Below are 70256 nucleotides of genomic sequence, written 5' to 3'. Positions count from 1 at the left end.
TCCACCATCACCGGCCTCCTCCATCATCCCTGCTCCCTCTTCAAAGAGGAAGTGGCATCCACGCCGCGACGCTCCTCACCACAGCCGCTTTCCGGGACTTCTGAACAACCGGCTGTGGTGAGTAACACAGGTATTTTCTAGTCACCTACTAAAAAATTGACTGGTTGCTCTGGGACAGTGTATTGTGTGGGGAGCAACGAAGCCCGTTTTTCTTGTGCTTCTTCTGAGCCAAGGATTATTACCATGGGCACTGTCCATTTCGAGGACTTGCATATTAATCCTGTGAATAAGTAGATTTCCCCCTCTGTTTCTCTAGTCAGCCCTGAGTCTGTCAACTCAGTGACTGCTCATTCCGAGGAAATCTGCTCCGAATTAATGGATTTTAAGAAGTGTTCCCTCCGGAAGATTTAAAGACTGTTTCTCCTGAGAGCTCAACTGAGCTGCCATGTTTCTGTTCCACCAAAGGTTTTCGCACCATCTGGTTCAGTTTCTGTTCCCGCTGGGGGCTCAGGAGAGCCACTCCAGCCATCCACGGCTTCCACGCCACCCTCTGTTTCTGCTGGGGGCTCTGAGGAGTCTATCTGGAGAGTTCGTCCAGTTGTCCATGGCTTCCATGCTGCTCTGCCTGTTCTCGCTGGTGGCTCAGGAGAGTCCATCTAGCTGCCAGCACAACTGTCTGCGGCTGTCACGCCGTCACCTGTGCCTCCACCACGCATGGCGTCCATGCCACTGCCTACTCAACTGCTAGCTCAACCACCAGCTCAACCATCCACAGCTGCCACCAGCTGAACCACTTGCAACCGCCATGCTGCCATCTAGTCCAGATCCGTATCCGCCAGAGGTTAGTGCGCTGTCTGGTCCTGCCTCGCCTGGTCCTGCTACGTCTGATCCTGCCTCGTCCTGCCTGCCATGTGAATGGCCATCATTGAACAGAGAGGGTGATTGATGACACCACCTACTAAGCAGTTTTGAGATGCCTTGCTTCAGGTGACCTCAGTGGGTCATATGATATATCACAGTGTCTTCACCCTAAATGTTTTTTCACAGCTTGGCTCATGTGATGAGGCACATGATCAATAGTGGGCCAATGACCACTAGGATTCAAACACCTGGGATTCTCCACCTCTTAGTTTTTAGAACTGAAGAAGACTCCTGAATGAAGCATCTTCAAAACACTGCTGAGCTTCAAAAGAACTCCAGTTGCTTTCTTTTTCAGTATCCTTTGTTAGAAGAAGTTGAGTCGAAATACTTCCACTGCAGAAGTTAAGGAAATGTGTGTATTTTAATATTTGTATATTTTTATTTATATTTTATAAAAAAAATAAAAACCATACACTGTTAAAACTGCCAATGTTCATGTTTATTTTCATTAAAAATGAGTAGATTACTGCATCTCTTCACTTTTTGTCTTCCTTATATCACATGTCCTTAAAAGATAGCAGTGTGTTTCCTGGTTTCAATGAATCTATCCTATAAAAACCATAATATCAACATTTTTTGTATCTGTTGAGCTAAATTATAAGCAGCTGTAATGAACTTTAACCTGAGGCCATATAACTGTGCAGTTAAGCTATAAATATGTCAAAAGTAAATAAAGATAAACTAACTTTAGTATCATTTATACTGAGCTGTTGCCCGCTGAGATAGTTGAGGTTTCAACTATTTTCTACACCCTGCCTGATGCCGAGGCTGGCTGGTGATCGGGGGACTGGTTGACTGCGTCCCGGGATCACTGCTGGCTATGGGAAGGCACCTGTCCATCCACACTTCAGAGTGTGGGGATGGCTGTGTGTGTCCGGGGCTAGCTTGGCCTCTTCGTCATGCGGTGGGGGCTCCGCTGGGTGTTGGGCAGTTATTGAGTCTCGCCTTTGGCTTGTGCTGGGGTGGCCAGCGGGGTCAGTTGCCTGCTGGCTATAGGAACTTCGTCCGGGGCCTCTGTCTTCCCTCGGCTAGGATACAATGCATGGTTGTTGGGATTCAGATCTTCAGATCTCTTGGGAGCTATAGATAGCTGGGGTCTCCTGGGTCTTTCCCGGCCTTCACCCTCATTTTTCAAGTATTTTTAAGTACGTTTCATGACAAACAATCATGCACACTCCCATCTTCTCTCTCTCTCTCTCTCTCACACACACACACGATGTGCTTTGTCTTTCAGGTGTTGCCTATTGTTTGTATACTTTGTCACAGCTGTAGCAGTTGGAGACCCAGCATGTCTGTTTGTTTCATCCTCAAAATTTCCCCCACCCTCATATTTTTCTCTTGTTTTTCTCTCATTTTTCTTCTTCTATTCCTCTAAATTTCTTCACCTATCTTTTGCCAATCCAACCTTCACACCCTGTCCGCTCCAACATAATATCCACACACAGAATAATATGAATAACAAAATTAAATAAATAGATAAAACAAAAACATAAAAAGAGGAGCCTACAGAGGGTCTACAGTGCCCCTCTTGGGAAAGCAAATATGTTTGGCACAACAAAGCATTCAGACCATTACGCTTGTTACAGCTGCTGGACAGGACAGGTTTAAAAATAGTACTAATATATTCATAGTGAGGAAACAGAGTACACAGGAGGTGAAGCATCTTTGGTGTGGATGGCAGTACTCAGGTCCACCTGAGGCATTGAGTAGACAACATCAGTTGCTTCACCACAGGGGGCGCTGTTGGTGGCAGGAATGTGGGGAAGATGCACTTCAGCGTAGCAGAGGTTGTCTGCCTTAATGAGATAAAGAGGTGAGATCAAACATTAGACATAAGACTGTTAAAATTAAATAATGTTGAATATTTAAATTGAAAAACCCACATCTGAAAAAAACAAAAATCAAAAATACATTTTTGTCATAATCATCATAAAGCCTCTGAAGTCACCTTTCAAAATACCTTTGTAACAAAATCTGAACATGACAACGTTCACAAACGAAGGATTTACTGCTTTGTTTTCCTTTACTGGACAGTGTTTTACAGTTGTGTTAAATACAGATTAATTAACCTTAACGTTTGATAGACTTGTTTTCCACCAGAAAGGTTTTTTTTTTTAAATCCCACTGAGTATGAAGCTGATATTTATTCAAAAATACACATTTCAGTATAGAAAGGATTCTTTTGAATCTTTTTCTCAATTTAAAAGATTTTATCTGCTCCAAACATAGAGGAAGAACTTTTATTTCTTCAGTCTTCAGTGGAACATGGCTCTTTGTGTCTGAGAACAGATGAATTACTTCACTACACAAACAGTTACCTGGTTTATGACCTCAGCTTAGAATCAGACCACAGTTTTACTCACGTTGTTCTGAGGAGAGGTGACGAGGCTGTAGAGGTCTATATTTTCAACTCCATCTGCCTGGGGGTCTTTGGCGGTGGCATAAACTGAAGACACTTCTACAGGAGGTGACCTGCTCGGTATGTCACACTTTCCAATATCTTCATACAACCTGTCGGCCTGCAGCAGGAGAACAAACCAGCTGACAGATACAAAGCAAACAATAATGAAGCTGATGTGTGTCACAGTTCCTAAAACCCACCTGCGTGTCAGCATACTCTGTTTCCACAGGAGGTCCTGAAAAACATGCAGGTCAGAAAATAAACGTCTGTCTTTAAGGCACATAACAGGAAGAAGAACCTGAGGAACTAAACTCAGGAACGATATGAAGAACTACATATGAACTACAGTTAAATAAGGTACATGGCTGATAAAGAATCAAAATCATATCAATCAAATCTGCTACAATTAGTTTCTGTTGTGAGTCATAAATGAACATCCGGTGCTCTTTTTACAAACAGACTGAACTTCAAAAGTGAAAACAGTGTGACAGAAACGTCACACCTGACTTAATTCATGCAAACTGGGACATTCTGAGCTGAGCATGTTTAGCCTTTTCTGTTTTCCTAGCCTCACCTCTGGGTTTAGTGGTCCTCCTCTTCATGCAGCAAATCAGCAGAGCTGCTGATAAGACGACGATCATAACGAGCAGAATTAGACCCACATAAATCAGCACATCTGCAGAAGTTTAACAGAGAAGATTTCTTTTACTCACAGTGTAAACATGTGGCCTGCAGGTCTGTTCATCTAGCAGTAAAGTTGTGCACATACAGAATAACGTATCTTTGGACTGAAAACAGTTCATCAAACACTATCTGACAAACTGTTTATCAAGAATGACAGAACAATTTATTGCTTCTAATTTATTCACTAAAATATCAGAGCGCTCCTTCCACAGCTCTTAATGTGTCATTCTTTTGTAGTTCTCTGATAACAACACATGAATGAACCCAAAGCCCTTTTCTACTCGAGCACTCGTACGACCTGCCTTATTCATCTTTTTAGACAAACACTTTTTTCCTACACCTTGTGCTTTCTATCCAACAGTTACACTCTGATAAACACACTGGAATATGGGATCAGACGAATGGCCTTCCAATTAGAAGATGACTTGCTCTACCTGCTAAGCGACAGCCACCCAATATACCTGAGCTTGCATGTTTGGTTTCAGAGGAGGCTGATGAAGATGTGGAGCTTCCTGAAGTTGAGCTTAAACTCTGTGCTGTTGGTGGTGTGGAGGCTGATGAGAGAAACACTGAAGCTGAAAAAGGTCTCAGAGTCCCGTTTGGTGTTGAAGTGGTTGAAGCTGTGAACAATGAAAGCATCAGAGTCATAATAAGACCACTTGAAGCAGTTTATATATCTGCATGTGACTGACGTGGTTATGGGCTGTTTGACAGCAGAACTGATGAAACTTGATGTTTCAGATAAATATAACATCTGTAGGTGATTTGAAGGAAAAGTAGCTGCTTTTGAGACGTGAAGCTTCTGTCACACCTTCAAAGACAAACACGACTGTTAGCAGAAACTCACCTTCTGTGACAATCAGCTCGAAATCAGAGTTTCCATCTGTCAACAAGACTCTGTCCAAAGAGCACCTGTACCGTCCTGAGTCAGACTGTTTCAGCTGTGTGATGCTCACATACATAATATCATATGAGGTAACACCTTTGTTTTCTACATATTTAATGCTGTATCTGCCGTTCTGAGCTGCATCATCAGATGTTTCAACAAGAATGTTTCCATCCTCACATTTTTCCTTACAGAAGAGTTTCCTGCTTCCACGGAAATAAAATTTGCACCCAACTGTGATGTTTCCTCCTTCCTCTGCTCTGCGGGTGAGAGTTTGTGCTTTGACCAAACCAGTGTTTCCATCCTGAAGTGCTGCTGAAAGGATGAACAATCATTAGTTACAATCTTACTATAGATTAAATGTGACAGATGATTATTAATTTGTTGTACTTCTTCATTATATGAAATAAAGAATAAGTCAGTGTTGTATCAGGAGATCTAGTGAGTTGTTCAGAAGGATAGAGAAAAAAATTGATTGGAGGCTTAATGTACAATAAAAAGTCTAATGTTCCAAAGTGATTTCTGGGGATCAAAGTGATGTGAAACTAAAAATTATTTGCACACTGCAGTCGTGCGTGCAAGAGCAGAGGTTTGTGCAAAAATTTTAATTCCACACATCTTTATATTTCCGGGTTTTATCTGTTTATAACTATTACAAAGTGTCCTTTCTCTGAGCTGCATGTTTGAGTGACTCTTTTCCAATTTGTATGAGAGAGAACAAAGAAGTGAAGCAAGTTGTAAAGCCAGCTGATTACCTACAAATGACAATAAAGCGAAGGTAAATAAGACTTAGAACGGAGAAAGTGACAGAAATAAAAAGCAAATTTACTCACTGAGGAAGATGAAGCAGAGCAAAGTGTGTTTCATCTCAGAGCTCTGATGGTTTAATGCTGCTTCTCTTTTTCTTCACTTCAAACCAGGAACTTCTTACTTCTCTTAATGACGAGGTCACGCCTTCAAAACTCACCCACACCCACACAAAGACTTTTTTTTAACTGCAATAATGTTTCTTTATTTAAATTTCCTGTTTCCTCACATAACTTTAGTGTTTTTGATTTTCAGATTATCATTCACGCTCTAAAGTGTGAGGTTTACTAAACTATAATTATAGGATATAAACTAGACTATTTTATAACTAGACTAGTTGACTAATGTTGGCTGTCCTCCATTTTCATCACACCAAACAGAACAATCTTTAGTATTTCATTTATCAGACGATGCAGAAATAAAATGTCTATTTATTTACGACTTCTATTTTAAGTTTTGTGTCACAAACTGAATCTTTTAATGTTCAGAAGTTCATCCAGTCTCTATCCAAACTTAAACACAGCAATGCTTTTAAAGGAAATATTTACCAGGTGTTTATTTTTTTATTTATTCTTTTTAGATTATTTGAAGTTAATTTATTTTTGATATTGTGTTGTTTCTGAAAAAACTCTGACCAAACAGAATAACCTTATATACAGTGGGGCAAAAAAGTATTTAGTCAGCCACCGATTGTGCAAGTTCCCCCACTTAAAATGATGACAGAGGTCAGTAATTTGCACCAGAGGTACACTTCAACTGTGAGAGACAGAATGTGAAAAAAAAATCCATGAATCCACATGGTAGGATTTGTAAAGAATTTATTCGTAAATCAGGGTGGAAAATAAGTATTTGGTCACCTCAAACAAGGAAAATCTCTGGCTCTCACAGACCTGTAACGTCTTCTGTAAGAAGCTTTTCTGTCCCCCACTCGTTACCTGTATGAATGGGACCTGTTTGAACTCATCATCTGTATAAAAGACACCTGTCCACAGCCTCAAACAGTCAGACTCCAAACTCCGCCATGGCCAAGACCAAAGAGCTTTCGAAGGACACCAGGAAAAGTATTGTAGACCTGCACCAGACTGGGAAGAGTGAATCTACAATAGGCAAGCAGCTTGGTGTGAAAAAATCAACTGTGGGAGCAATCATCAGAAAATGGAAGACATACAAGACCACTGATAATCTCCCTCGATCTGGGGCTCCACGCAAGATCTCATCCCGTGGGGTCAAAATGATCATGAGAACGGTGAGCAAAGATCCCAGAACCACACGGGGGGACCTGGTGAATGACCTGCAGAGAGCTGGGACCAAAGTAACAAAGGTCACCATCAGTAACACACTACAACGGCAGGGAATCAAATCCCGCAGTGCCAGACGTGTTCCGCTGCTGAAGCCAGTGCATGTCCAGGCCCGTCTGAAGTTTGCCAGAGAGCACATGGATGATACAGCAGAGGATTGGGAGAATGTCATGTGGTCAGATGAAACCAAAGTAGAACTTTTTGGTATAAACTCAACTCGTCGTGTTTGGAGGAAAAAGAATACTGAGTTGCATCCCAAGAACACCATACCTACTGTGAAGCATGGGGGTGGAAACATCATGCTATGGGGCTGTTTTTCTGCCAAGGGGACAGGACGACTGATCCGTGTTAAGGACAGAATGAATGGGGCCGTGTATCGTGAGATTTTGAGCCAAAACCTCCTTCCATCAGTGAGAACTTTGAAGATGAAACGAGGCTGGGTCTTCCAACATGACAATGATCCAAAACACACCGCCTGGGCAACAAAGGAGTGGCTCCGTAAGAAGCATTTGAAAGTCCTGGAGTGGCCTAGCCAGTCTCCAGACCTCAACCCCATAGAAAATCTGTGGTGGGAGTTGAAAGTCCGTGTTGCTCGGCGACAGCCCCAAAACATCACTGCTCTCGAGAAGATCTGCATGGAGGAATGGGCCAAAATACCAGCTACTGTGTGTGCAAACCTGGTAAAGACCTATAGTAAACGTTTGACCTCTGTTATTGCCAACAAAGGTTATGTTACAAAGTATTGAGTTGTATTTTTGTTATTGACCAAATACTTATTTTCCACCCTGATTTACGAATAAATTCTTTACAAATCCTACCATGTGGATTCATGGATTTTTTTTTCACATTCTGTCTCTCACAGTTGAAGTGTACCTCTGGTGCAAATTACTGACCTCTGTCATCATTTTAGGTGGGGGAACTTGCACAATCGGTGGCTGACTAAATACTTTTTTGCCCCACTGTATGTTACATTTTTATTTTACACGTTCATAAGCAATTCTACCCCCAGGTCAAAAACATACAAAAGAAATAGACAAGTAGCCCCCAACCCCTGGGTCATGAAGCGGTACCGCGCCGTGAGAGTTGATGCTTGTTTTTATCCTTAAATCGGTTTCCCTGGGTCTTTTCCTGTGTGTTATGAATAAATCTTCTTTGTTTTGGTACTGGTTTTATTTTGTTGTATTTATCGACACCTTAAAGGCCAGTCTGTGAAAATACTGTCGGACATAAACCGGTCCGTGGCGCAAAAAAGGTTGGGGACCGCTGAAATAGACTATATATATAAGCCATTATATGTGTGTGTGTGTGTGTGTGTGTGTGTGTGTGTGTGTGTGTGTGTATGTATATATATATATACATATGTAAATGTACCTGTACACTGCCCAATTTACATAACCACGTGGAGGCAAGGACCTCACAGCACATGCATACTCCAAGTGTATTATAAGAGTTTGCTGCACACAAGATTGGCAAAAGTACAGACATCTGTACTTACTTAGAAGTACAAATACTGCTGTTAAAAAGAAGTTGAAGTACTGATTCAACTTCTTTAGTCAGGTAAAAGTAAAGTACAGGCTCTGAAATGTAAAGCAAAAGTATTAAAGTAAAAAGTAGCTCTTTGGAGGATATTTCCATTTTGGTGCAAAGCAAACTGAACCTTGTGCTATAATAACATAATTATAAAATAATATCACTAGATGGGAATAAAAACTTTTGTTATGGGTCAGACCCAAAAGCAGACACAGGAAAAATGAACTGACGATCAAACAAAAAGCGAGCCTTTATTATGGCTGATACAAAAACAAACAAACAAACAAACAAACAAACAAACAAACAAACAAACAAACAGAAAGCAAGGACAGAAAGACAAGGCCAGGTGAAATACACAGGCCAGTAATGAGGGAAGAGAAACACCTGGGGAGACACAGCTGACACAAATAATCATGACCCCACAAGTGGAAGTAACACAAAACACAGTGAACATGGACAAGACAGACTACATGGAGGACAGGAAAAGACTCATAAATCAGGAGACATAGATGAAACAAAAACTAGAATAAAACTTCACCAAATCGTAGCTCATAATAACAACAACACAAGAACTTAACATATTTCCAATAAAACATACGGAATCAAAAGTACAAAGTAAACTCAAAATGCTGCATCACAGACCAAGCCCCCGACAACTTTAGTCTAACTTTTTAAAATTTTAATTATACTCAGCTTGAATCTGAAGAAAAAGAAGGAAAATAAAGGCTATATATGTCTGTGAAGGTTCTCAGTCATCCAGGTCATCGTAGTCAAAGGAGCTTGCAAAGAAAAGCGTCTGGACTTCTTTAAGTTGCTTGAAGACGTTTCACCTCTCATCCAAGAAGCTTCTTCAGTTCTAAGGTCAAATGGTGGAGAGTCCCAGATATAAACCTAGTGGGAGTGACCCCTCCACAGAGGGACAAAAGGACCCCCTGATGATCCTCTAATCGCCTGAGCCAAGGTGTGAAACTGGGTGTGGGTCCCAATCAGCCAGAGTTTCGGGTGAGCTCATTGTGAAACCTGGCCCCACCTTATCATGCTAATTCCTGAGGTCAGATGGCCCAGGATGTGAGTGGGCGTTAAGGCGTCTGGGAAGGGATCTCAAAACTGGATTATAGATGGCAGAGAGTTGGTGTCGTAAACCCCGCCTCTGTTCAAAGATGGTCGCTCACAGTGGACATAGATGGCTTCTTTCACTCCTCTTTCAAACCATCTGTCCTCTCTGTCCAAAATGTGGACATTGGCATCCTCGAAAGAGTGTCCTTTGTCCTTAAGATGCAGATGGACAGCTGAGTCTTGTCCTGTGGAGGTGGCTCTTCTGTGTTGTGCCATGCGCTTGTGAAGTGGCTGTTTGGTCTCTTCAATGTAGAGGTCTGGGCATTACTCGCTGCACTGTACAGCATACACCACATTGTTAAGTCTGTGTTTTGGCGTTTTGTCTTTCGGGTGAACCAGTTTTTGCCTGAGCGTGTTGCTGGGTCTGAAATACACTGGGATGTCGTGCTTGGAGAAAACTCTCCTGAGTTTTTCTGATACACGGGCTACATAGGGGATGACAATGTTGAGGCTATATATCCATTTTCTGTTGCCTTCATTGTAGAGGGTGACTTTGCCTCTAAACAGGAAAATGTGTAGCTGTCCCAGTAAGATGTGATTATATTGTTCAAAACTGGGCATTTAATGTCATTCCTATGTTGTATTGTTGCCACCTTCTGGTGGACCTGAGTATTGGGCTTTCAGGTGCGCATGGTTTGGACAGATGTTTAATTAAGGCACACATGTCGCCAGAGAGTGAAGACTCAAGCCAGAAAACAAGCTAGTCAAAGTCAAAGTCAGCTTTATTTTTAGCTTTATTGTCAGCTGTAGCTTGTGGATGAAGAGCAAAACTGGACAACAGGGACTGCAATTGCTCCTGAATGTGTGGTAGAAAGGCACACGCAGCATGTTTGTGTATTTTACTTTGTGTGTACGTTTTTATTTGGGTTGTAATTTAGTTTTGCTCACACATTATTCCGTGTTTTCTGGTGAAGAGGAGATTAAATTACTGGTTAAACATCAGCTGGAGCTTGGCTCTTTATTCTACACCAAACATAAAAAATAACCTTTGGGGGCAGTTACATGTAGTCAGGGGTTAAAGTGGATTCAGCAGGTGGGGAACCCTAAAATTGGTTGTAATGGTTCAGTGAGAGGAAAAGAATCATAACTCACAATCATTTCTACTGAAAGCTCCAGCGGATTTTCTTAGTGCACAGGCTGTGATCAGCCAACCTGCTGCTCTTTGTGGATGTGAGCAGATGTTTCATGAGTTGTCCTGCCTGATTTGCATCCTCTACACTGTTTATGCTGTATTTTTTTTAGATGGTATAAAGTTTGTATGAAAGTGTAATTCAGTGGATGAATCTAAGCATCATGAGCTTAACTTCAATTCATCTCTGCTAAACTTGATACAACCTTACTCTGACCATGAAACCACAGCCACTGTGCACCAGTCACACACTGTTCTCTAAGTCCATCACAGTACAGATCCTGCACTAACATACTGAGGATTTTCATGCAGCCTTTAAATAACACAGTTATACTACCTCAGTTTGTTTTGCACCATGATATATATACTGAAAAAACATAATGTCACATGTACAGACCCAACATTTAAAAACATGAGGACTTACACGTAAGCTTTATATGAGGAGTCCTTCCCTTTAAAACTAAGTTCTCTTCTTCCTCTCCTGTCTTTCTTATCTTTCTTCATCTCTGAGTGAAGTTAGCTTTAGTTTTTCTACATGTGAAATACAGCAGCTGGACCTTTAGCTAGCAACACACTGTGAGACAAACTCCACAAACAGTTTGTGTGTTTGCTGATGTTTGTTGAGCTGACTGAAACGCTGCATTTGAAATTACCTGACACTTAAAAAACAAGTCACTCACTTTATGCTTGCTCCTCTTTTGTAACGCTAGTCAGATGCTCAAATACCTTAACCGCAACCATGGAAACCTGCAGTCGTTCCATTGTTGAGACCAAATCAAAAACAGAACAAAACAACAACAAAATACCTTCCTACTTTTAACCCCTGACTTTGCACACGTCATTTCTTTTTATGCAACATCGAACAAGATTGCCTTTCATGTGCTTCTGTTCAGGCTCGAATTGATTTGATGTTTGAAAGCTGGCAGTAACAAAATAATACTTTGACCCAAATGTGTTAAACCAAAAGTGAAAAACCTGTTTTGAAAATGTAGGGAGTCAAAGTAATAAAAATAACTGAAAACTGTACTTTAGTACAGTAACAAAGTATTTGTGCTTTGTTACTTCCCACCTGTGGTTGCACATTATTATATATGATGTATTTTTATCTATCATGTCTACAAATGTCAAGAAGTCACAAACAAATGGAGAACATGTCACAGGTTTATTCATTAAATCATTTATTAAACATATAGACATAACGTTATTTTTTTACACCCCAAAAATACATGTTCAAAGCACCACAGCGATATTCCGATATCAGCTCAGATAGAATGGACAGTCACAATGAAGCAGTTCATTTTAATTTGCTATGCGCTTCATATTTTTGGCCACCAGATGTCACCAAAGAGCACTGTGTTGAAAACCTTGGAGTAATGAACCCTTTTTCAATACAAGCTTCAGAAAGCAGCCTGTTGCTATGTCAGCTTATATCGGTCATGTGATTTGGAGGTGCGACGTCCGTCAACGCCAGAGAGCTAATAACACTCACCTTAATTCAATTTTCAGAGTGGAACAATCAACCAACTGTGTTTAAATCTGAAATGTCCATGGTGTTGATTCCTAATGTGCTCTGGCACAATCACAGGCATCCGTAAAGCCGCTCTGCACTATGAGCTGCATCATTTTTAAATGGTGGAGGGTAGCACCAGGGGTGTCAGGAGATCATTTTAGTGATTTTTAAGTGAGTGGTAAAATGAAGAAGAAGATTTGGGTAAATGCTGTTTTTCTTTTCTAATGAATGCCACAATGTGATGAAAATCAAGTCTGTGTTTCCTGTTTGTAAGATGAGCTGTAGCTGATAAATGTTTTATTAACATATTTATCTCGCTGTGGTTGAAGAGTTCGAAATCAGAGCCAACAAGTTTTATCGCCTTGTGCTGGTCATTATTAAACCACAATATATAAAACAATGAACGGCGAACCTCTGTGGAGCACAGCGGATTCTTTCATGTATTACACACAGTGTTTTATATATTGAAGGCTCTATGAGAAAATTGTGGTGACCTAATTACAATAGTCACTCAGCAGACAGATGTTACATTTTTGCCGTTGGTTTCATCTGCATGTATCATATTAGCTGATCAGCTGTGACATAAAGAAACAGGAAGTCAAACACCACATTGTGGTAAAATTTGCCTCGACCGTCACATCATGTATCGTGCTTCAAACACATTTTCTGTATTTTGAATTCTCTGCCCTCATTTCATGCCGTTCAGAGAGAGCAGAGATCCTCTTACACAAAGCTGCGATGGGGGTTATTGTTAGTACAGCGATTCCTCTAAAACAGATGAGACAAACACTGATGTGATTGTCTCTGCTGCTGTGACATCCAGTTAAATTACTTTCCTTCTGCAGTTAGTTTGCTTCTTTAAGAAACATCAACACTGTGTCCCAAGACAATGTAATGGTCTGCAGTTAAATATCGTCTCACCCTGAGGAATGCAACCCTGTCTTACTGCAGTTGTTCTAATTACACACTCTTTCCCCTTTAGGGTCGACTCAGAAAAGAAGACAGTTTTTCTGTTTTTACGAAGGAAACTCTGCCTGTTCTTAGGCTGCAAACCACAGACCAGACTGACCTGGTTAATAACAGGAACAGAAATGAAGATCTAACACTGCAGTTTATAGAATGAATATGAATATTTGACTATTTGGTGTTAAACACAGGACTTTGATAGCTCCTGATACCTTATAGACTGCATTATTAAACCACAAAAATATTGTCTTTAGTTACAGTTCTTTAATTGTCATCGTTTCAACTTTTAACACTCAGCACACCCCGGTGATGACTCATTTCTGGGCACTAAACCGCGACCTTCTCGTTTAGACAAAGCGCAAATGCATTTCCCACGTTAACAGAAGAAACTCGCTGTGGCTACGGACTTCCTCTTTTCTTTTTCTGCACTATTAACATCACAGCTCCTGAAAGTTTCAGCTTATGAACTACCTTAGAAACACATTTCACTCAATGTTTTTGTTTTCACGGTATCACAAAGTGACAGATATTTAACCAAACTGAGGCCTCAAAAGTCTGATGTCAGCACACCAGTGGAAGATTTGTAGCTGAGTACTTATTATTTTTATAGCCTTCAATGACAGGAACCTGCAGAAACACTTCATACTCACTGAGCTCAGCTATTTCTGCACTATATACAGGATGTAAACTAGTACTTGAGTAGTAATATATATATACTAAAGTCAGGGTCAAGTCATCACTTATTTTACATCATAAATTACTCTCAGTCTGGGGCACAGGTGTCGAACTCCAGGCCTCGAGGGCCGGTGTCCTGCAGGTTTTAGATGTGTCCTTGATCAAACACAGCTCATTTAAATGGCTAAATTACCTCTTCAACATGTCTTGAAGTTTTCCAGAGGCCTGGCAAGGAACTAATCATTTGATTCAGGTGTGTTGATCCAGGTTGAGATGTAAAACTTGCAGGACACCGGCCCTCGAGGCCTGGAGTTCGACACTCCCGGGGGCTATACCGACAACACCATGTACCACGTAAGCAGCAGAATCATATATTTAAACTGTATCTACATAAAAGGAAGTAAAGCTTTGCTGTAGACAGCAGAACTGAGGGAGTCAGAAATATATTCTAACACTTCAACAAAGTGAAAATAACACTCGGCTTGAGAGAAGAAACAACACATGAGCTTCCTAAATCATCTTCTGTGTGATATTGACTCTGTGCAGCATTTATGCTGTCGCCTGACCTTCATCCTTTCTCTGTTTACCTGCAGTGTCTAATTATTTCTTTCAACCTTTCACATGCTGTATTTAGGCTGTTATTTCTAATATTTACTAGGATGATAGTTACTGCATCTAGATGTAGAATTTTAAACCTGCCAATCTTCATGTTTTTTTTCACAAAACAACAACAACATGTCTCTGGGTCTGAGCTTTTTGGGTTAATCAGTTAGAGCCCAGGAAGATCGTCAGTGTCCAAAACGTTCTTCTCTAAACCAAATGTAGATCTGCAGGGTCACAGATTCAGTGTCCAAAAACTGTCCAGGTGCCAACTATTGACTTTTCAGGGTCTTGGGTTCAATGACCCAGCACCCAACTGTCGAGTATGGCACAAAAAACTCCTATACAGGTAGTCTGGTTGTGCTCTCTGATTATAAAGTCTTGACCTGGTAACCTGTAAGAGCTTTGTGAGCTAATAAAGAATACGACTCAGACTTTACTGTTTCACAAAAGGTTAGAAAGTGAATGCCCACAATTTAGACTTTAAATGCAAGAAATTTTATGCAAGAAATTTAGCAAAAGCAAAAAAGAAATCTAATAGTTTAAGTGATGATTTTTACTGTCTTACTACTCACTTATCTACCTGAGCTAATGCTGATTTTGCTCTTATCTTTGGTGAGGAGAGGTTGGAGAAAGGATGAGCACACCTGGATCTGAAGATGCACTTATCCTCATGTTCTGAGTTGATGATAATCACTCAGCAGGAAAGCCACTGGGCAGTGGAAGTATAAATGTAAATGAAAATCCATCTGAATTAACTAAAGAGGCAAAAATGAGCAGATGAAAAGCCAAAAAATACAAAATTTTGCACATTTACAGGTTGGACTGCAGTTTCCCCTCGAGCATCGCTGCTGGAATTTGAACTGTGAACCTCTTAGATCCAATTGTCTGAACCGCTCATCTCACAGAAGACAAAAGGGAAGAACTCAGAATCTCTTCTTCATCCCCCTTTTATACCCACTCACCCTTTCTCCCCCTTCCTTCACTGGATGTCACATCTTCACATTTTAGCCATCCAATCAAGGTGCTGACATTTAATTATCCAAGGTCCACCCACACCTTATCCCCTCTGTCTATCTGACTGTGTTACTATCAGTAAAACCACATATAAATCATGGTTCTGTGTTTAACAATGACAATACTTAATAATTTTTCTCCCGGTGGCGCCACTGTCCGGCAGCCTCGCCTCTGTCAGTGCGCCCCAGGGTGGCTGTGGCTACAATGTAGCTGCCATCACCAGTGTGTGAATGTGTGTGTGAATGGGTGGATGACTGGATGTGTAAAGCGCTTTGGGGTCCTTAGTAAAGCGCTTTACAAATACAGGTCATAAAGAGTCGGTGACACAGTTCTCAGATATCATCATTTCTACTACTCAAACTACATTTCTCATTTACATATTGATCAAACTTATATTTTGATTTATCTTTGATTAAGAATAGAAATGCTTTATTAGCAGGAAACAGTTTCCTCTGATCATTTTTAATCACCTAATGCTGGATATTAAGACTGTTAAACCTCTTAGCTGTGATGTAGAGGCAGTAAACTTCAATCTCTGCTGACCTCAGATCACAAGACAAAGTTGATTTATTACAGTTCAGTTATTTAAACAGCATTATTGTTTTACAGTTTACTGCATCCTAAAAAATACTGTAATGCTGAGCACAGTGAAACATAAATAACAGATATAAAACATATACATATATATGCAAATGCAATAGCTTAAATGAATATAATAATATTGTTTTTAATTTAACAAAATAAAATTTGTTAAATTAATACAGTAAATTCAGTACATTCATCATTTTCAGTGTAAAATGACATAAATAAGAAGTTTTACGGTGACACTGTTGGGACCTTATATTTGTGGCCAATATCTATTAAACAGTTTGTAGAATTTCATTCCAACCAGCTCTCATTTCATTTTGTATTAAAGGTCGGGAGGATACAAAGAGATCTTCTCAGAACTACTGCTGCTATTATAAGAGACATCCATCACTGACATTTATCCACACACGGGATACATGTGGAAAAAGACAACATAACATGACATTTAAATTCATCCCTCAAATTCTTGTGTGAACCTGCAATAAAATGTTCTGTGACTGAATAGATTAGAGGAAATGAGCTGGACTTATTGTCCACTTTCTCATTACTTTCATATATTGTTTTAGTAAGTATCCAAAACATACAAGTTTCATTTATAATTTTTCAAGGGATCTTATATCTGTTTTCACTCTTGTATGCTTTTCATACAAGTTTCACACAAGACAGATACAAACGTTATAAGATTTATATATATCTTTTCCATTTGGGATATCACACTGCATTCAGTAAAGTTGTTAGAATATCCTTCTCAATATAGACTGTTGGCAAACATTTCTGGATATAATCCAGAAATGGGCGATCGTGGCTCAAGAGTTGGGCGTTCACCTTGTAATCGGAAGGTTGCCGGTTCGAGCCCCGGCTTGGACAGTCTCGGTCATTGTGTCCCTGGGCAAAACACTTCACCCGTTGCCTACTGGTGGTGGTCAGAGGGCCCGTTGGCGCCAGTGTCCGGCAGCCTCGCCTCTGTCAGTGCGCCCCAGGGTGGCTGTGGCTACAATGTAGCTTGCCATCACCAGTGTGTGAATGTGTGTGTGAATGGGTGGATGACTGGATATGTAAAGCGCTTTGGGGTCCTTAGGGACTAGTAAAGCGCTATACAAATACAGGCCATTTACCATTTATATCGAGTAAGAGACAACTTCACAGAGAGTATTTTTTTTAAATAAAAAGTTGGACCAGCTTTTTGAGGTCTTTAATGATGCATTATTCTCTTTTCTGTAAACACAAGTGGCCATATTTGAACAAAAAGGTGGCCGGAATTGTACTGGCTAACGCCAGCTAGCACTAATATTATGATTTTATGTAATTGTCTGTCAATTATGACAATAACATTATTGGGAAATACCATAGTTTGAAAAAAAAAAGTGAATTAGTTATCTTTTAAGCTAAATAATGAGTAACTATCATAAAATATTGCATTTATCCAAGGCTAATTATGTTCACCTGCTGACTACTGAGGTGCCATCCACAGCATTAGATCTAATGTATTTCAACAGTAGAGTACAGAGGAGGTGAACCAACGTTGGGGTGATTGGCATAAATCGCAGGTGTACAGTAGACAGTGTCACATATATTACCACAGGGGGCGCTGTTGGAGGAAGGAATGTGGGAAAAATCCACTTCAGTGTAATCAGCATCATTCATGTCATCTGTAGCCTGAAATAAAAAGGTGGCATCAAGCTTCAGAATCTTAAAAATGAATTTGTAATTACATGAACATTTAGAGATACTACCAGACAGAAGATAATTTTTGTACATGTAGGTTAAAAAATAGACTAAATTTGTGAACTCTTAAAAAAAGTTTACCTTCATCTTGTTGATAAAGTAAGAGTGATTTAAAATAGAAATCGATTTTACTTATGCTACAGAAACGGATACCAGCACAAGCCTGTGAGCTTCCACTCTGTTGTTTTAACAAAAGATCCATCACTGCACTGTTTAACTGTCATTGGTCATTTCTGCTGCTGATTTGTCACAAGGCTTCACCACAGCTGGCAGCTCTGCATGGTTTGATTTAGAGTTTTTTAGAGTTTTGATTTAGTTTTACATCTGCTGCTCTTCCTGAAGCAATTTCTGTTTCTGCCTGGAATCAAACAGCAACTTTTTGCATGTAGTAAATCACTATAATATAAGAGACAGTATAACAGATCGATCAAGACAGCTAGTGAATTACTTTACTGCCCAAAATGTTGCACCGATCATTGTTTCTGATGCCAGAGTTTAAAATCAAACCATGATTCTATTTACTGCGTTCTGAGGAGCGGTGGCGAGGCTGTAGAGCTCTTGGTTTTCAACTCCATCTGGTTGCGAGCCTTCGGGGTAGTCATAAACTGAAGACACCCGCACAGGAGTTACACGGTTCTGAGCTTCATCCTCTGTGATGTTTCCATAAAGCCAGTTGGCCTGGAGGAAGAGAACAAACTGGCTGATTGATCCTAATCAAGTAGTAATGAAGCTCAGGTCACTCATAACTCCTAAAACCCACCTGTGAGATGTCAGCATGATCAGTTTTCATAGGTCCTGAAAAACATGCAAAAAATAAACATCTGTATTTATGTCACATTAAGTGACACAGTAACAGAACTCAAAGAACTGAACAGTATGAGGAAAAAGAACTGAAATCATTAAACAATGACTGATTTGAAGTAAACTGCAACCAATGACCGTGTCACAGGGCTTTCGATTCCTTTCAGATTTTCTTGTTACTTTTATTATTAAAGCATAAAGTTATTTACACTTTCACATTTTGCAATAAAAAGTCCCCATAATAAATATTACACAATATATTATAAAGGTTTGGCTTAACATTAAGTTTAGGGTTAATCTCCAGGAAATGAACCTGCATGCCGGTCATGTTGTGGAATGAAGAGATGAATTTGTTTACTACAGGCTCACCTTTTAGTTTAATCTTCCTGTTCTTGTAGAAAATCAGCAAAGCTGCTGATAAGATGGTGATCATAGCGACCAGAATCAGAGTCACATGAAGCAGCTTATCTGCAACGTAATAGAACAGATTTTATGCTGTTACACTCTAAATATGTGATATGTAATAAATGCATTTGTGAAACAAAGTCTCAGTCATTCAACCAACCACAGATAAAAAAAAAATGCTAAATGGCCTGTATTTGTAAAGCGCTTTACTAGTCCCTAAGGACCCCAAAGCGCTTTACACATCCAGTCATCCACACATTCACACACTGGTGATGGCAGCTACGTTGTAGCCACAGCCGCCCTGGGGCGCACTGACAGAGGCGAGGCTGCCGGACACTGGCGCCACCCCAGAGGTTAATTCTGTTCATCTAGACGTCGTGTTTTTAGTGGGAGAAACGTTTCGTCACTCATCCAAGTGACTTCTTCAGTCTCAGCTGACTGCAGGATTCCCCAATCTTATAAAAAGTACACTTGCACAATGACTGAAACTAGCACCACTGAATGCCCATTGATAAAATCCCATTGACCATTGATCAACAACCACTGATCAATGGCCATGAGTACCATTCACAGAGAGTTGGCAATGGCTGCAATCACAGCATTGTAAGATGGTGACAGATGTAGCCTTAGGCCCCCTCCTCGATTCAGAGTTGGTCTTTCCCTTTTTATGTAAATGGCCCCGTGTCTGATCTTTACTGCAGTACATTTATTTTATAACTTCACTTCTGTAGCTTAATATTACAAAACATACTCAAATAAAGAATTATATAAATTTCGTTCAAGCTATAATGAGGGTACAATAAGATGGAATAACAAGAAAAATGTTTAAATAAACAAAAATAATATACCTCATCCTGCAGCGAATCTGGAATTTTTACTTTTGATACTTTAAATCTATTTTAATTTAAATACTTTTATCTTTTACTTCTGAGTTGTGTATTTCTCCAATGTGTCTGTTTCTATTCATACTTATAGGAATAAATCAGACCCCTTCTTCCATGAGGTTTGTATTTTTTTGATAAACATAGTGACGGATCCACACTCACACCCACATGCATATACGATGTACCTGAACCTGCAGCTGTTTGAGGCTGTCTGGAGACTTCAGAGGAGGCTGATGAAGCTGTGAAGCTTCCTGAACTGACGTTCACATGCTGTGTTGTTGTTGTTGTTGTGGAGGCCGACAGGAGAAATGTTGATGTTGATAAAGGCTCATGAGGTGTTGGAGTGTCTGAAGCTGTGAACAAGGAAAAATCAGAATAATCACAATCCTGCTTGAAGCAGGTTTTCTGTCTGCATGTGAGTAACAGGGGTTAATGTGTGTTTACAGCACAACTCATTGAACTAAACTTGTAGTGTAAATATGACACATGTAGGTTATTGAAAGAAAAGTAACTGTGGTCAGTGAGAAGTTCACATCTTCAGGGACATGAATACATTTCTTTACTCACCTCCTGTGATGACAAGCTGAAAATCACATGGTTGTAAAGTTCTGTCCAGTGTGCACCTGTACCATCCTGAATCCGACTTGTTCAGCTGTGTGATGCTCACGTACACAATATCCTTTGACAGTAAATTCTTTTTTACAAATGTAATGCTGTATCTGCCGCTCTGAGCTGTGTAATCAGTTGTTTCAATGAGAATGTTTCCAGTTTCACATTTGTCTTTGCAGAACAATGTCTTTCTTCCAAGGATCCGAAATTTACATTCGACTGTGATGTTTCCTCCTTCCAGTCTTTCATAGACGAGAGTTTCAGCGTTGGCAAGTCCAGTGTTTCCATCCTGCAGGTCTGTAGAAAATATGAACAATCAGTTACCAACTTCCTGTAAACACTGCATTTGATTTTAAATATTGTATTAAATTAAACTGAAACAGATAATTATTCTCTCTAATTGAACAAAACAATTTAAAGTAGTTCATTTAAATTCACTCTCTTTGTATTTTTCATTTGAACAAAATCATCCTGGTTCTTCCTGACATCGGTACAAGCCATCTGCTGAAGAACCGCTCAGTTAAAAGCTTGAAAACTGACCTCTTATTTGTTTGTATTAAGATCTTGATCTGCTTTGAGGTTTTTGAAATAGTTACTTAATATTCAGAGTTTTCATTCCGTTAACATTAAAGCTGTGCTGTTCCTCCTGAACTCAATGATAAGGTTGTTTCCTTACAAGCTCTGAATGTGGTTTAGTGGTTTGGAAAAGGAGGAAGCAGCACTCTGAACACAAACGAGCTGCTGTCGGTCTGAACGCAGCTGCTAACCAGGTGACGTGTCAAGGTCGGTATCCCCGACAGAATTTGTTTCCCCTGCTTCGGGAGCGCGCACTGGGCTTTTAGATCACAAACACCTCTAATAATGAGTTATTACTTCTGAAATTTTGGACGTTTTAGCTCTTTGTACAGTACAGTTAGAGAAGGATACAAATAATTATCAGTCAAAATATCCTTGCTTTATTGAAATCATCCAACAAACTAAACGGTAATGTAATGGAGGCGGAGGCAATTGGATCCGCTCTCCGTCCACACCGAATGCTCCGACGTAAGGGAAACAAATTCTGACGGGGATACTTACCTTGGCACACCTGTCAACTCGAGGAGGCGGGGTATGTCTTAATCTCAACAAACTATGCTGTAATTCTGTCATTTCCATTGACTGTTAAACCTTTACCAGTATGAATGCAGGCTTTCATCTGCTCTGTGAGAACAGTGGTGGACATTGACTTACAGACAACCTTGGCTTCTGCTTTCAGCACTATTTCTGATGTAGCGCAAAACCTGCAAACATCTTTATAAATAAGAAATAAGAAGAATTTACTCACAGAGGAAGATGAAGCAGATCAAAATGTGACAGAGTTTCATCTCCAGGTTCTGACGGCTTAATGGTTAATGCTGCTTCTCTTTCTTCTCCGTTTGCAAACCAGGAACTTCTAACTTTCGTTTCTTGTTGTGGTCCCTCCCTCAAACCCACACTCCTCTACTTTCACAGGGTTTTTTTTGTCCATTTATTTATGGTTTCATTTTACATTTTCTTGAAACTTTTTTTATCTTCCAAAACAGTGTTTGGAGTTAACTAATCTTATTTAACTGGCTGCTGTTTCATTGTATAAAGCAGTGAGATCCATCTGCAACTCACCTACTAAAGGAGCAGTGACACTGACAGAAAGCTCATCACTGAGGGGCTTCCTGTCAAAATAAAAACTGTTTAATACAAAGCTGTGTTCACTCACCTGCCACATGATTAAGTACACCTGTCTAGTGACTTAATTGTTTGATTCTTTTCGTTCTCATCAGAAAATGTCCTGCAAGTCGTTTATCTTTTCAATATTGAGAAAGTTATCCAAGCTGTAAACAACAAGACATTTGGAAGTGTGTGCTGAGGGTGTAGGTGCAAACTCAAAAAGTAGCATCAGATACATGGAAATGAACAGAGCTAGATACTGACAATAAAAAAAAATTAGCCTACACCTGTCATGGTCCCGAGTCTTTGATTCAATATTTCCAGTTTTATTCTGGACTTATTTACATCAGAATCAGAATGAAAATACTTTATTTGTACCTAAGGAAATTATGTAATTATGTATCTTTGAAAGTTACAAGTTAATTTAGCTTCTACTTCCTGAATATGTTACACTCTGTTGTCTATGAGTTTGTTATTTATATTTCTTGATTTCTTGTCCTTTTGTGTCCAGTCTGTTTCGTCCCTGTGTTGTGTCTCCAGTGTCTCTGTGTCGTTTTATCTCTGGTCTCCCCATTGTGTTCATGTCTGTGTGGTTTGTTTTTGTTTATTTTTTGTGCATATCTGTGTTCCCTGTCTTCTGTAGTTAACTCATTCACTGCCAGCCATTTTCAAACGTATGCTTTCAATTGACGTCTATAGACGTCAATGGCAGTGAATGAGTTAATATATCTCAAGACATTCATCTCTATGTTTCATCCTTTTGTGTCCCCAGTCTGTCATGTCTCCATGTCTGTTTATCCCCAGTCCAAGTGTCATGTCTCAGTCTCAGTGTGTTCCTTCCTGTTTTATTTTGTTAGTCCCCCGTCTCCTGCCCGTACATTCAGTTTTGCATCCTCTGTCTTATTTGTCAGATTTTGTTCACCTGTGTTCTTGTGAGTTCCATCTCCCTGATCACCTCTTGTGTATTTAAGCCTTTAGTTTCCTTCACTCCCTTGTTGTGATCTCCCCTCATGTTGTGTGCTCTCCCTTCTCCCTGTCAGTGTTAGTTTTCAGTCTGTTTGCTCCTGTTTTACTCATCTGTATGTGTTGTTAAGTTTGCCATTTGGTAGCTAATAACGCTGTGTTTTGAGTTCAAGTCTTTCTGCATTTGGAATCCACACTCTTCCTAAGACACAAATGTGTCCTCATAACATATTTTAAACAAAGAATGAGACGAGTGATTCCAGATAGTTTAGAAACTTTGAAATGACTTTTATTTTAATTAAAAAGTAGACCTTCTAATAGGTGACTTGGGCAGACTGTAGATCCATGTACGTCATTCATTGACACTGTGGCTAAAGGATCAAACTGATATCACGGCAAAACGTGTAACAGACACGTCGGTCGACAGTGTCCATCGCACGCTTTACCTCTTCAACAAATGAAATGGACATGAATGCAGAAGTTGCATTACCAGCAGGGGGAGTAATATATGTAAAGCCATGAAGTCGGTAGTGAGGACCAAGTACATTCGTCCTTAATCATCAGAAACAGTTAAGCTAGGTGGCTAATATGTATATGCATGTAAATGTGTTAATAACATTTATTTAAAGGCTTTCCGATGATTATTTTCATGTTGGCTTGAAATAAATCTCCCTCTGCTGTTACTGCAACTTCTGCATGTGTGTCCATTTCATGTTTTGTAAGGGGCAAAGTGTCAAATGTACACGGTGGACCAGCGTGTCTATTACATGTTTTGACAAGATACTGGGTTAAAAGATGGAAGCAATGGGAGAAAAATGACTGGTACGCTCATGCAGTCATTCAGCTTCACAGGAGTTCATGTCTGAAAACTGGTTATTGTGTCTGAGTGTAGAGTAGGTTTGGTCGTGATCTCTGCTCGAGGTCGAGTCTTCACATGAGGAGACTGGACGATCGATTTCACTGAGACCAATCTGGGAAAATAAAAATAACAAATTGACTGAATTGAGGAGAAAAGACAAAAACACAATGACAGCAACGACATATTAAAGCAGAAGATGATGATGCGCAGCAGGTTTTTAGTTTCAGGATGGAAACAGAAGCTGTGTGTTCTATTTATAGTACACAGAGAAGTGAAAAAGTAAGATTTAAATGAATCATATAATAGTGGATTTCATTTATATAGCGCTTTTCGGGCCCTCAAACCGCTTTACAATTCCACTATTCATTCACACACTGGTGAAGGTAAGCTACAGTTGTAGCCACAGCTGCCCTGGGGCAGACCAGGAGGCGGTAGGTCAAGTGTCTTGCCCAAGGACACAACGACCGAGACTGTCCGAGCCAGGGCTCGGACCGGCAACCTTCCGGTTACAAGACGAACTGCCAACTCTTGAGCCACGATCGCCTCGATATGATTGAAACTGGAATGAAATATTGTTTTAACATTTTCCTATTAGGTCAGCATTTACCAATTTAAATTGAAAATCATGAACTTTTTGTAAACCATGAAATCACTTTTTGTTTTTCTTTTCTGTCATGAATTGCTCTGTGACAGGCAGGAGATTGGACCCAAAATGCAGGATTCGCAACACATGGGGGCGAACTCAAAATGCAGCTTCATTGCTGACTCGAGGGAAAACGATACAAAACTATAAAATATAAAAATATAAACTAAACTAGAGGGAGAGAGAACATGAGGAGCATGAGGGAGAGAGGCAGCCATGATAGGCTGGGGAAAACAAGATGTCACAAGAACTCACACAACCATATAAATGCAGACACCCAGGGGGAGACACAGAAGGCAACAACACAGGGAGACTACTGAACAGAGTGACGTAGGAAATCTAACCTTAACATAATGCAAAAAAATGACAAAAAGCACAGGAAACTTAAACCGCTGGGCCAAAATGACCCAGGACCATGCCATTTCTTTCCAGTCTCGTACAGATTTTTAAAAGATGACATAGAGAAAAAACAAACTGAGATAAATCACCTCAGTGTGGTCAAATGCTGAGTGTCTCCTGCTGTTCAAACCTGTAGAAAAGACAGGTAATAAGTTTCATTAGCTTGACTTACTTATTCTGAAAACGTAATACAATTTTAACAAAATGTTGTGTGTCCAGTGTGTGTGCCTGTCCTGTGAAACACTGAGTTTATCAGCAACCAATCAGTACCACAAGAAATATTTTGAATAAAGGTTATTACAGTTAAAATACATTAAAAACAAAAATGCAATTTATTTAAATTAAATCCACTTCTCCTTATTAAGGTTGTGGGGATGCTGAAGCCTTTCTCAGCTGTCACAGGGCAAGAGTCATGGTACACCCTGGACAGGTCTAACGCAGGTGTGTCGCTAATACAGTTTTTATTGTAATACCTGTACTACTTATCTTAAATCTTGCCTCTGACATATGCCCCCCTCAGGATAATAATTGAAACTAATAAAACTGAAATATGAAAATCCACTCTGGAAATTAACTGAAAATAGAAAATAAACTGAATTGAAAACAAACATCAAAATGCAAAAGTATAATAACTCTGTTGTCAATTAATGAATCTTAAAGGTTTTAAATAATGTTTGAAGGTAACTCACCGTTAGAGGCCTCGGCCGTGATTCTGTAGATGAGCAGCAGAACAACAGGCAGCAGAACCACCACCACAGACAAACGTATCACCAGCTCCAAGGACAAACCTGGATGACAGACACACAGACACAAAACTTCAAATACTGCTTTTCACGAGTTTCTCAGAAAAAGACGTGAAATGTTGTTGAGCTTTGCTCTTGTTGGAGAATTATAACTTGTTTCTCTTTTTGAGGGAATAGTTGTTGTTCTGGATATGGATCATTTGTCAAGTAAATAAACTGCTGCTCAGTGAACATAAAGCATGATCTGTGTAGGTTAACAGGATCTTAGGAAACAGACGTGCACCACAGCAAATAATTTCTAAAACATAAACTGCAGCAAAGTCTCACAGAAGAACCTGAAATAAAAATGTTGAATTTTTTCTATTATTTCAAGTTTGTGGACTCGAATCATTCTTCCTGTTGAAATGATATTACTGAAGTCACATGACTGTAATGAAAACAGAGGGCAGTTTTCTGTGCACACAAACAACTTTTTGTCAGTTTTTCATGTTTTGCCATGAGACTGAGCTTCAGCTCCAGACTTTTAGCTCAGCAGCTTGAGTCAAATCTTGGTAATTATTTTAAATTCCCATCCATCTAAACAAACTGGGAGAGAACCATCACTTTCATTTCCATGGTCACTGGGACATTAAAAACTCAGTGAATAGAATTTGTGGTCTCATCCAGTTCATCAGATTCAAATGTTCTGCAACTTTACCCCAAACCTTTGAAAATAAGCCTTTAAATGTGTTTTTCCCATAAGCTACACTCCTACTAAGCATGCACACAGTTTCTGAACATTATGACAGAGCGAGTCCAGAAGATTTGGATTTAATGAGCCTCATCTCCATGATGAAAATCAGAAAAACTGATTAACAATATTGACTGATCACATCTTTGTCTGCCATCAAGAGCTCATGTAGTGACACTGAAGAAGTCAGCCAAGTTCTCAACCAGCTTTTATCTGCAGTGGTGGTAAGTTTTTAAGTGCTTCATTTAGACGTTGTGCTCTTTACATTCCTAGATTTATCTCATAACTTCACTTCCTTCATAATTTTATATTAATTTTACAAAATGTAATATCTTAATCTTCTTCCACCTTTAAAGGGCGGGTCGCGGGGGCAGCAACCTAAGCAGAGAAGCCCAGACCTCCCTCTCCCCAGCCAGCTTTTCCAGGGGAACACAAAGGCATTCCCAGGCCAGAGGAGAGATATTATCTCCCCAGCGTGTCCTGGGTCATCTCCCGGTGGGACAAGCCCGGAACACCTCACCCAGGAGGTTCCCAGGAGGCATCCTTGTCAGATGCCAAAACCACCTCACCTGGCTCCTTACGATGTGGAGGAGCAGCAGCTCTACTCTGCGCCCCTCCTGAATGGCCAAACTCTTCATCCCATCTCTAAGGGAAACACCAGCCACCCTTGGAGGGAGCTCATTTCCGCCATTATTTCAGTCACTACCCACAGCTCACGACCATAGGTGTTGGGTGAGGACAGGGATGTAGATCGATTGGTAAATTCAGATATTCGCTTTTACACTCAGCTGTCTCTTACATCAAATACATAATTCAGTTTAAATTATGAAAAAGTTGCCATTGGGAGCAATTAACAGATAAAAATTCACAAACATAACCTCATCATAAAACAACTCTGGTAATTTTACTTTTGATACTCTGATTAAATTTTAATGTCAATACTTTTTTGTGTGTATTTCTACACTGTGGCTGTTTCTACTTATACTTCAGGAATTAATCAGACTGCTTCTTCCACACTGATGTGTTGTTAATAGACATGGATGAGGGTTTTTATTTTTGTGATAAACAATGACAGATCCACACTCTTATCCACAATCACGCATATACGATGTACCTGAACCTGCAGCTGTTTGAGGCTGTCTGAAGACTTCAGAGGAGGCCGAAGGTACGAAACTTGCTGAAGTGAAGTTTGTTGTTGTTGTGGAGGCCGACAGGAGAAATGTTGATGTTGATAAAGGCTGATGAGGTGTTGGAGTTTTTGAAGCTGTGAACAAGGAAAAATCATAATAATAACAATCCTGCTTGGAGCAGGTTTTCTGTCTGCATGTCAGTAATAGAGGTTAATATGTTCTTACAGCACAACTCATTGAACTAACCTGAAGTGTAAATATGACACATGTAGGTTATTGAAAGAAAAGTAACTGTGGTCAGTGAGAAGTTCACATCTTCAGGGACATGAATACATTTTCTTTACTCACCTCCTGTGATGACAAGCTGAAAATCACATGGTTCTAAAGCTCTGTCCAGTGTGCATCTGTACCATCCTGAATCAGACTTGTTCAGCTGTGTGATGCTCACGTACACAATATCCTTTGACAGTACATTCTTTCTTACAAATGTAATGCTGTATCTGCCGCTCTGAGCTGTGTAATCAGTTGTTTCAATGAGAATGTTTCTTTTTTCACATTTGTCTTTGCAGAACAACATTTTACTTCCTAGTAAATAAAATTTACATTCGACTGTGATGTTTCCTCCTTCCACTCCTTCATAGACGAGAGTTTCAGCATTGGCAAGTCCAGTGTTTCCATCCTGCAGGTCTGTAGAAAATATGAACAATCAGTTACTTCCTATAAGCACAGCATTTGATTTTAAATATTTTACTAAATTAAACTGAAACAAATTATTGTTATTATTATTATTATTATTATCTAATTGAACACAACAATTAAAGGTAGTTCATTTAAATTCACTCTCTTTGTAGTCTTCATTTAAACAAAATCATCCTGGTCCTTCCTGCCAACACAAGACATCTACTGAAGAACCGCTCAGTTAAAAGTTTGAAAACTGACCTCTTATTTGTCTGTGATAAGATCTTGATCTGCTTTGAGCTGTGCTGTTCCTCCTGAACTCAATGATAAGGTTGTTTCCTTACAAGCTCTAAATGTGGTTTGGTAGTTTGGAAAAGAAGGAAGCAGCACTCTGAACACAAACGAGCTGCTGTCGGTCTGAAAGCAGCTGCTAACCAGGTGACGTGTCAAGGTCGATATCCCCGACAGCATTTGTTTCCCCTGCGTCGGGAGCGCGCACTGGGCTTTTAGATCACAAACACCTCTAATAATGACTTATTTGTGATGTGTGAAGGGTCCGGGCTGCGAGGATTATGGCAGTGGTGACTTTTCCCAGGAGAAGCTGGGACCCTGTTTACTAGAAGGTTTTAAAATCTCTGTACTTTTAGGTGACAGAAGGAGACATGTGGCCTGGTCAAAACACAGAGAGCTGCACTCTAAAAGATCTTTAAATATAGTAAACATACCTTGTGTGCCACAGACTGCTCCCAAACACGAGGGGACAAGTAATACCTCTAAAACACTTAAGTTGGCTTTATTAAACGTTAGATCTTTAGCTGGGAAAACATTTTTAATTAATGATTTAATCACTGAGCACAGCCTTGATTTTATGTTTTTAACTGAAACTTGGTTGGACCAAAGTAACAGTGGAGATGTTCTCATCGAGACGACCCCTCCTAGCTACAGTTTTATCAGTGAGGCCAGGGTGAGCAGGAGAGGAGGAGGGGTTGCTGTCTTATTTAATGAATCATTTCAATGTAAGCAGCTATCTCCTGGAAGTTTTCAGTCTTTTGAATATGTGGCTTTACAGCTGAAGGCCCCATCCAAAGTTGTGTTTCTTAATGTTTACAGGCCTCCCAAATACTGCACAGACTTTTTTAATGACCTCAGTGAACTGCTGTCTGTGATCTGTGTTGATTTCGACTGTGTAATTATTGTTGGGGATTTTAACATCCATGTGGACAACCCTCAGGACAAAGGGACTAAAGACCTGAGTAACACTCTGGGCAACTTTGGGCTGACTCAGCATGTAACAGAGGCCACACATAATAGAGGACACACTCTTGACCTACTGATCTCCAAGGGCCTGAGCATTTCAAAGGTTACTGTGTCTGATGTGGGCCTGTCTGATCATTACTGTGTTTTCTTTGAAAGTAAAATCTCAGCCCACACAAATATATCAACAGCAGTGATCACAAAACGGTGTATAACTGAAGACAGTAGTGAGATCTTTAACCAGGTCTTCCCATTAACACCTGACCTGTCCAGAGGGTCAGTCAATGAGCTCGTCAATAGCTTCAATGCTAAAATGTTAAATGTAATGGACACTATTGCCCCCATTAAGGTGAAGGTTATCTCTGGAAGGAAAAAGTCTCCATGGAGAAACTCCACACTGGTGAAAAATGAAAAAAAGAGATTGTAGGAAAGCTGAGCGCAGATGGAGAAAAACAAACCTCCAGGTTCACTATGACATCTATAAAGAGAAACTTCACAATTATAATTTACAACTGAGGAGTGCAAGGAGGTCCTACTTCTCTGACATCATCACTAAAAACAGTCATAATGCTCGGGTCTTATTTTCTACAGTTGACAGGCTAACAAACTCTCCTGTGTCAGTGGCAGCTGAACTTCATTCGACCATGGCCTGCAATGACTTTGCCAAATTCTTCACAGAAAAAATCCAAAAGATTAGACACGCAATTGGTACATCAACAGCAGATCCAGACTATGTACTGTGTCCACCGAAAAACTGTTTAAACACCATGAAACAGTTTGACCCTATTAACAGCAAAGACCTGGAGGACATCTTAGGTCAACTGAACTCCTCCTCCTGCTGTTTAGCTGTCCTGCCAACAAGTTTTTTCAAAAAGGTCTCAAAGACTTTAGAGTCAGACCTGTTACAGATCGTCAACTTTTCTTTAATGTCAGGTGTGTTTCCAGAACCTCTAAAAACTGCTGTAATTAAACCTATACTGAAAAAGGACAATCTTGACAAGACACAAATGAACAACTACAGGCCGATCTCAAATGTCCCATTTTTAAGTAAGATCATTGAAAAAGCAGTTTCTCAACAGCTCAATTACTTCTTAAAACAGAATAATTGCTACGATGCCTTCCAGTCAGGTTTTAGACAGAACCACAGCACTGAAACCGCTCTGACCAAAGTGTTTAATGACATATGTCTGAATACAGACAGTGGAAAAATGTCAGTCTTAGTTTTACTGGATCTCATATTACTCAAACGACTGGAGAACTGGGCAGGTCTTTCAGGAACTGTACTAAACTGGTTCAAAACATACTTAGAAAACAGGAAATACTTTGTATCAATAGGTAACTTCACATCTGAGCAGACAAGCATCACATGTGGAGTTCCCCAAGGTTCCATCTTGGGACCCCTTCTGGTTAACATTTACATGCTCCCACTGGCACAGATTATAAAGAACAACAAAATAAACTATCACAGCTATGCAGATGACACACAAATATATATCACAATGTCACCAGGAGACCAAGGTCCTGTACAGGCTGTAGGTAAATGCATTGAGGAAATTAATGACTGGTTGTGCCACAATTTTCTCCAGCTAAACAAAAACAAAACTGAGGTAATAGTCTTTGGCGCCAAAGAAAAATGATTACAGGTCACCAGAGAACTTCAATCTATACACCTAAAAACCACAAACCAGGAGAGAAATTTGGGTGTAGTGATGGATGCAGACCTAAACTTAGAAAAACACATTAAGACAATAACAAAATCAGCTTACTATCGCCTCAAGAATATATCAAGGATAAAAGATCTGATGTCTCAACAAGACCTGGAAAAACTAGTCCATGCATTCATCTTTAGTAGGCTTGATTACTGTAACAGCATCTTTACAGGTCTACCTAAAAAATCAGTCAGACATCTACAGCTCATTCAGAACTCTGCTGCTCGAGTCCTCACTAAGACCAAAAAAGTGGACCACATCAGTCCAGCTCTGAGGTCTTTACACTGGCTGCCTGTCCGTCAGAGGATAGACTTTAAAGTTCTGATGCTGGTCTATAAAGCTCTGAATGGTTTAGGACCAAAATATATCAGTGACCTCCTGACCCAGTATGAACCTTCCAGATCCCTCAGGTCATCTGGATCCGGTCTTTTATCAGTTCCCAGAGTCAGAACCAGACACGGTGAAGCTGCATTCAGCTTTTATGCTCCTTATATCTGGAACAAACTCCCAGAAAGCCTCAGATCAGCTGAAACACTCAGTTTATTTAAATCCAGGTTGAAGACTCACCTGTTCTCAGCTGCATTTGAATAAAGCACCAAATCCTGTAAAGCACTGTTTTACTTTTAAGCTTAAATTTCAAAAGTTACATTTTAACTACTGATTTCATCTACTGTTCTGATTTTATCTGTTTTGATTTTATACACTGTTTTGTTTGTTTGTTTGTTTGTTTGTTTGTTTGTTTGTTTGTTTGTTTGTTTGCTCATGCTTTTTATTTGTTTTTGTTTCTAATGTCTCTGTAAAGCACTTTGAATCACCTTGTTGTTGAATTGTGCTATACAAATAAACTTGCCTTGCCTTGCCTTATTACTTCTGAAATTTTGGACGTTTTTGCTCTTCATCTGCTCTGTAAGAACAGTGGTGGACATTGACTCACAGACAACCTCAGCTTCTTCTTTCAGCACTATTTCTGATGAAGTGCAAAACCTGCAAACATTGTTATAAATCAGAAATAAGACAAATTTACTCACAGAGGAAGATGAAGCAGAACAAAATGTGACAGAGTTTCATCTCGAGGTTCTGACGGCTTAATGCTGCTTCTCTTTCTTCTCTGTTTGCAAACCAGGAACTTCTAATTTTTGCATTTGTTGTGGTCCCTCCCTCAAACCCACACTCCTCTGCTTTCACAGGGTTTTTTTTGTCCATTTATTTATGGTTTAGTTTTACACTTTCTGAAATGTAACCTTTTTTTTTTGTCTTCCAAAACAGAGTTTGGAGTTAACTAATCTTATTTAACTGGCTGCAGTTTCATCGTGTGAATCCATCTGCAACTCACCTACTAAAGGAGCAGTGACACTGACAGAAAGCTCAACACTGAGGGGCTTCCTGTCAAAATAAAAACTGTTTAATACAAAGCTGTGTTCACTCACCTGCCACATACAAAATTATGTAATTATGTGTCTTTGAAAGTTTTAAGTTAATTTAGCTTCTACTTCCTGCATATGTTACACTCTGTTGTCTATGAGTTTGTTATTTATATTTCTTGATTTCTTGTCCTTTTGTGTCCAGTCTGTTAGTTTCGTCCCTGTGTTGTGTCTCCAGTGTCCCTGTGTTGTTTTACCTCTGGTCTCCCCAGTTGTGTTTAGGTCTGTCTGGCTGTGGTTTTTCCCTGTTCCCATCTTCATTTCAGTGTTTCATCCTTTTGTGTCCCCAGTCTGTCATGTCTCCATGTCTGTTTATCCCCAGTCCAAGTGTCATGTCTCAGTCTCAGTGTGTTCCTTCCTGTTTTATTTTGTTAGTCCCCCGTTTCCTGCCCGTACATTCAGTTTTGCATCCTCTGTCTTATTTGTCAGATTTTGTTCACCTGTGTTCTTGTGAGTTCCATCTCCCTGATCACCTCTTGTGTATTTAAGCCTTTAGTTTCCTTCACTCCCTTGTTGTGAACTCCCCTCATGTTGTGTGCTCTCCCTTCTCTCTGTCAGTGTTAGTTTTCAGTCTGTTTGCTCCTGTTTTACTCATCTGTATGTGTTGTTACAGTTTTTTCTGAATGCTTAAACCCTAACTGTGATTCCTGTAGCACAATTCCTAAAACTATGCAGACATATAGCAAAATCACTCACTGAGTTTGCAAAACTAAAAGCACAAAAACTGCTTTGCACTCAGTTTGCAATTTCGTAACACACACTTTGCAAAACTGTAGGCAGAATTCACTGCACAACACTCAATTTCCAAATTTCCAACACACTCCTAGCAAAAGTACACACATGTATGGCTATCATTAACACTAATTTGCCAACTGTCTGGCACACTTTCACATGTGAAAGCTTTTTTAGATAATTAGTTCACTTTGCAATCAGCCTAAGCACTATAATACAGGTAAGCTGTGTGTGCGGAGTACAATGGAGGGAGCAGAAAGAGTGAGAAGTAGAGGAGGCCGAGGAAGAGGACGTGGAGGTGAAGAAGTAGGATGAAGAGGACGACAAGGACAAGGAGGAGCAAGAGGAAGATGAGGAGGGAGGAGAGGAAGATGAGGAGGGGGGAGAGGAAGATGAGGAGGGGGGAGAGGAAGGGTAGGAAGAGTAAGAAATAGAATTGCTGATGACATCAGAGCTACAATAGTGGACCATGTAATCAACCGTGGAATGACCCTGAGGGTAGCTGGCCAACAGGTCCACCCTAACTCGAGCCGCTACACTGTAGCAAGTACCATAAGGACATCTTGAAATGAGAATCGGTTAGTACAGTCACTTCGCACAAAGATTTGTAGCACTGCCATATGCCAATGAGAAACACACCAATACCATTGATGTAAAAATACTGAAATTGTTACTTTACAGAATTGCTAGATGACCAGATGCTGGGGGCAGAGGAAGCATGTTCACTGCAGACCAAGTAACCCATATAGTCATTATGGCGATTGCAAATAATCTTATACTTGGAAATAAACACTTGTGTTTGTTTTGATGTGTTTGAATAAACACCAGTACTTGAAGTTTGGATCCCTCTATGCTTATGGATCTATGACAGAAGTATGAGCTCAAACTGACATAGCCTACCTTGTGCACAGAGAAAGCAAAGGCCAGATGTGTTTTGTATTCATACCATCAATGTGCAGTTGGCGCATTGTGTGCTTAGTAGATGATGGCTTGTGTGCACTGTTTGATACGGAAACACCATTTTTACGAAGGTGTGAAGAGTTAATCCAGCTGTGTTTGCTTTTGCAAGAGAACTACAATGTTTTGATTATTGGGTGACAGGTTTTCTTATTTGTGTGAAGAGTTTTGCAAAATTAGCCAATAGTTACAAAAAATGTGCTTAAGCAATCAGAAAAAACTGTAAGCCTTTAGTTTCCTTCACTCCCTTGTTGTGATCTCCCCTCATGTTGTGTGTTCTCCCTTCTCTCTGTCAGTGTTAGTTTTCAGTCTGTTTGCTCCTGTTTTACTCATCTGTATGTGTTGTTACAGTTTTTTCTGAATGCTTAAACCCTAACTGTGATTCCTGTAGCACAATTCCTAAAACTATGCAGACATATAGCAAAACCACTCACTGAGTTTGCAAAACTAAAAGCACAAAAACTGCTTTGCACTCAGTTTGCAATTTCGTAACACACACTTTGCAAAACTGTAGGCAGAATTCACTGCACAACACTCAATTTCCAAATTTCCAACACACTCCTAGCAAAAGTACACACATGTATGGCTATCATTAACACTAATTTGCCAACTGTCTGGCACACTTTCACATGTGAAAGCTTTTTTAGATAATTAGTTCACTTTGCAATCAGCCTAAGCACTATAATACAGGTAAGCTGTGTGTGCGGAGTACAATGGAGGGAGCAGAAAGAGTGAGAAGTAGAGGAGGCCGAGGAAGAGGACGTGGAGGTGAAGAAGTAGGATGAAGAGGACGACAAGGACAAGGAGGAGCAAGAGGTAGACGAGGAGGGGGCAGAGGAAGCATGTTCACTGCAGACCAAGTAACCCATATAGTCATTATGGCGATTGCAAATAATCCTATACTTGGAAATAAACACTTGTGTTTGTTTTGATGTGTGTGAATAAACAGCAGTACTTGAAGTTTGGATCCCTCTATGCTTATGGATCTATGACAGAAGTATGAGCTCAAACTGACATAGCCTACCTTGTGCACAGAGAAAGCAAAAGCCAGATGTGTTTTGTATTCATACCATCAGTGTGCAGTTGGCGCATTGTGTGCTTAGTAGATGATGGCTTGTGTGTACTGTTTGATACGGAAACACCATTTTTACAAAGGTGTGAAGAGTTAATCTAGCTGTGTTTGCTTTTGCAAGAGAACTACAATGTTTTGATGATTGGGTGACAGGTTTTCTTATTTGTGTGAAGAGTTTTGCAAAATTAGCCAATAGTTGCAAAAAATGTGCTTAAGCAATCAGAAAAAACTGTAACGCTGTGTTTTGAGTTCAAGTCTTTCTGCTGAGTCCTGTGTTTGGAATCCACACTCTTCCTAACACACAAATGTGTCCTGACATCATGTTTTAATCAAAGAATGAGACGAGTGATTCCAGATAGTTTAGAAACTTTGAAATGACTTTTATTTTAATTAAAAAGTAGACCTTCTAATAGGTGACTTGGGCAGACTGCACATCCATTTACATCATTCATTTACACTGTGACTAAAACTTTTTTTGCTAGGCCCCTCTTCATTTTACAGTCAACGCTGCTGTCAATACATTCTTCAAAAAATGCCTCTCTGTGCAAAATGGGTTTAAAAACATAAACAACTGTGGTATACTGTTTTTCCGTGATTTGAACCAGGGGAACAAATTGTGGCAGGGTCAGTGTTGTGCCAAGGTAGGTATCACTGACAAAATGTATTCCCCCTGTGTCGCGAACATTCGCTCGGCACAGAGTGCGGATCCAGTTTACTCCGCCTCCATTACAGACTATTAGACGTGGAAGTAGTGATGTTTTAGTTTTATGAAAAAGTAAAAAATGAGTGTCGTTACATTACCATTCAGTTTGAGGGTTACAGCAGAAAATGATATATTTATTGTTCTCATGTGGGATTAACAAACGAAGGACATTTTGCCTGATAATTATTTATATCCTCCTGTAACTTTACTGTATAAAGAGCTAAAACCTCCAAAGTTTCAGGAGTAGTTAGTCGTTATAGTGTTTGTGAACTAAAAATCAAGAATGTGGGATACTGTTTGTCTGTGATTTGGAGAGCCCAGCGTGTGCTCCCGACACAGGGGAAACTAATTCTGTCGGGGAGACCTACCCTTGGTTTGACAGCTGTTGTGCAGGTGAAGCCAAAGGCAAGATATGCTTCATCATATGTTTGTGTTTGGCTTGGAAGGAAGTTGGTTTGGAAGCATATTTGGTGATGCTTCATCTTCTGCTTTGCATTTGTGTGGGAGCCCCGTCAAAAAACCTGCCTATTATACTAACAGTGTCCACTCTTCTTTTTCACAAAAATTCATACCGCACCCCCCATGCAATGTGGCACGTTCACCACTTTGGGAACCACTGAGCTAAAAGATCGAACCGATATATAATAGACACACCGGTCCACTGTGTCCATTTCACGCTTTGCCTCTACAAAACATGAAATGGACGCGTCCATACAGAAGTTGCATTATCAGCAGGGCGAGGACAAACGTATGAAGTACATTAGTCCTTAATCATCAGAAACAGTTAAACTAGGCAGGTAATATAATATGTGTGTGTGTAAATGTGTTAATAACTTCTGTTTAATGGCTTTTCCGTAATTGTTTTAATGTCAGTGCGCCCCAGGGTGGCTGTGGCTACAATGTAGCTGCCATCACCAGTGTGTGAATGTGTGTGTGAATGGGTGGATGACTGGTTGTGTAAAGCGCTTTGGGGTCCCTAGGGGGGACTAGTAAAAGCGCTATACAAATACAGGCCATTTACCATTTGGCTTGAAGTAAAATCTTCCTCTGCTGTTACTGCAACTTACTGCAACTTCTGCATGAGTGTGCATTTCAGTTTTGAAAGGGGCAAAGTGTGACATGTACATGGTGGAGCAACGCGTCTATTACCTGTTTGGTTGAAAAGGAGGAAGCAATGGGAGAAGGTGACATGGATGAGATTGACTTGTGGATTCTAAGAGGTCCATAATCTCATTCCTGCTTTTACAGAAGTTTGATGATCAAATCTTTATCACTGACCCTGGTAACTTGATTTAAAAAGTCATTTTTCCTTCAGAAGGAAAAATGACTGTTCATGCAGTCATTCAGCTTCACAGGAGTTCATGTCTGAAAACTGGTTATTGTGTCTGAGTGTAGACTAGGTTTGGTCGTGATCTCTGCTCGCTGTATTGGGACTTTGGTAGGTCAAGTCTTCACATGAGGAGACTGGACGATCGATTTCACTGAGACCAATCTGGGAAAATAAAAATAACAAACTGACTGAATTGAGGAGCAAAGACAAAAACACAATGACAGCAACGACATATTAAAGCAGAAGACGATGATGCGCAGCAGGTTTTTAGTGTCAGGATGGAAACAGAAGCTGTGTGTTCTATTTATAGTACACAGAGAAGTGAAAAAGTAGATTTTGAACTTTATTTTGGTTCATTTTAGTACCGCTTGCATCTTTTAATATAAAACAGAGACTAGTGCAGATTTAAATGAAAATTAATCATATGATTGAAACTGAAAAGAAATAATGTTTTAACATTTTAGGCATTTACCAATTTAAATTCAGAATCCTGAACTTTTTTTTAACCATGAAATCTCAGTTTGTTTGTTTTTCTTTCCAGCCTGGTACAGATTTTGAAACCATGACATAGAGAGAAAACAAACAGAGATAAGTCACCTCAGTGTGGTCATATGCTGAGCGTCTCTTGCAGTTCAAACCTGTAGAACAGACAGGTAATACGTTTCATTAGCTTTACTATGCCCTCCTCAGGATAATAATTGAGACAAATAAAACTTCAACTAAAACTAAACATGTTCTTACAATAAACCTTAAACTGAAATATGAAAATCCACTCTGGAAATTAACTGAAAATAATCTGAATTGAAAACAAGACATCAAAATACAAAAGTAAAATAACTCTGTTGTCAATTAATGAATCTTAAAGGTTTTAAATAATGTTTGAAGGTAACTCACCGTTAGAGGCCTCGGCCGTGATTCTGTAGATGAGCAGCAGAACAACAGGCAGCAGAACCACCACCACAGATAAACGTATCACCAGCTCCAAGGACAAACCTGGATGACAGACACACAGACACAAAACTTCAAATGCTGCTTTTCACGAGTTTTTAGAAAACGACAGATGAAGAGTGGTGAATGGTAAATTCAATGGGGTTGGTGTTTTTGGACTGACTACTTTAGTCAGTTTGGCAACTTGATGAAAGATTTTTAGTTTTGTGATTATGTTTAGTTGTAGCTTCATTTAAAGGAAGAAGAGCTTGTGAATTGGGACCACCACAGGAAAAGAGAGTGAAGCCATATGTGCAGAAGAATGCATGATACTACCTCCTGTGTTAACAGAGAAGCTATCGGTCTCTCTCTCTCTCTCCTTTTTTGGGAATGTCTGAATTTCTATACATACCAAGCTATCTCCCATTTCAGCAGACAAGTGAACAGTTTTCTCCTTTTATGGAAATGTTTTTGTATTCTGAACATGCCACTCCTACTTCCTTGAAACCTGTTTTGATTATAAATAAAGAAAGCTCTGAAAGCCCTGCGCGGTTTTCCTCTGGTCACATCTGTTCTGCACAGATACCGCAGGGCAGATCGGACCAGGGATGGGAAATCGTCCATGTATGCATGAAAAAGATATCTTCAGTCTAAGTTTCTTTGCCTTCAAATAATTTCTCTTCACACAACTTTACCCCAAACTTTTGAAAATAAGACTTTAAATGTGTTTTTCCTATAAGCTACACTCCTACTAAGCATGCACACAGATTCTGAACATTATGACAGAGCGAGTCCAGAAGATTTGGATTTAATGAGCCTCATCTCCATGATGAAAATCAGAAAAACTGATTAACAGAACAGATTTAACTGTTACAATCAAAATATGTAATAAATACATTATATCAATAAAGTTGTACACATACATATTCAAAGTTTAATTTATTTTTGTTTTTTTAAGTAAGTCATGGAGATTCACCAAAAAACGACATAGCATGAACTGATAACATCTGAAGTAGGGGCTTTCAAAAAAAAAAAAAACTAGTTTAAAAAAATGTTTGTCATGTGTATCATGTCATGTTGTAATGCTTGCTGGTAAGACTTGAACACCTCCTCATTCTGCTTAAAATATTCAATAAAAACTAACCTACACGCAACATTCCTGTGTGACTGTTACACTGATGCTTATATAAATTCATAGGAAGAAATCTGAGAACCACTGAAGTCAAATATTGACTGATCACATCTTTATCCGCCATCAAGACCTCATGCAGTGACACTCTGACGCCCTTCACAGCACTACATTCATTCTTCACTTTTTTATAAGTTCAGATTAATTTTCTGTTATACTTTAACTCTAGTTTAATGTCAATACCACTTTGGGGGTTTTTTTTCCGGGGTGGGGGGGGGGGTGGGGGGGTGGGGGGGTTGTTGTTTTTTTTACTTATATGAAAATTGTGTATTTCTACACTGTGGCTGTTTCTTCTTATAGTGCAGGAATAAATCAGACTGCTTCTCGGGTGGAGGCCGACAGAAGAAATGTTGATACTGAAAAAGGCTGATGAGGTGTGTTGAGGAAGTGTTTGAAGCTGAGAATGAGGAAACAATCAGAATAATAATAATAATCATTTTTCTGTAGGTTTTCTGTTCACTTGTGAGTAATAGGGGTTAATATGTGTTTACAGCACAAGTCATTGAACTAAATTTGTTGCGTGAATATGACACATGTACGTTATTTAAAAGATATGTAACTGTGGTCAGTGAGAAGTTCACATCTTCAGGGACATACTTTTTTTTCTTTTACTTCTAACAGAGTTGTGTATTTCATCACCGCGACTGTTTCTAATTATACTTCAGGAATAAATCAAAGTGCTTCTTCCACTCCTGCTGATGTGTCATTAATGGACATGGATGAAGGTTCTTTGATAAACACGAGACTGATTCACACTCACACATTCACACGTGCATATATGATACCTGAGCCTGATGGCAGTGTTTCAGGAGAGATTGATGAAGGTGTGAAGCTTCCTGAACTGAAGTGTGTTGTTGTTGTTGTGGAAGCTGATAAGAGAAATGTTGATGTTGATAAAGGCTCATGAGGTGTTAGAGTGTCTGAAGCTGTGAACAAAGAAACAATCAGAATAATAAAAATCCTGCTTGAAGCAGCTTTTCTGTCTGCATGTGAGTAATAGGTGTTAATGTGTATTTACAGCACAACTCATGAAACTAAGCGTGTAGTGTAAATATGACACATGTAGGTTATTTGAAAGATATGTAACTGTGATCATTGAGACTTTCACATCTTCAGGGACATTAATAAGAAGATTTTTTTTTCTCACCTCCTGTGATGAGAAGCTGAAAATCACATGGTTGAAAACTCGTGTCCAGTGTGCAGCTGTACCGTCCTGAATCAGACTTGTTCAGCTGTGTGATGCTCACATGCACAATAGGAGTTAAGAATTTTTCTTTTTCATATTCAATGCTGTATCTGCCGCTCTGAGCTGTGTAATCAGCTGTTTCAATGAGAATGTTTCCTTTTTCACATTTTTCTTTGCAGAACAATGTTTTTCTTCCAGGGATATAAAATTTGCATGTAACTGTGATGTTTCCTCCTTCCACTCCTTCATAGATGGGAGTTTCAGCATTGGCAAGTCCAGTGTTTCCATCCTGCAGGTCTGTAGAAAATATGAACAATCAATTATTACCAACTTCCTGTAAACACTGCAGTTTGATGATATTTTATTAAAATAAGACAGATGATTTTTCACTGTAATTCAGAACAACATTTTAAAGTAGTTCATTTAAATTCACTCTCTTTATATTTTTCATTTGAACAAAATCACCCTGCTTCTTCCTGACATCGACACAAGCCATCTGCTGAAGAACAGCTCAGCTCAGAGTTAAAAGTTTAAAAATTGACCTTTTAGTTGTTTGAGATAAGAAATTGATCTGCTTTCAGGCTTTTGAAATAGATGCGTAATATTCAGTTTTCAGTCTGTTAACATTTAAGCTGTGCTGTTCCTCTTGAACTTAGTAAAAAGGCACAAATAACGTTGTTGTCTTTTGCCAGTTATTGCCCACAGTTAGATTGCTGCAGTTTAGCTTTCACAGAAACGTGACTTACTGGCCAAGACCAGGACCTTTTATTCTTTACTGAAAGCCACAAGTTACCTGGAAAACTCGAAGTGGTGGGTATGTCCTCATTCAAACAAAGTATACTGTAATTCTGTTACTGCTGCATCAAATTCAACAGTATTATCCCACTGACTTGTGTGTAGTAAGGTATTTGAAAATCCACAGATAAAGAAATTAGATGATATTTTGTAGAATTTGCTGATGAAAAATTGAACTTGTTTTGACATAAAAAAAAATTCAAAAGCTTCCTTATAGTCATGATGTTAGCCTGAATTATATAAAACACTGCATCAAATAGAACAACAAAGTAATTACAGATGTTTATCCCAAGAAAGCAAAATTAAACTGAATCAGCCTTTTAAACATTCTGATGTGTTCGGGAGTATAGATTGCTGAATTAACGAGGTGCACCTAAAGCCACCATGAATATCGAACCCATATTGTAGCGTACAAAACGCTGAAGGCGCACAAACTTTTTTTTTAAGTGTGGATGTTGTGACCGCGGTTCAGTATCGAAGCATCCAGCTGTGGACATTCACTCACAGACAGCCTCTGCTTCTGCTTTCAGCACTCTTTCTGATGTAGTGCAAAACCTGCAAACATTTTTATAAATCAGAAATAATAAGAATTTACTTACAGAGGAAGATGGAGCAGAAGAAAATGTGACAGAGTTTCATCTCGAGGTTCTGACGGCTTAATGTTTAATGCTGCTTCTCTTACTTCTCTGTTTGGAAACAAGGAACTTCTAACTTCTCTTATCCTCGCAGTCCCTCCTTCAAATTCACACTCCTGCGCTTTGATGGGTTTTTTTCTACTGCAGAGTCAAAGATTAAGTGTCCATTTATTTATGGGTTGCAGAAGTTGATTCTTTTGGTTTCTGGAAGTCTGTCCTGCGTCTCACAAAGCAGACTTTTCAGACTTGATCAAATTCAATTTAATTTAGCTGTCTGGCTGTACTCCAGTTTCGTGTGAAACCAAAAACACTGCATCATCTAAAAGCAACTCGACTACTAAAAAAGTTTTGACACTGACAGAGAGGAAGTTTTGAGCCATCAAAATAGAAAATTTCAAACAAAAATGTATTCACTCACCTTATTACTCAATTGTACTGAGATTGGGTGATCGTGAAGATCATCTAAGTACAGTTAACTCACTTTCATCTTCAGTAAACAAGTTTGAAGTCATTTGAGTTTCGTGACACAGCACTTTATTTACTTGAAGGAACCATCAGATGGTAGGTACATTATGATCATAAAGCTGGACATGGTCAGCAAAAATAATCAGGTAGGTTCTCAGTTGGCCATATTGAATGTGAGTATTATAAGAATGTGCGTCTGACAGAAAATAAGAAAAAGCAGAACAGGTAAAAAAAAATGTGGTGTTTCATCTTCTTATATGTGAGGGAATGAATTACAGAATACTTTGCGGCCATGACCTGTTGTAAAGTTTGAGTTTCAGGGTAGAAGCAGAAGTTGTATTTAAGATATAGAAAGTGAACGTGCATTAAGGAGAAGTGGGCTATGTAGCCTGTGCTTTGTAAAGTTCAAACGCCCATTTTTGTTCATCTTTTCTGTAAGAAAATTGTCACTTGTTTGAGACATAACGCCCTTATTTATAAATGGCTCGTACAACCCAGTTGATTTTAAAGTGTGCTGAGGAAACACATTGTAACTGATGTTGCTGGATGTTCACTGTCTGGATTCCTCCATCAGAGGTCAGAGATACAGAGGTCATACATACAAATAAGATAAGATAAGATAAGATAAGATAAGATAACCTTTATTAGTCCCACATGTGGGAAATTTGTTTTGTCACAGCAGGAAGTGGACAGTGCAAAAGTTATGAGGCAAAAATTAGAATACAATAAGAATAAATACAGTACACAACTGTACAGAATAGAATAAAATACTATATACAGTAGAATAAAATAAAATAAATATACAATAAGATAAAAATAGAATACAAATACAAATACTATATACAACTGAGTAAAAATACAACGATGACAGAAAGGATTATTGCACTTAGTATTATTGCATATGTATGGATGTGTGTGCTTGATCAGTTAAAGTCTTTATTATGGAGTCTGACAGCAGTGGGGAGGAAAGACCTGCGAAATCTCTCCGTCCCACACCGTGAAATGATGGCAGCTCATTAAAGGCTCTGTTAGAATGTTTCAGTGAAATCAAAGCCTGGATGGCGTTAATTTTAAACTTCAGTGACAGCAAAACTAATTCCACTTATCTGGGTCATGGGGGCAGTAGCCTAAGCAAGGAAGCCCAGACCTCCCCAGTTACCTCCAATACGGGGGAACACCAAGGCGTTCAGGCTGACAGATATAATCTCTCCAGCATGTCCTGGGTCTGCCCTGGGACCTCCTCCTGGTGGGATATGCCCAGAACACCTCACCCAGGAGGTTGTATATGTCTGAAATAAAGTTATAATATTAATAATAATAATAATAATAATCCTTGTCAGATGTCTGAATCACCTTAACTGGCTCCTTTTGATGTGGAGCAGTAGCGGCTCTACTCTGAGCCCCTCCCGATAGCCAAGCTCCTCACCCTATCTCTAAGGGGGAGGCCAGCCACTTTTCTGAGAAAGCTAATTTCTGCTGCTTGTATCTGCCATCTCTTTTTTTCAAACACTACCCAGAGCTCGTGACCATAGGTGAGGGTAGGGATGTAGATCAAGAACTTTGTATTTACACTCAGGTTTCTCTTCACCATGATGGACCAGTATGGCTGGCATCACTGCAGCCACAACACCAATCTGTCAGTGGATGTCCTGCTATCCTCTGTCTTCACTTGTGAACCAGACCTCAAGAACTCCTCCACTTGGGCCAATAACTTGTTTCTGACCCGGGGTGGACACTCCACCTACTTCTGACTGAGGTGTCCTAAGACTTGGAGGTGCTGATTCTCATTCACGCTGCTTCACACTCAGCCCCTCTCTTCACTAGAGTCCAGAACATACAGCTGCAGATCTGCTGATACAATTGTAAAATCACTGACCTTCTGGCCGAGGGTGGACACCCTTATGATCAAACATGGTCTTTGTTATTGATAAACTGTGGTTTGCACAGAAATTCAGTAACAGAACACACTGTTCCTCTCAATTGTGCCCCTCCAGGTTACATTGTTATTGCCTACATGAGCACTGAAGTCTCCCAAAACGATGGGAGTCACCAGGTGGAGCACCCCACCCTGGGACTCCAAGAAGCCCGGCCATTACCTGACCAGAGGTTTCAGGGAACCCTCTTGTCTACAGGGAGAAACACCAACGTATTGGTAGCAAGCCAAGGGGATACTGGGATATAGTCCAACCTCTTTCCAGGAGACTGGACTTATCCAAGGTTTTGAAACTCATCTACCTTCACTATCTCTGCTGTGATTAGATGGAAATTGTGTTGTTTAAACTAATTTTAATTTCCATTTATTATAAGAGAATTTGAAGCAACATGTGTTGGCTTACCGTCTGCTGCTAAATTGTTTTGCTACATTGTGCAACATCAGCTACAAGCGATAATCAAACACTTTTATAGAGATTGACAGACCACGTGACTTTCGCGCACTGCATGCCGGTAACTCGTGGCAAAACGATCCAAGCGCCGCATCAAATGCACGCATTTGCAGCACCGCAAGAAGTTCATTGTCGGTTCCAATACACTTTTGTGACTTTGTTGTGTGGACAACAGAAGCTTGTGTTATTACACGTGTGATGCCAGATGTAGACTTGTGGGCTAAAATGCTGCCTGTCGCTCAGGATTTCTTCTACAAAGTTGTGATGCCTGAGCTCTTGGCCAATCACTACACTGGTCCAGAACCCAGTGTTTCACAAGGGCCACATTCCATGGATGTTACCGTGACAAAAAAAAAAACGAAAGAAAAAAGCTTGCATAGAAAACTAACCAGACAGTATTTCAATTACACCCGTTCAGAGACAACTCTCTTATATTGAAGGACTTTATTGTGATTTCATGTTTAGTGTCACTTTAAGGTGGACCCATCTTCCTGTACTCTGCACTCTATGGTTTGTGTTACCTGGTGTTCTGTCACTCACAGTGAATTATAAGATGTTTACATTGCTATAAATGTCTGTCACAACAGTCATACTTTGTTGTAAATATTTGCCGATTTGCACCACTGCACTTTACAGCTGTGCTGTAAATTATCTCTTTATGTCCAGAATGGGCCGACGCAATCTCTTTCTTTTCAGTTTGTACTAATATACAGTGTCAGAACCAATACAAATAAAGTAAGTGTTGCACAAGTCTTTCATCAGGACTGTCTTTATTTATAACTGACAACAGTGTTACATGTTACTATTGAAGCTGTCACGGACCCAGTTCCTGGGATTCGGGGTCCGTGAGCAGTGTGGACTATTATTATTATCGTGGTTATTGTGATTATTGTTATTATGGTTGTGTCCGCTGTCCTGCTTTCCGTGTTGGTGTACTGTCAGGTGTTTATGTGCATGTGTGTGTGTGTGTGTGTGTGTGAGGGTGCGGTCGTGGCAGGCACTTTTAGGCCTGGTGGGTGTGGCCCTGCCAGCTGACCGGTCCCACCCAGGAATCCACACACACCTGGCGCCGATCAAGCCTCGTCAGAGGAGCTTCAAAACAGTGTGGCTGAGAGCTCCTCGACGCTGGATCGTTGAGTGACTTCCCGTCAGTCTTAGTTTATCGTGCAAGGTTAGTGCAAGTCTGCCGTTAGGTTTTGTACTCACGACTGCCTTTTGTATGCGTGTTTCCTCAGGAGGAATTGTGGCGACCAGGAGGCAGCACACGGAGAGTACACAGGGAACGGAGACAGAGCACGGAGCACGGGCTAAAGGAGAAGACACGGAACGGGATTTGGGATCGCACGGGGGATTTATTGTTGTTTGGATTGTCACCACTGTAAATAAACACTGTTGCACTGTAGAGTCCTGCATTTTGGGTCCTCCTTTCCCCACATCCCCACGGTCTGCCAGCGAGACCGTGACAGAAGCTTACAGGACAAAGGCAAAATAGTATACCGTTGTGCATTATTTGCTGATTTGTATAAAAAAACAGCTGCACAACAAAACAATAACAACCACAACAAACAATTGATACAACAAATTGGAAAACAGTTATTCATCACTTGCATGCTTCACAACAACACTTGGGCACATATTTGTGAGCGCACATGACACAGCGACTATCTTATCCAGCAAAGTCATGTTCTCACCTTCACATGGCACCACAAAACCTAAACGGATGGTGTCATTTAGGATAGTGTACTTGGACCGTAGACAGCCTATAACGCGTTCAACATGGATCCTGACATGTGCCAGTTTTCGTGTGTCCTCCACATCTTTTGCTTGTAGCTGACTACGACCCCGTGTAAATGCTGGGATTTTTAAAGTGGCACCCATTAAGGCAACACTTTCCTTGATATCAAAACCCCGGTCAGCGAGCACTGTGTCCCCAGGTGACAGCTTCTGTAGAAAGCCAGATGTTTCAGCTATTCGTTTATCGCTGGTACGCCCTCCCCATCCTTTAGAAATGAAAGAGATGGTCCCTTGTGGTGTGATGCCAATGAGATATTTCATTGTGTGTCTACTTTTGTATGTGGAATACGTCTCCGCCATGGCGCATAAATTTTGTGCTCTCTCTATGAACAGTTCAAAACAGTCAATAACTGTCACCCGGTCACCAAACATCTCAACATACTGGTGTGGCATACTGGCCTGTATGCAATGTCTTCCCGGCCAGTGCACCAGTGGACTGAGGTGAGCGTATAGCACATTTACAGTAATGTTAAATACAGTGGATGTGGTTGTCCGGCTAATATCAAAGAGGTGTGCAATATGTGCAATTGGAAGGTTGAGTCTTAAACGCATGAGAGTCAACAAGAGCATCTGAAACTGGGAAATTTTCCTGTCAGTGTCTGGCAAGCTCGGGCTGATTTGTTGTAGCACCCCCATTAGTAAAGCAAAAGAAGGCAGCCCTGTGTAGAATTTAACTTTAGAGTTGTTATCTTTCAAGAATTCCATGTCTAATTTCCTTTTGGACAGTTCTTTTTGTAATATTAGGTTTTCTTCCTGCAGGTGTGCTATTTCTTGTAACCTTAGAGAACACATTTTACAGTCCTGCAGATCTTCATCCTCGTGCTGTGGAGTTATCTGCTGTGGTTGGATCTCAGCTGTAGTTTCCGTAGTGACAGGTGCTGAAAAACACACATGCATACAGACAAAGACAAGATCATTTTATGATCAAAGGAGCATAGCGCGATGATTTCTGTTCAGCGCCAAATAAGACGTATTAACTACTACAAAACACTTACCTTTGTGGAAATGCTTGGAGCAGACTAACATGTGAGGTGGAGTGTTTTCGAACGTTATATTAGGTCTTCGGATAGCGGCAATCCAGGCCATCCGTCGCCTCTTCTTGACTTCGGAGACATGGCTTGGAATATTTCTGCTCCACGCCTGAATCCGATAAAAACCAATCGCTTTACCCGTCGGCTTCACGCGGCTGTTGCTCGCCCGGCTTGTGCAGTTAATAATACAACAGCTTCTTGCCATTTTTGGTTTCTTTTTATCGCTGTGTAACTGATTTCAATTGAAAGCCTGTGTGCGCTAGTAGCTCTTGCCACGAGTTACCACAATCCTTTGCGGTTTTCCCCTTGAATGACGTCACATTTTCAATCTCTATTCTATGCCACTTCTGCATGAGAACTTATCTGACTCAACAGCACAACCTTGTGGGGTAAATTGTGCAGTGCACACCTTAAACTTTGCAGGTCAGGCCAGCGCAGGCAGGGTTAAACCGACAGTTTTCATTGTCAGTTTTTACATTTATGTTAGGCTACTTTTAATTAACTGCTTTAGCCCACTTACAATGAAAATTTAAAAAAATCTTGTTCATGACCTGTGTAGTATGTAGAACTTAAAATTTTAAATAACCTGGCACCTAGTTATCTGATTGACCTTCTTAATTTATATATCCCCACAAGGGCACTCAGATCCTCTAATCAGGGGCTCCTAATGCAACCAATGTCTCGACTAAAGACGAAAGGGGATCGTGCCTTTGCTTTTGCTGCACCAAAACTTTGGAACAGCTTGCCAGTTGATGTCCGTGCGTCGGAAACTATTCAATCTTTCAAGTCACGGTTAAAAACCCATTTGTTTAAGCTCGCCTTTCAAACTACTTAGTATAATTTCCTCCCGGTTCGTGCTTGTAATAATATTACCATCCTATAACTGTATTTCTTTGTTGTTGACTGTTCTCTTTTGTTGTAAATCTGCAAATATGGCTCGTCTGTGAAGCACTTTGTTGTACCTGTGACTCTTAAATGTGCTATAGAAATAAAATTGAAATTGAAATTGAAACTCCAATTTCGAAAACACAACTTTCTTTTCTTTCTTTTTTTTTTTATAAAGCTCTGACTTGTATTATGAGTATGAGTCTGTGGTCTGGGAGAGAGTCCTGTAACTCTGTCTGCAAAATACAGTATATAATGACCAATGCTGGGCAGTTAATTATATAGTTATTTCTTCAAAAAAGTTACTGAGTTTGGCAAACAACAAAGTTTTTTTGCAGCTATTTTTTTTTAAATGCAGCCAAGGCATTTTTAAATAAACATTTCAAACTATTTACAGAACAATCAGCTGTTCTGCATCAAATCTGATGCCACACAAATTATTTGTGCCACTCCAAAAATAATTTCTGTCCACTATGAGATAAAGAAGAACAACAGCCTGATACCTGCAGGCCTGACAACAGGAGATGTGTCACTCCTGTCACTCCTGTAACATTCAGCAGTCGCCTCATTGTTCTGACACACACAATAAAACTATTGACTACACTACACACTAACTACACAAGATTTGCGCTAAACGTCTCAAATCTCTCACATCTCAAAGCACCGCCGTCACTCCTAAAACTTCCCCCCGTTTCTTAACAACTAGATGCCATGTTGCCATATCATTTTTCGATTGGTCGACATGGTACTTTTTTGGACGAATAGGAAAGGGACAGGGGGGTGGGGTTTGTTTTTGCTCACAGGTGGAGAGTGCTTTCAAGCCTTTTTTTTTTTTTTTTTAAATGCCGTTTTTACCGTTTCTTCCTGCAGTAAATATAAACAACGACAGTATTCAGGAAGAAAACCAAACATTGCATATTTTTTTATCATAACTCTGGTTTTACGTGGCCGATCAACAGAATTTAAAAACTGGTATAAAGTCCACACTTTTTCCGTCAATTTTTCCGTCTGTCCTGCTCACATCTCCAATGGTTGTACACGTTGTCATTAACGTGGCTTCACTCCACATCAGCCACACCGCTTTGCTCGCTAAAACACCGGTGTCGGCGCATAAGGACGCTGTCATAGCCTGTCAACGACCTTGATTGGCTGCATATATAGGCATCATTGGCTGGACTATGGGATAAGGTGGCATCGTTCTAATCCCATATGTGAGCAGCCAGTCACTCACTGACTAACACTGCAAAACAGAATTGTTAAAGTTTTAATTTTAATTTAAATTCAGGTTAGATTTTTTTTGTGCACAACGCAGAATTTATGTGCGCAGAGACCGTGCCAGCAGTGCGCAATTGCGCACGTGCGCAGCTTAGAGGGAACATTGCTTGCATGCCATACAAATGTGATAAAAACACACACACACACACACACACACACACACACACACACACACACTTGCGTTGTATTGTAGTTCTACAGTATGATAACAGGTCCTGTAGTTCCAACAGCTACATTGGAGAATAAATTGCCTTTCAATGCAGACACTGAAGAAATGTGTATCCAGACTTGGAGTATTTTTATTGAGAAAACACATGTTATGTACTTCTTTTGATCGTTCATTTCCTTGAAACACATCAAAATATTCTTACATTTTATTTATTTAAATAGTATAATCCTTCCAGTGAAATATTATTTTACAGCAACACTGTAAAAAATACATTAACATTGTTCAATAAAACATAAATCCATCCATCCATCCATCCATCAATTCGCTTCCGCTTATCCTTGTCAGGGTCGCGGGGGGCGCTGGAGCCTATCCCTGCTGTCATAGGGCGAGAGGAGGGGTACACCCTGGACAGGTCGCCAGTCACACAGGGGCAGACAACCATTCGCACTCACTTTCCCTCACACATTCACACCTAGTGGCAATTTGGATTATCCAATTAACCTATCCCCACATATTAAAACATAAATATAAAACCAATTTTAAATAAGAAAACGTATGTGCAAATGCAATATCTCAGAAAAATAATAATGTAATATTATTAAGATTATATAGTAATACGTATTTAGTTACTCTTAGTATGAGTGAATGATATGTGAGCCTTATTTAGACTGATTGGGACCTGATGAATGGAAAATCAAAGAATTACCTGATTATTTTTTTTGTACCTGATTTTTGTTTCTGAGAATAATGAGATCCACATAAGAGGACATTTGTTTTAAATTTCGATAGAACAGCGGCAGTATAATGTCCTCGTAAGTGGATCTCTGGCCCTTGTAGAGCAAAATTGGGTATTTTGGTGTCGACAACCCAAAATGTATTTTCCACATATGTGGATGTCAGGTCCTTGGAGGTTAGAGAATGTATATGAAAGATGGATGTAGCCACCATGACAGCTTGTCAACCACCTGCTTGTAGCAGGTCACAGTTTATTTCTGCTGTGATTTTATACACAGGTAAAAGTTGTTTAGGACCAGGATGGCTTTGGTGAGAGTAAACTGGAATAATAACATAATATAATAACAATTTCTTTGCTTTTGTTTTGTTTTGCAGCTTCCTTAATTTGTTTCTTTTTAGTATCAGTTTTTTCAGGTCTGGTAAAAAACAAACAAACTACTATTTGATTAAAATGAATGCTTTTAAAATGATTAACCATGCACACCGTTAGCCAAAGTTATGGAGCATGAGTTGAGACAGAATGGTCTTGAGGTAAACCTCTATCCAGACTGTTAGCCACAGTAAAAAATACAATTAGGGATCTCTAATAATGCTGCATGATTACAGACACAGGCTTGGTTATAGGATTACTATCTGGAAATCCAACAGCTAAATGCAATGTACTACTCACAGGTCAGTTTGCAGAGCTTTATGCAACTGTTTCATTAAATCTGTCCTACAGAGTTTCTATGGAAATATTAATGGGAATAACAGGATTAGTTTTCTGTTAAGTTAAACTAAACTATCAACTACCATAAAGAAACATTTTTAACCTGAGATTAACTGATTGAAAGCACATTAATATTTGCAATAAACAGAAAAGAACATTCAGTTTTGTCTGAATTATAATCACTTGTTGATCTTTGTGAGAGGTAAAGTGCCATCAACAGCATTAATACTGTTTCTTAACTGCAGAGTACAGAGGAGGTGAAGCATCTGTGGTGAGGTTGGAAGGGCTGGTATGTACCAGAGGTGTGGAATAGACGACTTCATCCGTTTTACTACAGGATGTGTTGTTGGTAGCAGGAATGTTGGAAAAATCCACTTCAGCATAATTAACTTTATTCATGTCGTCTTCAGCCTGAAAGAAAAGTGAGATCAACCTTCAGACCCTTAAAAACGTGTTTGTAATTAAATAAAGGTTTATGGAGCTACAGCCTGAGACATCATTCTTTCTTGTACACATAAGTTGTACCCACATTTTGAGTGTGAAATCTTTAAAAACATAACCCTCAGCCATGTTTTCTGAATTGCTCTTTAAGTTATATCTAAACAAAAAGTAAACAAATGTCTCGTGAATAAAACGAAAGTGTTTGTACCTAATAAACTGGACCCAAATCCTGTGCATTGAATTTGGCCATTTCTAGTCATTGCTATTAGCTGGCAGAAAGAAATGCAACAGTATATCCACAGGGCATAATAATAGTATAATATCCATCCATGACTACTGATGAATTACTTCATTACTCAGACTGGTTTGTCCTGGATTTGGACATCAGAGTTTAAAATAAGAAACGAGTTGTATCTACTTTGTTCTGAGAACAGGTGGTGAGGTTGTAGAGGTCGATGTTTTCAGCTCCATCTGGTTGGGGGCCTTTTGCAGTGGTGTAAATTGAAGACACTTCCACCTTCCTCTGTGGGGCCCCCTCTCTTATTTCTTGCTTGGCCTGGAGAAGGAGAATAAACCAGATGGTGGATACAAATAAAGCGATAATGAAACTCAGGTGTCTCACAGTTCCTAAAACTCACCCGTGTAATGTTGGCATACTCTGTTTCCACAGGAGGTCCTGAAAATGCAGTTCATAAAACAAACATCATTTAACATAATTGATAGTCTGACCTGTTTAAAGCCAGGCTGGAAAACTACTGACTTTGTAAGATATCTCAGCTTTTTCGTTAAGACACAATAGAATTTAAACAAAATGTACATGAGTCAGTTTTTTTATTCTGTCAGCAGCAGAGATCAGTGGGTGTTAAGTTCATACCTGATGACTAGGTCTGCAGCATAAGTTTAGATTAACTGTAATGTCGGGTTAATCTCCAGGAAATTAATGTGTGATGTGCGCTGTAAAGCTGAAACACTGCTGTGTGTTTATTGTAGGCTCACCTTTGGGTTTAATGGCCTTCCTGTTCTTGTAGAAAATCAGCAAAGTTGCTGATAAGACGATGATCACAAGAACCAGAGTCAGAATCATGTAAAGCATCTTATCTGCACCTCAGCAGAACAGAGTTTTAGTGTTACTCTCTTAATCAATAAAGGTTAACTGATGCAACTAAAGACACACAAACTGTTACACTGATACTTGTATAAATTCATGGAAAGAAATCTGAGAAACTGCTGAGTGATGGACCAACAACATCTTTGTCTGCCACTAAGAACTCATGTAGTGAAACTCTAATGAAGTCAGGCATGTTCTCACTCAGCTTTTAATGCCCGGTGGTTTAAACTTCTTGAGTTCTTCATTCAGATGTTGTGCCATACTGCACTACTTTTATTTGATAACTTTGAAGTTTAGCTTAAAATAAAATGACTCTTGTACTTTACTTTTTGTACTTTAATTCTATTTTAATGTGAATACTTTTTTTTCTTTTACTTTTAACAGAGTTGTGTATTTCTTCACCGCAACTGTTTTTAATTATACTTCAGGAATAAATCAAAGTGCTTCTTCCACTCCTGCTGATGTGTCATTAATGGACATGGATGAAGGTTCTTTGATAAACACGAGACTGATTCACACTCACACATTCACACGTGCATATATGATACCTGAGCCTGATGACAGTGTTTCAGGAGAGGTTGATGAAGGTGTGAAGCTTCCTGAACTGAAGTGTGTTGTTGTTGTTGTTGTGGAAGCTGATAAGAGAAATGTTGATGTTGATAAAGGCTCATGAGGTGTTGGAGTGTCTGAAGCTGTGAACAAAGAAACAATCAGAATAATAAAAATCCTGCTTGAAGCAGGTTTTCTGTCTGCTTGTGAGTAATAGGTGTGAATGTGTGTTTACAGCACAACTCATGAAACTAAACGTGTAGTGTAAATATGACACATGTAGGTTATTTGAAAGATATGGAACTGTGATCATTGAGACTTTCACATCTTCAGGGACATGAAGAAGATTGTTTTTACTCACCTCCTGTGATGACAAGCTGGAAATCACATGGTTGAAAACTTCTGTCCAGTGTGCAGCTGTACCGTCCTGAATCAGACTTTTTCAGCTGTGTGATGCTCGCATGCACAATATCCTTTGAGAAATAATTTTTTTCATATTTGATGCTGTATCTGCCGCTCTGAGCTGTGTAATCAGCTGTTTCAATGAGAATGTTTCCAGTTTCACATTTGTCTTTGCAGAACAATGTCTTTCTTCCAAGGATCACAAATTTGCATGTAACTGTGATGTTTCCTCCTTCCACTCCTTCATAGACGGGAGTTTCAGCGTTGGCAAGTCCAGTGTTTCCATCCTGCAGGTCTGTAGAAAACAGGAAGAATCAATTCTTACCATCATGTAAAACACTGCAGTCCAATGATAAAGTATTTTAAATAAATAAAACTGGAAACAGACTATTTACTTCCATACAGATATATTAGTATAAGACTACAGTCTGCATTTTAACTGTCTGCGTGAGAAAAGGCAACCTAAAGTTAATTTTTTTAGACATTATAGAAAAAACATTTGACTGAAAACAAACTGAGATAAAACATTTCCGGGCAAGGCAGTGGGAAGAAACAAAATTTGAGTGATCTTACACTATGTGTAACCACAGGAACAGAGAAAGACAGAAACAGTTTGTGGTTAAAACGGTTCAACAGGGAACAAAACCTAGAGGTCAACTTTCTTATAAGAAAGCAACCAAATAAACACAGAGAGGAGAGAAAATTAAATATGAAGAAGAAGAAAATTTACTTACGGAGGAAGATGACGCAGAACAAAATGTGACAAACTTTCATACTGATGCTCCGAAGAGTTCAAGCTGATTCTCTTCCTTCTCTATTTACAAACTAGGAACTTGTCACTTCTCTTATTAATGTGCCCCTTCCTTAAAATAAACACTCCTCCTGTCTGCAGTTTTTCCACAGAGACATGATAAGTGTCTGTTTCCATTTAAATTATCCTCCAAAACTTTACTCTTTTGGTTTTCAGAGTTCTTTTTTGTCTCTACCAAAACAGACTGTATGGACTTCAATGACAATTTCTTTTAAATAATTGTCTGACACTGTACTACTGCTTCCCTCAGTTCCTCCTCCACCCTCTTTCAGCTCACCCCTCCGTTAAGACCAGCCTTCATTTAAGTCAGCTTTCTCCTGATTGGCTTGTAAGCATGAGTTTGTAACGGCAGGTGGGTGGAGCTTCCTGAGCTGTGTGTCAAAGATTGCAACATCTAAAATATCCCCTCTAACTGACGTCATACACAGAAAAGAAAAGAAAAGAAAAGAAAAGAAAAGAAAAGAAAAGAAAAGAAAAGAAAAGAAAAGAAAGACTGTCTATCAAGTGAATGCTTGGCTTTGCTTCACAGTTAGGGTGATCAGATGTTCCTCTCTTTGTGGGACTCGTAAGACTTTTATTATAGTCAGAAGACTTTCACGTGAGACAGTCTAGTGACCTGTCCACCTGTCCACTTGTGTCCCTGTGGGACATGCGAGGCTCAAGAATCCCGGAACCAATGAATAGTGCAAGCAAATTACTATCAGGAGGGGCTATGCGCTTACCTGCTGCTCTCTGGCAGGTAGGTCCATGCCCCCTGGGTTTTAAATCACCTTAGAACACACATGCATCAACACTACATATGAGCGGGTGGAGGGAGGTATGGCGTCTTCACACCCCCGTTTTCTGTTGCCTGTTGGGCGGGGGGGCTGGGAGGAGGAGTTGGCCGTCCGATTGGGGTCTGGAATGTGGGGCCTCCCTGCTGCTGCAGAGTCGGGCGGTCTGCTTCTCTCCACCCCAGGGAAAAGGGTAACACCACCTGGGTCTGGGTGCAGTTTCCCCCTCCAGGAGCAAGGGTAAGTAGACCTGGGGCTTAGAGTACGCGTGGGGAGTGCGATTGTGTGTACAGTGTCTATTTATGTCTGTCTCCATGTTGGGTGAGTGCTGAGTAACTGCATATGAGAGCATGAGGGTGGGAATAGATGTCTGTATCTGTGTGTGCCTGTATGTTTGTGTCTATATGTCAGGTCGGGTATCAGACGCCACCTCTCTGGGGACATCTCCCCCCACCACTCCCCCTGCCATTGGCAGACGCCCTCAGACATCGGTGCATTGGTGGTTCTTTGTGTTCAGGGATGGGCATCCAGGTACGCACCGGTTCACTCCTTGGTGGCTTCTTGTCAGGGCCTGGAGCCTGGGGCTCGCTCGGGCTCCTTCGGGGGTGGGGTGCCCTCAGCCTCTCGACCTGTGGATCGGTCACTCTGGCACAGCTGAGTGACTGGATGACTCCCCACACCCTCCAGCAGATCATTACATGAAGGAACCTTTTAAATACAAGCGCGCTCATGCTCACAGGTGTACACACGGGTGCTCACACACACAAACTACACCCTTTTTGGCTCCTACCTCAAAGCACACTGTGTTCTGTTGATCTTACGTGCTGCACAATAATATTTAATATTTAGTATTTACTGTTATATTCACATAGATCATCACAATGATGTTGTTTATTATATTGTTCTTTTTTTTGCTTGTTTTCTCTTTTTTCTTTCTCAGCAGGTGATCCAGGTGATTGATATTTGTATTTTCTGTCTGTTTGTTTTGTTGGTTTTTGTTTTTTGCCCTTTATCACCGTCCCTCTTCCCCGCTGTTTTTCTTTCCCTCTTTCTTTCTCCCCTTTCTTTCCCCCAGTCAAGTCTGTCCCGTGTTTAGCAAGTGAAAATAAAATAAAATAATCAATTAAAGCAAAGGTGAAACAAATAGACCAATACGGCAAGGCTGGGATGGTCCATTTGGTAAAGTAAATCCGTTGGACTTCTTTCTTTGCCTTTAGACAACAATTCTGATGGCAAAAGAACCAATCAGGACAGGTGGGAAAAAAAGGCAAATGAATTACATCCAAAATTTTCATGATATTACAGGTTTTATTTTATGTTATTTCATTTTCAATATCTTTGTCCTTTTTGATATTAGAGAGTATAAAGTCACTCCCCTGAGGTTCAGATTTGTCCATTATGTTTATGTTTTACTATCTGGAGGAAAGTTACACAGATTTTAAATACAAAACATTTTGAATGCGTGCTAAGGCTGCTGGTACATCCTTAAAAAACTAGGAATAAATCAAGTGTATGAAAATAAACCAAGATAGTGTTACGAGTTCAAAATTGGGGATGGAAACAAGAGAAAAACCACAATAACAACACTGGTCCGGCCGGGTTAAGTCAAACGATGATTTTAATAGTCACACGCGTGGGAGATGGACACTGATGCAGACAGCCTCAGATCTCCAAATGGTGGAGCATTAATCAAACTCTTATAGCCTCTGGTGCCCCCACCTTATCATAAAAGCCTAAACATTCACATGCTTTTCTCTCACACGGCGCCTAAGCTACGACCTTGGCTCCCTGTTTTATCTGCTCCTGCTGAGATGGGGCAGAAAACTCCAGCACACTCTGTTCTCTTCTAATCAGACAAATAAGGCGATGACTTTCTGCAAACAGTATTTCTTATAACATCATAAAACAATATCATTCATCCACAATAAATCAGCAGTCTAATGTAATGCAAATCAGTTTAACTAATGCAATAGTTATCAGCTTCTTCTAATTCAGGAGAATAATGCAAACTAAAACTACATAATAATTCACAATCTTTAACTAGGGGTATGACATGGCATAAAATAATATTATAATTTTACACTCCCCCTGATGAGCTCATTAGAATAATGAGCTCACCAACACCCTATAATCCAGTGTGGCCGGGTTCATCTCTTCTCACTCCTGAGGTCCTTTGTCCCCCTGATGGGCGAACCATATGTGAGATGACCTCTGTGTTTGCGCAGTTCAGATGTAAGAAAAACTATTGTTACAACAGTAGCCGGCACAGATGACACTCCCCAGTTCTCCCCCAGCTTTATTTGGTGCTACCTTATACCCTTCACACTTACTCAGCCTAGAACCTCTGTCCAAGGAGCTTTTAGCCTTTATTTTATTGCTGCAGTTACCAGTGTCGTCCAGTTGGTTTTGATACACAGCTCAATCGTCTGGATGTCCGTGCCAAGCTCCAGTCTACGCTGCTGCGCCAGCTCTTCCTCTGTCTCTCCCAGCCAAGTCAAGATTTTTGTTCAGGTCAGAGTTCAGCTGCTGCCACTGCTGCTCGTTCTGCTTTGTTCTCATCACAATAAATCAGCAGTCTAATGTAATGCAAATCAGTTTAACTAATGCAATAGTTATCAGCTTCTTCTAATTCAGGAGAATAATTCAAACTAAAACTACATAATAATTCACAATCTTTAACTAGGGGTATGACATGGCATAAAATAATATTATAATTTTACAATAGTCTCTGACACTACTCCGTTACATTTCCTTGAACTCATAGTTGGTGCACTGTAGAGGAGTTTCCTGTCATCTGCAAATGACTCATATCTGCCATCATTAAAAGTTGGCAGGCACGTGGACGTCTGCACAAAACCTTGAGCTCAAAGTCTGACGACAAAATCCACGTCACTGAGCCTGGTAACGTAAACAATAGAAGTACTATTGCCATGTTTCATGCAGTCATTCAGTCTGACAGGAGCTCATGTCTGAAAACTGGTTATTGTGTCTGAGTGTAGAGTAGATTTGGTCATGATCTCTGCTCGCCATATTGAGGCTTTGGTAGATCGAGTCTTCACATGAGGAGACTGGATGATAGCGTTCACTGAGACTAATCTGGGAAAAAAAACAACAATAAATTAACTGAACTGAGAAGAAAAGACAGAAACACAACAATAGCAGTGACACAACAGACCTAAAGCTGATGACGTACTACAGGTCTTTAATGTCAGGATGGAAACAGAAGCTGTGTGTTTTATACTTGCTTAGTATAAAGAGAAGTGGTGTAAGTGGAGTTATTTATTTATTTATTTATTCATTAGCAGTTTTTCAGTTTGCTCAGCTTCATAAAATGAATTTATTGTAACACAGCAGAGTCATTGAAACGCTGCTTTTGTTTTACCAACCAGACCTAAAAAAAAATCTATTTCAAATGTAAAAGTATACGATGGAAAATGTCACTACTTGAATGAAAGCTGATCACTGCTGCCCCCTGTGGAGGACAAATATTTATACAACCAAACATGTAAGCAGTGAAAAACAGTGAAGTCTTAACTTCTCTGTTTTTATTTTGAGTTTAGTTTCATACATATCCAGAAAAAAACACATCTGCTTCTGAAACTACTAAATATGTTACTTTCTTGTAGTGTGTGGTTGCTGTCAGATCTCGTACTTGGGTTGATGGAAACAGCAACATTGTGACTAAAACACTAAGCTGCACGGCACAAAAGACCGAGATAAGCTGAGTGGGATTTAAAAAATCAGGTGATGATTCTTTTGGATTATTAATGTTCAAATTACAAACAAAAAGTTTTTTTAGTGTAGTATAATGTTAATGCATGTTAGGCACATGCTGAAGTGCAATATTACTTAAAAGTTTCCCATTAGATCAGCACATAAACATAAATTGGAAATCCTGATCTTTTGTTTCTTTCCAGCTCAATAGTACAGTTTTTTTTTTAAGATGACAAAGAGAGTAAACAAGTAACTGATAAGTCACCTCAGTCTGGCCTTGTTCTGAGTGTCTCCTGCTGTTCAGACCTGTAGAAAAGACAGAAAGTTACTATTAACTTTATTCACTGAATTCTTACATGTTTTTTCAGAACCTAAAACATTTTCAGCAAAGTGCTATGTGAGTGCTTTTGCCTGTTGGATATAAACTGTGACGTAACCTGGGCACGTCAGCAACCAATCAGTGGCAAAAGAAATATTTTGAATTAATGAATATCAAATGTGCAGATAATGTTGGAAGGTAACTCACCGAAAGAGCCACCAGCCCATTTTCTGTAGATAAGCAGCAGAGCAACAGGCAGCAGAACCACCACCACAGTTATACTTACAACCAAATGCAAGGAGAAACCTGGATGAAAGACAAGAGAGGTGGAGACGCACAGTTCCTGGTAAATCCTGGTGAAATATAAAGTGAAATACTATCATCCCTGATCACATGTGTAGCATTTGTGTGTGTGTGCATTTGATGCTGCGTTGGTGTTTTTGGATGGATGACTAGGCCTCATGTTTACTGGTTAAGAGCTTCTGTTAAAGAAGTATGATTTATTTTCCTTTTACTCTTTTTAAGGAAGAGCACAATTCAGTAAAAACATTATTGTTCTGTGTATGGATCATCCGTCAAGCAACTAAATTGAATAGAATGAATTCAATTAGGTGAAGCATGTTCGGTGCAGGTTACCGCTAGGAAACAGAAATGCATTACAGGAAATAATCTATAAAATATAAACCACAACATAGTCCTACAGGAGCTCGTGAACTTTTCGTGTTAGACACATGTTTGTAGACACAAACGATTTTTCATGTTGAAATACTATCGTTCAAGTTTGGTGAATTTTCGGTGTACAAAAACAGCTCTTTCTTGACGCTTTCATGGTTTAGAACTGAGCACTAATCAGAATAAATGTTCTGAATCCTCACCTCATCATCTAGATCAGCGGTCCCCAACCTTTTTTGCGCCACAGACCGGTTTATGCCCAACAATATTTTCACGGACCGGCCTTTAAGGTGTCGCAGATAAATACAACAAAATAAAACTAGTGCCGTTACCGAAAAAAATAAGATTTATTCATAACACACGTAAAAAGACCCAGGAAAACCGAGTTAACAATAAAAACTATAATAAAATAACGCTGAAAAACGATAAAAACCCTGAAAACCAGACATTTCACACCTGAGCCTCAACTCTCACGGCCCGGTACCAATCGACCGGTACCGGTCCTTGGCCCGGGGGTTGGGGACCGCTGCTCTAGATGTATGAGGAGAGGCAGAGCGTAATCAAGTGCTGCATTTCAGTAGGAGTAAATCCATGTAAACAGCTAAAGTATTTTTTTATAGTAGAGTCTAGATTTAAAAAAAAAAAAGACCACATTTTATTTTATGTTTTTGCAAATACAGTATCAATATGAGTTGAAGTGAAATAAAATGACACTTATATGGTTTAGTTTTATCTGCAAAGAAAACCTTCTAAAGATTTGTGAGAGAATATGATTCCTCTGAAGGCAGCTTTTGCAAAAAACAAAATCAAAAACAAAACAAAACCATAAAAAACAAAGAAACCAAATAAGTAACTGTATCTAAACTTCATGTGTATAAGACGCAGTTGTGCTTGAAACTGGTGCTATCTATCAGCAGGATGATGCTTCAAACTCTCTTCTGCTTTTGGGTTCATGCTTGAAAATACAGCCAAAAATAAAATAAGTGTAGTCACTGTTTCAACACCAACAACATGATAGAAATTGCCACAATACAAGAAGATTACATTTTCTAGCTGTAGATGCATATAGCCCTGACAGGACTCAGACCCACACTCACTCACTTGAGCTTTTCCTTTGTCTGTGACTGTTGTAGTGAAACGTGTATAATTATAGATAGAATTTATTTTTATCTTTTATCAAGACCACATGTAGTGATGCTCTGAGAAAGTCCCTCAAAGCTGTTGACATTTCATTTAACTGTTGTGCTGTTCACTTCATTACATCTATGTCATAACTTTTCTTCTTCTATAGTTTCAGCTTAATGTTACGAAATGTAATTTAATCCCACAATCCTAGAAAATTAGAAGCAAGTCCATTTTATAGTTAACAGACGTTAAAGTTAAAATCCAAAAAATATAATGTCCCTGTTTATGAAATAAATTGTATTTTTACTTTGATAATTCTGTTTTAGTGCCAATACTTTCATTTTCTGTTACTTCTAACAAAGTTGTGTATTTTTGTGGGGCGATCGTGGCTCAAGAGTTGGGAGTTCGCCTTGTAATCGGAAGGTTGGCGGTTCGAGCCCCGGCTTGGACAGTCTCGGTCGTTGTGTCCTTGGGCAAAACACTTCACCCTACTGGTAGTGGTCAGAGCAGCAGCCGCGCCTCTGTCAGTGCGCCCCAGGGTGGCTGTGGCTACATTGTAGCTGCCATCACCAGTGTGTGAATGACTGAATGTGTAAATCCTTAGGGACTAGTAAAGCGCTATACAAATACAGGCCGTTTACCATTTCTGCATTTTCAGTAATAAATCAGACCGGTGCTTACACAGCTGTTGATGTTTCATTCATGAACATGGATGAGGTTCTTTGACAGACATATGGATGGATGCACACTCCATTCACACAGACATGCACACATGACGTACCTGAGTCAGGTATTGTTGTTGTTCTTGTTGTTGTCATGGAGACTGAAAAGAGAAATAGTGATATTGGAAAAGGTCGTGAAGTGTTGTTTGATGGTGACGTGATTAAAGCTGCAAACACAGAAGCAATCAAAACTATAAGATTCCTGCTTGAAGACTTTTTGCATGAGAGTAATGGGGGTTAATGTGTGTTTTGCATGTGAAATGAGGATGTGATACTTAACATTCAGAGACTTCAGTGTGTCAACATCCATGCATCTCTTATTATCACAGATATTTTAAAAATGCTGAGAAAACAATGTTTAAATTTAGTTTGTTTAAATATATTTTGTAAATCTATTTTAATCCTCGTTTTTAAGACTAGTTTCACTGCATTGTGGTTGTGACATGGAAGTTCAAATTCTTTCCTGTTTTTGTAGAGCCTGAAAAGAGAAATACTGATGTTGAAGAAAGTTGTGTTTGATGCTGAAATGATTGAAGCTGTGAACAAGCAAGTCTTTTGTCTGATTTTTTCCTTGTTTGTTTGTCTGCATGCAAGTAATAGCATATGGAGTTTATTTAAATAGAAAACAAGCTGAGAAGTAAATGTTGATTCAGAAACATGAAGAAGATTTTTTAGTAGAGACTCACCTTCTTTGACAAAGATCTTGAAATCACATGGTTGTAAAGTTGTGTCCAGTGTGCATCTGTACCATCCTGAGTCAGACTTTTTCAGCTGTGTGATGCTCACATGCACAATATCCTTTGAGAAATAATTTTTTTCATATTTGATTCTGTATCTGCCGCTCTGGGCTGTGTAATCAGGTGTTTCAATGAGAACGTTTCCTTTTTCACATTCATCTTTGCAGAACAATGTCTTTCTTCCAAGGATATAAAATTTGCATTCGACTGTGATGTTTCCTCCTTCCACTCCTTCATAGACGAGAGTTTCAGCGTTGGCAAGTCCAGTGTTTCCATCCTGCAGGTCTGTTGAAAATATGAACAGTTACCTGCAGTCTGAATAAATATTTTAAACTAAATTGAAAAGATGTAATTATTTAAAACAAAATAGCTCAAATTAGTTTCAATTCAATTTCACCTAAAATCTCTACTTTTACTTTTGAATTTGTGAACAGAAGTCTTCCAATTCTTCCTTACAGCTGCAAAAAGACATCAGCGTCAGGCTAAGCTCGAAAGCTTAGTTACAGGCTTAGTTTTGTTTGTGATGACTTCTTTATTTGCTTTTTGTGTATTTGTCTGTCAGATGAGGTTTTTGAAATTGTTGTTTAACACATGTTGTAAGGTTTTCAGTTTGTCACCATGAGGTTGTGCTGTTCCTTTTTAGCTTGAAAAAATTGTTGACACATTGACTTAAAAAACATGAATTTTTTAAGGCTTCATAAGGTCTAAATGGTGAGTCATTCAAAAAACTTTGAAGTTCTGTAAAATACTTGTAGCATTTAGTGATTTAAAAATACTGTTTAAGTCCACTTTAATTTTAATGACCAATTTACATTATTCATAATATATATGCTAAAAGTGCATTAAACTGTGTGCTTCTTGTCTTTATCATTTCATTTTTAACAATGCTGCAACTGGCTTGAACTTATTTTCAGGATGAAATATGAAAACAGAACAAAGCTGCCTGCAACTACAGAACAGGTGGTCCTCTCATTACGCCAAAAAGAAAACAGGCAACCAGGTTTTAGAAAACAAAATCAGTACACAAATAAGAGGGAGATGGTTATTTCTGAAGTTAGCATTAAAGATGAAAACATTCTGGAACAATAATATTCTTCAACATATCTGTGGCCTTAGAGAGACTAGGATCTGAGTCTACCGGTTCGTATTTATAGCCAATTCAATGAGTTGAGACAGGTTCTTCAAGATTGGGCAGTCCAGAGAAATAACAAGAAGAAAAATTAAACAGAATTCAACAAGGCTGCCTTGGAAAGATGTTTCCCTTCATAGGATTCATAGGATCATATCATCGTGTGATCAAATAAGACCTGATCTCCACTTCAAGGGACAGAAAATAATAAATAAATAGATAAATAATGATTCTGAAAAGAAATTTGCAATGCTTACATTTTTTAAAATCGAAATATCAAAACATTTTTTCTTCTGGATCTCAGGAGGATGTTTTCAACTTTAAACACCACATTGAAAAAAAAACGCGTGAGTGATGAAACAGTATGCAGACAAAACTGTTTATGAGGAACAAAACTTACAGACGATCTCCTAAAAAACAAAGATAAAGGCCAGCGATGACGAGAACAGAGAAATGAGAGAAATGTGAGGTTAATTTACTCACTGAGGAAGATGAAACAGAGTAAAGCTTGACAGACTTTCATATCGAGGCTTTGGTGGGTTCATGCTGCTTCTCTTCCTTTTTCACTCACAAACAGGAACTTGTGTTTTTTGGGTTTTTTAAAATGATGACACTTCTCCTTCAAACACATCACACACAGATACACACTCTTCCCTTCTTCATTTAAAAAAACGTGGTCCTACAGAATCCATTTATTTATCCTTTTGGTTTTCTTAGCTTTATTTAGTTTCTACTGACACAAGCTGTTTGGGTTTAATTAAATTACATGTATGAATTTACTGGATGGCAGTATTGTAGTTTCATCGGGTCAAACAATGAACACAAACCCGTCAAACTGCAAACACTGCCTAGCAACTGTTTTTACTCTACAATCAAAGTTATTCTAAAGCCGTACTCAGCTGGATTTCTGTGAGTCTCAACACACAGTTCCTTAACTGTGCTGTAGGATATAAAATTCTGATATTTATACTGTTCAGCATTAATGGATTTCAATTCAGTCAAACATTTCTTAGAACCAAAGGGTTCTGCACAGAGAAAATTACCCCTGATATAGTTTTAATGAAAGTCTTTGTTTGTTCAAGATATAAATCTCCTTATTGCAAAACTTATTGCTAGTTTGAGATGACGGTGCACCGCAGGCAGACAGACATGCATGTGGTCAAGACGAATACTAAGACAGGCTGTGACATTAAAACCATGACTTAAGCAAGTAGGCCAACCTTCCCACAACTGCAACACTACCAGCAGAAGCCTCTTGACTTCTGCCCATACCAACCAGAGATTAGGCCGACACTGTGGAGCTGTGTAAATTACACTACTTTTATTTTTAACAGACCTTTAAGCAACATGTGTTGGCTTACCCTTAGAAACCTCTGCTACAAAAAATCTGATTTAACTGCGTGCAGCAGGTAAGAATAAGGACACTTCCTTCTTTTGTGACACGTCTGCTTGAGAATTTTCCTCATTTACTCAATAGCACAACTTTGTGGCAGGAACTTTTAGTCCACAGAGTTCTTATGGATCAGTATTTACATTCAAATTGCAGAGGTTTCTCCAGGGGAAAGCCCTTTTACTCGGCAGCCATACTGAAACATATCTGGGTACTTAGATGGGCAGATTGGGCAATTTGGGCAGTTATTTGGAATCATTGGACATGAACAGAATATCCAGTTAAATCTGAGAAAAGAAATTACTGCCTTCATACAGGAAAGAAAGAAAATAGAACCGGGTAAACAAGTTTGAATTTATTCTGGATTTTCAACACAACATCAAAAGTATACATACAGACTCAAATATATACTTACACTGACTTTAATTTTTTACCATCCAAGAAGGAGAAATGTATATTTAGACGAACTGGGAAGATCTCTTGGAACCATTTCTAAACAACTGCAGATTCCAAGATTATCAGTTCAAATAACTGTATGTAAGTAAAAGTTATTTGGATGTGTCAGCACTTTGCCAAGTAGCATCATGGTCTGGGGCTGTTTTGCTGTGGTACTGTACATCGCACAAAGTGGATCGAATAATGAAGACAAATGACTACATCCAAATATTTCAGCTTCACCCCAAATCAACAGCTCTGCAGTTTAAACTTAAATTAAACTGGGGTGAAGCTTCAGGACCGTGATCCCCAACACAATTCAAAACAAGTTTTGGAAAAAAGCAAGCTAACATTACACTTCTCAAATGACCCTGACCTCAATCCTACCATATATTAGTGAGGTTATTGTGTACAGATATTATAGCCTGCAGTCTGTCTCAAATGACCCATGTATGGTCCCGTGTCAGACTTTTTCAGTTGTGCGATCCTCACATACAGAATATCAGATGACAGAATACATTTTTTTACATACTGAATGCTGTATCTGCCATTTTTAGCTGTGTTCTCTGTTGTTGCAATTAGGATATTTCGTTTTTCACATTTTCCCTTACAGAAGAACTTGTTGGTTCCAGAGTAAGAAAATTTGCATTTAACTCTGTTTTCTCCTTCCATTATTCTATAAGTGGGAATTCCTCTATTGACTTGACCAAAGTTTCCGCCGTGCAGTGCTGTAGAAATGATGAACAATCAATAGTTAATATGTACCCTGTAATATGTTGTTGAAATATTTTTGTGTACAATTAATTCACTTTATGTGAAAAGTCGTAACTTGTTCAAATTAGTTCAGCTGAATTCACAATTTCTTACTTTACTTTGAAGGAGGACAGGGACAAGTTGCTTTGATAAACATGTGGATGGATCCACGCTCACATCACACCAACCCTAACTCCAATAACTGCATGACTTTTAACTGTGGGAGGAAACCAGAATACCCAGAGAGAAACCTGCAAACTAGCCAGAATGTGGATTTGAACACAGGACCTTCTTATTGTGAAGCAACAGCACTAACCACCATGCCAACAATCTAGGAAATGTAGGAAAGCTATGATTTCCTGTATTTGATGCAGAATTGTTTTGTTTTGTAATAATACACAATAAATAGCAATAGCAATAGCATGCACGTGGTGCGTGTGTAGTATAACTCCTGCAGTTTGAAATCTTGTGCGATCTTGTGAATTTCATGAGTTCATCAACTAACCACTCTCACTAGATTGTATCAGCTCATCTCAACAAGAACAAATTAAGTTGTTGAATTTCGTACAGATTCTTCATGATTTAATTACGTTCATAGAAACATGAAATTATTGTGTTCAAATTACAAGTTAGACTTTTTTAATGTAACAACCACCCAACTTACTTTTTTTGGTATACTAAAAAACAGTAGAGGTGGCTGCTCGACTTGACTGAGATGGATGCCTTCCTGAAACCACGATCTAAAGAGCGCAAGTCTGAAACCCGTGCAGTGTCGCGGGATTTAACATTGATATATTATTGACTTACTTCACTTGAACATGATATAAACAATTTAATCTAGCCTCTCTGCATATCATGTAGTTTCTACACTATGTAGTTACACTTAACTTTAAAGCATGAGGCAATTGTGTTAAATACACGCAAGATGCTTACGTAAATCCAAGAGCTGGCCAATCCCTTTTTTTCAGTGTACCTGAGCCCGATGAATGACTCTCTGTCACGGTTGAGTCATGGAAGTTCAAATTCTGTTATTGTTGTTGTGGAGACTGAAAACAGAAATACTGATGTTGAAAAAGTTGCGAAGTGTTGTTTGATGTCGAAATGATTGAAGCTGTGAACAAAGAAAATATCATCTTTGTCATTTTTGTGTGTCTGCATGAGAGCAATGGGAGGTAATGTGTGTTTTACAGCAGAGCTTCGCATGTGAAATGAGGATGTGTTGCTTAATGTTTAGAGACTTCAGTGTGTCAACATCTATGCAGTGCTATTTCTCTCATTATCATTCACATTTTAAAAAAAGTAACATTGTTGCTGCATCAGCTCCAAGCAGAAACCGGTTTGACAAACAGAGCAAATGACATTAACATTTAGTTTCTTTAAATATGTTTTCTAAATCTATTTTAATCCTTGTTTTTAAGACTAGTTTCTAAGGTATATTTCAGTGGAATGAAAAGCCAAGTACAGGGGTGGATATTTCATTGGATATTCAACAATAAGTTAACCATTTCTAGGCAGCACGAGAACCACAGAAAATAACAATATACATAAGAAACAGAATATAATAACAATATATTTAAAACTATATAACAAATATATTAAAACAGTTTACCATTAAAATGTTTCATCAACCATGCAAAACTTAATGATTAATTAAAAGAAAACTAAATGACAGGGGATTTCTTTAGATCACCCTGTAATTCTTCAGCTAAGACACCTGAGTTAGAAAACACAAAGACTGCAGTCGTTTTTACACGCGTGGGCAGCAACTTCTGAGATCGGCACTCTGCGTCTGCCTGCGTAGTTTATTTATAGGTCTTATGTCTCTCTGTGTGTGTGTGTGTGTGTGTGTGTGTGTGTGTGTGTGTGTGTGTGTGTGTGTGTGTAAAAATAACAACGTCACTCAGAATCAACAGGTTCTTGCCCTTTTCTACAACTGCATGTTCTCGGAAAGAGCTGCGGTTTTTCTTCTCTACATCTATTCTCTAAAAACAGGAAGTGATTTAGTAGCTGAATAAGTTCATTACAAAGTTATTAGGTGAAAAGTCACATAGACATGTAGATTGCTCAGTAAACAGAAAAAAGCACATTTCATGACGCTGATCAAATTATATAAAAAAAAAAAACAAAACTCTTGACAAAAAGACAAGTAACACCCAGAAAGCACAAAATTACAAGATTACAGCGATAAAGCAGAACAAAAAGTGACAGGCTCTCATGTTAAGGTTCTGATGGTTTAATGCTGTTGTCTTCCTTCTTCACTTGTAAACCAGGAACCTTTCACTTCTCTTAATGATGAGACCCATTCGTCAGCTCTGCATTTCTACTTATTTATTTATATTATATCTCATGTTTTCTATACCCTGAAAAGATCTCACGTTGTTATCCTCATCCAAAATCACACATGTACCTGAGTGCTGAAAACTAGAAATTGACTGTATATGTACAGTACAGAGTACTGTACTCTGTACTGTACAGAGGGTTGGGAAGCGCATCTGTAACCGGAAGGTCGCCGGTTCGATCCCCGGGCTCTCTGTCCTGGTCGTTGTGTCCCTGGGCAAGACACTTTACCCTACCGCCTCCTGGTGATGGCCAGAGGGGCCGATGGCGCGATATGGCAGCCTCGCTTCTGTCAGTCTGCCCCAGGACAGCTGTGGCTACAACCGTAGCTTGTGATAATGTGAGAGAATGTGAGAGTGAATGAATAGTGGAATTGTAAAGCGCTTTGGGTGCCTTGAAAAGCGCTATATAAATCCAATCCATTATTATTATTATTATTACTGTTTTAACTATAATGATAATTATATCCATAGGAAACAAATGTCATCAGTGATATTTCAGAAAAATACAAACCCTTCATTTGTGTGCATTTTGTACTATTCAAAAATATCTCTGTTTCTGTATATTGAGGCCAATGCACAATGTTACGTCCCTTGGCTTATGTGTCATCTCATGGAAATATGATGGACATTTAAAGACACTACACAGGGTAGTTTGTGTGTCAAATGTAGATAAAAATAGTGCAATGACAAAAACAAAAGTAGTAAAGTAAATGGTGAATAATTATTAAACTATTAAGAAGAAATTCTAAAGAAAAATAAGTTAACAAAGGAAGGCGTGATGTGGTTGTGAAGATAAACGTGATTAGGTGGAAATAGCACAGAATCAGCTGATTACGCTGTAGTACAAAAAAGTAGCAATGCAATAGTGAGTTTTGATTAGTCCTTAGCTCTCATTAATAATTTGCTTTTCTGAAAAGTGAACCCAGGGCTAACCTGGATGAGATGAAATCCTGCTTCACAAATTAATCGTTGGGTTTCAGAGAAACTATTTTAGTGCCAGTGAGCTTTTGTTCTGTTCACCAGATGAAGCGTTACTTAAAATAACAACTAAATAAAAAACATCATGATGCAATCTCATAAAAGTCCAAACTAAATGTAGC

General features: G+C 39.3%; 6 protein-coding genes across 11 annotated transcripts; all 6 read right to left on the bottom strand.

Moving 5' to 3' along the window:
* Positions 1-1396: 1396 nt before the first annotated feature.
* LOC146551221 (uncharacterized) lies at positions 1397-5772 on the bottom strand. Of its 3 annotated transcripts, none has more exons than XM_085259355.1 (7): positions 5726-5772; positions 4854-5207; positions 4468-4626; positions 3897-3998; positions 3523-3557; positions 3285-3440; positions 1397-2717 (listed from the first exon to the last, which is right to left on the bottom strand). In XM_085259355.1, exons 1-7 carry the CDS (start codon positions 5757-5759, stop codon positions 2547-2549), a joined length of 1011 nt encoding a protein of 336 aa, XP_085115481.1. In that variant the 5' UTR covers positions 5760-5772; the 3' UTR covers positions 1397-2546. The 3 variants fall into 3 exon arrangements, with proteins under 3 accessions (XP_085115481.1, XP_085115483.1, XP_085115482.1); XM_085259357.1 differs by having other exon boundaries at positions 1397-2713; XM_085259356.1 differs by having other exon boundaries at positions 4854-5204; positions 5726-5759.
* Positions 5773-15997: 10225 nt separating this feature from the next.
* LOC146551220 (uncharacterized) lies at positions 15998-32429 on the bottom strand. 3 transcript variants are annotated; one of them, XM_085259354.1, is made up of 7 exons: positions 32372-32429; positions 28051-28389; positions 20129-20296; positions 19024-19122; positions 18614-18648; positions 18376-18531; positions 15998-17784 (listed from the first exon to the last, which is right to left on the bottom strand). In XM_085259354.1, the coding sequence occupies exons 1-7, from the start codon at positions 32409-32411 to the stop codon at positions 17608-17610; spliced, it is 1014 nt and encodes a 337-aa protein (XP_085115480.1). In that variant the 5' UTR covers positions 32412-32429; the 3' UTR covers positions 15998-17607. The 3 variants fall into 3 exon arrangements, with proteins under 3 accessions (XP_085115480.1, XP_085115478.1, XP_085115479.1); XM_085259352.1 differs by lacking the exons at positions 28051-28389; positions 32372-32429 and adding exons at positions 20511-20849; positions 21877-22028; XM_085259353.1 differs by lacking the exons at positions 15998-17784; positions 18376-18531; positions 18614-18648; positions 19024-19122; positions 20129-20296 and adding exons at positions 24033-24169; positions 25189-25229; positions 25789-25887; positions 27687-27836.
* A 3522-nt stretch (positions 32430-35951) lies between these two features.
* Positions 35952-42298, bottom strand: LOC146551219 (uncharacterized). The gene is made up of 6 exons (XM_085259360.1): positions 42255-42298; positions 40822-41157; positions 40460-40600; positions 38453-38551; positions 38156-38196; positions 35952-37720 (listed from the first exon to the last, which is right to left on the bottom strand). Exons 1-6 carry the CDS (start codon positions 42292-42294, stop codon positions 37625-37627), a joined length of 753 nt encoding a protein of 250 aa, XP_085115486.1. The 5' UTR covers positions 42295-42298; the 3' UTR covers positions 35952-37624.
* Positions 42299-46517: 4219 nt separating this feature from the next.
* Positions 46518-48215, bottom strand: LOC146551218 (uncharacterized). Its single transcript, XM_085260318.1, has 2 exons — positions 47929-48215; positions 46518-47811 (listed from the first exon to the last, which is right to left on the bottom strand). The coding sequence occupies exons 1-2, from the start codon at positions 48167-48169 to the stop codon at positions 46733-46735; spliced, it is 1320 nt and encodes a 439-aa protein (XP_085116444.1). The 5' UTR covers positions 48170-48215; the 3' UTR covers positions 46518-46732.
* A 2271-nt stretch (positions 48216-50486) lies between these two features.
* On the bottom strand, positions 50487-55534 carry LOC146551217 (uncharacterized). Of its 2 annotated transcripts, none has more exons than XM_085259359.1 (7): positions 54972-55534; positions 54197-54532; positions 53835-53978; positions 53175-53222; positions 52817-52854; positions 52597-52734; positions 50487-52148 (listed from the first exon to the last, which is right to left on the bottom strand). In XM_085259359.1, the coding sequence occupies exons 1-7, from the start codon at positions 55009-55011 to the stop codon at positions 51960-51962; spliced, it is 933 nt and encodes a 310-aa protein (XP_085115485.1). In that variant the 5' UTR covers positions 55012-55534; the 3' UTR covers positions 50487-51959. The 2 variants fall into 2 exon arrangements, with proteins under 2 accessions (XP_085115485.1, XP_085115484.1); XM_085259358.1 differs by having other exon boundaries at positions 53175-53276; positions 54972-55524.
* Positions 55535-57530: 1996 nt separating this feature from the next.
* LOC146551216 (uncharacterized) lies at positions 57531-64762 on the bottom strand. The gene is made up of 6 exons (XM_085261018.1): positions 64723-64762; positions 63060-63395; positions 62433-62474; positions 60062-60160; positions 59801-59841; positions 57531-58917 (listed from the first exon to the last, which is right to left on the bottom strand). Exons 1-6 carry the CDS (start codon positions 64760-64762, stop codon positions 58765-58767), a joined length of 711 nt encoding a protein of 236 aa, XP_085117144.1. The 3' UTR covers positions 57531-58764.
* Between the last annotated feature and the right edge of the window lie 5494 nt (positions 64763-70256).

This window comes from Mchenga conophoros, linkage group LG20 (genome assembly GCF_057382185.1).
Source record: "Mchenga conophoros isolate Kocher_MC1m ecotype Shallow Benthic linkage group LG20, M_conophoros_male_GT1.1, whole genome shotgun sequence".
NCBI classification, from domain to species: domain Eukaryota; kingdom Metazoa; phylum Chordata; class Actinopteri; order Cichliformes; family Cichlidae; genus Mchenga; species Mchenga conophoros.
Note: the sequence above shows the minus strand (reverse complement) of the source record. Positions and strands in the feature narration are given on the sequence as shown.

Coding starts and splice junctions, on each gene's coding strand:
- LOC146551221 (XM_085259355.1), bottom strand. CDS start 5,759: ATGAAACACACTTTGCTCTGCTTCATCTTCCTCA. Junction 5,208..5,725: donor GCTCTGCTTCATCTTCCTCA/GTGAGTAAATTT, acceptor TCATCCTTTCAG/CAGCACTTCAGGATGGAAAC. Junction 3,441..3,522: donor CAGAGTATGCTGACACGCAG/GTGGGTTTTAGG, acceptor CTCCTGCTGCAG/GCCGACAGGTTGTATGAAGA.
- LOC146551220 (XM_085259354.1), bottom strand. CDS start 32,411: ATGAAACTCTGTCACATTTTGTTCTGCTTCATCTTCCTCT. Junction 20,297..28,050: donor TCAGCTTGTCATCACAGGAG/GTGAGTAAAGAA, acceptor CCTTGTTCACAG/CTTCAGACACTCCAACACCT. Junction 17,785..18,375: donor CCACCGCTCCTCAGAACGCA/GTAAATAGAATC, acceptor TTTTTATTTCAG/GCTACAGATGACATGAATGA.
- LOC146551219 (XM_085259360.1), bottom strand. CDS start 42,294: ATGAAACTCTGTCACATTTTCTTCTGCTCCATCTTCCTCT. Junction 40,601..40,821: donor TCAGCTTCTCATCACAGGAG/GTGAGAAAAAAA, acceptor CTTTGTTCACAG/CTTCAGACACTCTAACACCT. Junction 38,197..38,452: donor CACGGCCGAGGCCTCTAACG/GTGAGTTACCTT, acceptor TCTGTTCTACAG/GTTTGAACTGCAAGAGACGC.
- LOC146551218 (XM_085260318.1), bottom strand. CDS start 48,169: ATGGCAAGAAGCTGTTGTATTATTAACTGCACAAGCCGGGCGAGCAAC. Junction 47,812..47,928: donor CTCCAAGCATTTCCACAAAG/GTAAGTGTTTTG, acceptor TGTGTTTTTCAG/CACCTGTCACTACGGAAACT.
- LOC146551217 (XM_085259358.1), bottom strand. CDS start 55,011: ATGAAAGTTTGTCACATTTTGTTCTGCGTCATCTTCCTCC. Junction 54,533..54,971: donor GTTCTGCGTCATCTTCCTCC/GTAAGTAAATTT, acceptor TGTTTTCTACAG/ACCTGCAGGATGGAAACACT. Junction 52,149..52,596: donor CCACCTGTTCTCAGAACAAA/GTAGATACAACT, acceptor CTTTTCTTTCAG/GCTGAAGACGACATGAATAA.
- LOC146551216 (XM_085261018.1), bottom strand. CDS start 64,762: ATGAAAGTCTGTCAAGCTTTACTCTGTTTCATCTTCCTCA. Junction 62,475..63,059: donor CAAGATCTTTGTCAAAGAAG/GTGAGTCTCTAC, acceptor TTCTCTTTTCAG/TCTCCATGACAACAACAAGA. Junction 58,918..59,800: donor CAGAACAAGGCCAGACTGAG/GTGACTTATCAG, acceptor TTTTTTTCCCAG/ATTAGTCTCAGTGAACGCTA.